Source organism: Lagenorhynchus albirostris, chromosome 2, assembly GCF_949774975.1.
Source record: "Lagenorhynchus albirostris chromosome 2, mLagAlb1.1, whole genome shotgun sequence".
In the NCBI taxonomy this organism is placed as follows: domain Eukaryota; kingdom Metazoa; phylum Chordata; class Mammalia; order Artiodactyla; family Delphinidae; genus Lagenorhynchus; species Lagenorhynchus albirostris.
Genome location: NC_083096.1, coordinates 75,781,373 through 75,853,461, shown reverse-complemented (window position 1 = coordinate 75,853,461; position 72,089 = coordinate 75,781,373). Strand labels below are relative to the sequence as shown.

At 38.8% G+C, this 72,089-nt stretch overlaps 1 protein-coding gene across 1 annotated transcript; it reads right to left on the bottom strand.

Moving 5' to 3' along the window:
* Positions 1-25,116: 25,116 nt before the first annotated feature.
* Positions 25,117-70,861, bottom strand: LOC132515953 (small proline-rich protein 2E-like). The gene is given in 5 exon segments (XM_060142344.1): positions 25,117-25,489; positions 25,492-25,668; positions 28,945-29,100; positions 36,731-36,894; positions 70,811-70,861. Coding segments are annotated over 2 exon segments (240 nt in total). The 5' UTR covers positions 25,648-25,668; positions 28,945-29,100; positions 36,731-36,894; positions 70,811-70,861; the 3' UTR covers positions 25,117-25,405.
* Positions 70,862-72,089: the final 1,228 nt, after the last annotated feature.

The window sequence follows — 72,089 nt, the reverse complement described above, 5'->3', positions numbered from 1 at the left end:
GTGGAAAACATATCACATACATTTTCTTATTAAATAGCCAAGGTGAATCTTTCAATAATACTTTTCATGGAATTATTAGTCCAATTTTGAAGTCGAAGAAACTGAACATCAGAAGGGTTAAGAAACATGCCCAAGTTTACAAAGCAAGTATATAGTAGCAGATGGATATGAAGCAATGCAGAATTCTTTAGTATATGCCACACATCTGTCCCAATTCAAAGATCCTTGCTGTATTATTTGTGAATCAAGTAATCAAACAGTGGGGGTAGAGAGAGAAGGAGAAGGAAGTGGAGAAGGATGAGGAAATAAAGGAAAAGATAAAGGGAAAAAAGAGGGACACAGGAATTCAGAACTACCAAGGCTAAAAAAGGTAGGTTAAAATGAAGAAGGTATATTTGGATTTCATCATGGAACATGTGCTTTACTTAGGAAGCTGAAGGGAAGTCTAAGAGCTCAGGTAATGGAATTGCTGCCCAGGTCACAGACACAAAGAAACACCATAGGCCAGCCAACACTCTAGGGGCAAGATGCACCTGACCTTACTGCCCTTTCTTCAGAGACTCTGAGAAGCTCTAATCACCAAGGTGGTACTTGTCAGCTGTTCCCTCCCTACCAAGTAACAGTATAATGACTGCAAAATGAAAGACTTCTCTCTCTAATAACATTCTAAGCAGACAAAGGCCATGAATTAGTGAAGATGTCATTGTGAAAGGGTTCAAAGAGAGGTGATGAGTCCTGGGACAGAATCATTTTTCATGACATTTCATGATCCTGAAGGCTTTTGAGGTTGCTACTTGCTTGAGGGTGTTCATTTCTGCTTGCAGGGCTGGAATGACTGCACAGGTGGGCATTTCTTCTGGCACAGCTGTGGTGGGCACTGAGAAGGTAGACATGGCTCCAGACACTTAGGAGGTGAGTGTGGCTCAAGAGACAGGTGGACACACAGGAGGTGGTAGGCAGGACTGTTTGCGCTTCTCCTGTCACTGATAGGACATCATTCCTGTGTCTTGGGGAATCAGAAAGAACCATACCTTCATCTCTCCTATCTCCAATAATCTACTTCGATCTTTTAATACCCCACTCTTGTATTTATGTTTATGTTTTCTTTCCTCCCTGTTTATAAATTCTGATCAACAAAATGGAAGATTCTGGCAAGACCCTTCTTTTTCTTTTGCCTGTGTATCAAGAAATTTCCATGATCTGAATAAATAAGAACAACATTATAAGGAATGCAGTAAAAATTTCTCAATTTCTGTCCAAACCTACGGAAAACATCTATCATAATTATGTCTCATGATATCAGTGGTGAAGGTTTCATTAGGTTGATATAGGCACAGAAAGAAATACTCTTCAGGATCAATTGTCAACAGTAAGATTCCACCTGAAAGGGGCTCCTCTTCTAAGATATATGCTATTAAAACCACAGCAAGAGATATATTTTTTTAAGAGTTGTTGGACAAGGGGGAATTTCGTGTTTCTCACTGTCCTTTAATTTTAAGTTACAATTCTATTTTCTCATTCAGACTTCAAAACAATTCATCAAAATCAAGTCAAAATAATCCAACAGGGACTTTCCTAGAGTTAACCACTGCACTTTCCAGTGGTTAAGACTCCAAGCTTCCACTGCAGGGGGCCTGGGTTCGATCCTTGGTTGGGGACTAAGATCCCACACACCATGCAGTGTGGCCGATGATAATAATAATGATAATCAAACAAAATTCTCCAGTCCTCATATTCTATTCAATCATACTTGCTACAACCCAATTAAATTCCGACACCTCTGAGACACATACCCTCTAGAAGGCATAAAGAAATCAACTCACCGGGGGCTTCCGGGAAGATGGAAGATACATATTTTTCTCAAGTGCTCATGGAACATTCTCCAGGCTAGATCATATCTTGGGTCACAAATGAAGCCTTGGTAAATTTAAGAAAATTGAAATGGTATCAAGTATGTTTTCCGACCACAACGCTATGAGACTAGATATCAATTACAGGAAAGGATCTGTAAAAAATACAAACACATGGAAGCTAAATAATACACTACTTAATAATGAAGTGATCACTGAAGAAATCAAAGAGAAAATCAAAAAATACCTAGAAACAAATGACAATGGAGACACGATGACCCAAAATCTATGGAATGCAGCAAAAGCAGTTCTAAGAGGGAAGATAATAGCAATACAATCCTACCTTAAGAAACAGCAAACATCTCGAATAAACAACCTAACCTTGCACCTAAAGCAATTAGAAAAGAAGTACAAAAAAAAACCAAATTTAGCAGAAGGAAAGAAATCATAAAAATCAGATCAGAAATAAATGAAGAAGAAATGAAGGAAACGATAACAAAGATCAATAAAACTAAAAGCTTGTTGTTTGAGAAGATAAACAAAATTGATAAACCATTAGCCAGACTCATCAATAAAAAGAGGGAGAAGACTCAAATCAATAGAATTAGAAATGAAAAAGGAGAAGTAAAAACTGACACTGCAGAAATATAAAAGATAATGAGAGATTACTACAAGCAACTCTATGCCAATAAATAGGACAACCTGGAAGAAATGGACAAATTCTTAGAAATTCACAACCTGTCAAGACTGAATCAGGAAGAAATAGAAAGTATGAACAGACCAATCACAAGCACTGAAATTGAAACTGTGATTAAAAATCTTCCAACAAACAAAAGCCCAGGACCAGATGGCTTCACAGGCGAATTCTATCAAACATTTAGAGAAGAGCTATCACCTATCCTTCTCAAACTCTTCCAAAATATAGCAGAGGGAGGAACACTCCCAAACTCATTCTACGAGGCTACCATCACCCTGATATCAAAACCAGACAAGGATGTCACAAAGAAAGAAAACTACAGGCCAATATCACTGATGAACATAGATGCAAAAATCCTCAACAAAATACTAGCAAACAGAATCCAAAAGCACATTAAATGGATCATACACCATGATCAAGTGGGTTTCATTCCAGGAATGCAAGGATTCTTCAATATATGTAAATCAACGTAATACACCATATTAACAAATAGAAGGAGAAAAACCATATGATCATCTCAATAAATGCAGAGAGAGCTTTCGACAAAATTCAACATCCATTTATAATAAAAACCCGGCAGAAAGTATGCATAGAGGGAACTTTCCTCAACATAATAAAGGCCATATATGACAAACCCACAGTCAACATCATCCTCAATGGTGAAAAACTGAAAGAATTTCCAGTAAGATCAGGAACAAGACAAGGTTGCCCACTCTCACCACTATTATTCAATATAGTTTTGGACGTTTTAGCCACAGCAATCAGAGAAGAAAAGGAAATGAAAGAAATCCAAATCGGAAAACAAGAAATAAAGCTGTCACTGTTTGCAGATGACATGATACTATATATAGAGAATCCTAAAGATGCTACCAGAAAACTACTAGAGCTAATCATTGAATTTGGTAAAGTAGCAGGATACCAAATTAATGCACATAAATCTCTGGCATTCCTATACACTAATGATGAAAAATCTGAAAGAGAAATTAAGAAAACACTCCCATTTATCACTGCAACAAAAAGAATAAAATATCTAGGAATAAACCTACCTAAGGAGACAAAAAACCTGTAGGCAAAAAATTATAAGACACTGATGAAAGAAATTTAAAATGATACAAATAGATGGAAAGATGTACCATGTTCTTTGATTGGAAGAATGAACATTGTGAAAATGACTTTACTACCCAAAGCAATCTACAGATTCAATGCAATCCCTATCAAACTACCACTGGCATTTTTCTCAGCATTAGAAGAAAAATTTCACAATTTGTATGGAAACACAAAAGACCCCGAATAGCCAAAGCAATATTGAGAACGAAAAACGGAGCTGGAGGAATCAGGCTCCCTGACTTCAGACTATACTCCAAAGCTACAGTAATTAAGACATTATGGTACTGGCACAAAAATCAGAAATATAGATCAATGGAACAGGATAGAAAGCCCATGCACATATGGTCACCTTATCTTTTATAAAGGAGGCAAGAATGTACAGTGGAGAAAGGACAGCCTCTTCAATAAGTGATGGTAGGAAAATTGGACAGGTACAAGTAAAAGTATGAGATTAGATCACTCCCTAACACCATACAGAAAAGTAAACTCAAAATGGATTAAAGACCTAAATGTAAGGCCAGAAACTGTCAAACTCTTAGAGGAAACCATAGGCAGAACACTCTATGACATAAATCGCAGCAAGATCCTTTTTGACTCACCTCCTAGAGAAATTGAAATAAAAACAAAAATAAACAAATGGGCCTAATGAAACTTTAAAGCTTTTGCACAGCAAAGGAAACCATAAACAAGACCAAAAGACAACCCTCAGAATATGAGAAAATATTTGCAAATGAAGCAACTGACAAAGGATTAATCTCCAAAATTTATAAGCAGGTCATGCAGCTCAATAACAAAAAAACGAAAAACCCTATCCAAAAATGGGCAGAAGACATAAATAGACATTTCTCCAAAGAAGATATACAGACTGCCAACAAACACGTGAATGAGTGTTCAACATCATTAATCATTAGAGAAATGCAAATCAAAACTACAATGAGATATCATCTCACACCAGTCAGAATGGCCATCATCAAAAAATCTAGTAACAATAAATGCTGGAGAGGGTGTGGAGAAAAGGGAACCCTCTTGCACTGTTGGTGGGAATGTAAATTGATACAGCCACTGTGGAGAACATTATTGATGTTCCTTAAAAAACTACAAATAGAACTACCATATGACCCAGCAATCTCACTACTGGGAATATACCCTGAGAAAACCATAATTCAAAAAGAGTCATGTACCAAAATGTTCATTGCAGCTCTATTTACAATTCCTCGGAGATGGAAACAACCTAAATGCCCATCATCGGATGAATGGATAAAGAAGATGTGGCACATATATACAATGGAATATTACTCAGCCATAAAAAGAAACGAAATTGAGCTATTTGTAATGAGGTGGATAGACCTAGAGTCTGTCATACAGAGTGAAGTAAGTCAGAAAGAGAGAGACAAATACCGTATGCTAACACATATATATGGAATTTAAGAAAAAAATGTCATGAAAAACCTAGGGGTAAAGCAGGAATAAAGACGCAGACCTCTTAGAGAACGGACTTGAGGTTATGGGGAAGGGGAAAGGTGAGCTGTGACAGGGCGAGAGAGAGTCATGGGCATATACACACTAACAAACGCAGTAAGGTAGATAGCTAGTGGGAAGCAGCTGCATGGCACAGGGATATTGGCTCGGTGCTTTGTGACAGCCTGGAGGGGTGGGATGGGGAGGGTGGGAGGGAGGTAGACGCAACAGGGAAGACATATGGGAACATATGTTTATGTATGACTGATTCACTTTGTTATAAAGCAGAAACTAACACACCATTGTAAAGCAATTATACCCCAATAAAGATGTAAAAAAAAAAAAAAGAAAAAAAAAAAAGAAGATGTGGCACATATATACAATGGAATATTACTCAGCCATAAAAAGAAATGAAATTGAGCTATTTGTAATGAGGTGGATAGACCTAGAGTCTGTCATACAGAGTGAAGTAAGTCAGAAAGAGAAAGACAAATACCGTATGCTAACACATAGAATTTAACACATTGAAATTTAAGAAAAAAAAATATCATGAAGAGTCTAGGTGTAAGACAGTAATAAAGACAGACCTACTAGAGAATGGACTTGTGGATATGTGGAGCTGGAAGGGTAAGCTGTGACAAAGCATGAGAGAGGCATGTACATATATACACTACTAAGCGTAAGGTAGATAGCTAGTGGGAATCCGCCTCATAGCACAGGGAGATTAGCTCAGTGCTTTGTGACCGCCTGGAGGGGGGGTGTAAGGAGGGTAGGAGGGAGGAAGACACAAGAGGGAAGAGATATGGGAACATATGTGTATGTATAACTGATTCACTTTGTTATAAAGCAGAAACTAACACACCATTGTAAAGCAATTATACTCCAATAAAGATGTAAAAAAAAATTAAAAATAAATAAAAAGCATCTAAATAAAAAAATAAATGAAATAAAATTAAATGTTCAAAAAAAAGAAAAAGAAAGAAATCACACTCACCAAGTCTCCAAAGTACGTCTGCAGTCAAGGCCCGGTCGATGGCAGCCACACAGCAGAGAGCCCCATTACAGAGCCAGCTGCCCCACCAGGGAGAATCATAAGAGCCCAAGATGGGGCTGGTCCAACTGTTTCACAACCAAAATGCAATCCATCTGAAATTCCAAACTGACTTGACATATTCCCTGAATTCTAAGAGTGTTCAACCTTAGTACCCTTATCATTAGGACAAGTATTCAGTGACTCACCTGAGAGCCTCTGTATCTGGAAGGAACAACCACTTGTAGCAGCTGAAAAATTTGGTGTGTACTCTAATTTGCCACCAACTGGCCACTTGAGAGATTTTGGATCCATCCCAGTTCATCTTTTGATGCCTTCCATTCAGCTCTGCATCTGGAAAGAGAGATGCTAAAGCTCATGAAGCCTGTCTACCTGGCTGCCCCCTCAACACTGCTCCCCCTTGTAACCCACTTAGCTTTGGTTTAAAGTCTGCTGGTTTCAAGATTTCTTTAATGATCACAAATGGATTTAGATGAGGTTGAATTTCTTCTGCTTAGCCTGCTGCACAATAATGGGCATAAGGACACCCTGGCAACATTGACCACCAGGACCCTTGTCTCTCTCATAAAAACTGTACCATCTGTACCCCACCCAGGATCTGCTGAAAACTCAAGACATTCTTCCATGAATTAGGTCTGTGAGAGGCTTAGTCTTTGGCTGGCATCATGTAGCAGATTTTTAGCCTATTTCACCCCAAACATGGTACAGTACTAACTCTTCATAGGACTTCTACAAGCTGACTTATTTCCATTTCTCCAAACTTTGAAGGGCAAACAGAGGTCACTTATTACTTCTCACCTCCTCTCATGGTATCTTCAAAAATTTCAGTCTGTTAATCTCATCATTTAGTTATTTCAAAGAACAATTAAATTCATGTATTTTTATTAACTAACCAATGGATTATTTTTAAATGCATTTTGGTTAACACAGAAACCTTTGATAATTGCTGTATATTATTCATTAGGTTATGAAAAATTTTGCATTATTATTAACTACCATTCACTTAAGAACTTCTTAACTATGACTTATTATTTTTTCATAATTATTATTAATGATCACAATTGTCAACATTGTTTCTAGTGATCACATAATTTGAGGGGACTAAATGTCATCTGTGGCAATGTCCATTTCCTCCATAAAATATCGTAGTGGATAAAACAGAAAATACCAGGCAGATCCTCCAGAGCTCTTAGTTCTGGTCCTAGTCCTATTGCCAAGAATTGAGTATCCTTGGCCATCCATGCCCAGGGTCATCCTCTGAGCAACGGAGATGAAGTTCAGGGGAGACTGCACAGCAGTTTTTATTGACCCTGCTCAAGTCTCCAGGCCCCCTACACATTTTCTTCTTCCCACAGACCCTTCTATTTAGTTTATGTTTCCTTCCCCTTAAATTCCCATTTCTACCTAAACCTTAGGGGTTTCTCTTTTCAAGACTTATTGCAGAGTGAGATTCTGTCCCTTCAGCATTCTTACACTTTGCTGCCAGAGCAAAGGCTAAAGCCCTTTCTTTTTAAAAGGTTTAGCTGTTTCTCATCTCTGTATGGATAAAGAAAGTATGAGCCAAAGTCACAAACATTCATTTACTGACTAGTTGACAAGCTTAAATCCCTGCTTTTTCACTCACCTATAGGCTAGTGAGAGAAACAGACCACAGCACTGGTTACTAGAGTGACTGTCTTTCCCGGGGTGACCACTAGCAGACCTCTGCCCTCTGCTTTCATTCTGGAGGGTGTGATTTTCCTGTTTTCATCTCACAACTCCTGCCGACCCCTCCAGCTAAGTGTGCGGTTGCAACTATTGCACAATAATAGGTTCCAACTAATTTCTCCCCAGGCACCAACTTGGAATTTGCACTTATCAGCCTTTTTATTTTCTTACAGCTTGTATCCCACACTTAAAGAGGCATTTTATGAGGTCAAATTAGTCTGCAATAAGTCTTTGGAATGGACAGAGTCCCGACCAGCCAGTGCAGGCTGATCTAATTGTGGATCTGTGTGCACTAGAAATAGAACACAGAGTAAGAATATATGGAATTTAATAAAGCTTTTGACTGAAAGTGGACATGTTCCCATTTCTGTACATTTAACAATCAATTTGTTTAGCTAGGTTTTTGAGTAGGGTCTGGTATGACTCCACAGATCAATTTGGGAGAAAACTGACACGTTTACAACAGTGAAAACTTTAATTCATTTACATGTTTGTCACTCTTTTTCTCACCATGGAAACCTTACATAAATTTTGTTATATTTTTTCAATGTCCTTCACATTGTTATATTATAATTGGAATTTTATTTTCTCTGTGTTTTTTCTAACATATAGGAAGATGATTTGTTTTGTTTCCTGATTTTGTATTTAGCACTTTTTTAATTGAAGTATAGTTGATATACAATATTGTTTGTTTCATTGTTAGTTTCAGGTGTACAGCAAAGTGATTCAGTTATACGTATATTTTTTCTGATTCTTCTCATTATAAGTTATTACAAGTTATTGAATATGGTTAGTTATCTATGCTTTAGAGTAAATCCTTGTTGTTTATCTGTTTTATATATAGTGGTGTGTATATGTTAAGCCCATACTCCTAATTTATCCCCCCCTCTCTTTTCCATTTGGTAACCATAAATTTGTTTGCAATGTCTGTGAGTCTGTTTCTGTTCTATAAATAAGTTCATTTATATTATCTTTTAGATTCTACACATAAGTGATATTACATGTGTTTGTCTTTCTCTGTCTGGCTTGCTTCACTCAGTATGATAATCTCTAGGTCCATCCAAGTTGCTGAAAATGGCATTCTTTCTTTCTTTCTATGGCTTTATATATATATATATATATATGTATATATATATATATATATATATATATATATATATATCTCACATCTTTATCCATTCATCTGTGGATGAACACTTAGGTTGCTTCCATGTTTTCGCTATTGTAAATAATGCTTCTGTAAACACTGGGATGCATGTATCTTTTTGAATTAGAGTTTTCACCAAATATATGCCCAGGAATGGGATTGCTGGATCAAGTGGTAGCTCTATTTTTAGTTTTCTAAGTGACCTCCATACTGTTCTCCTTAGTGGCTGCACCAATTTACATTCACACCAACAGTCTAGGATGGTTCCCTTTTTCCCCACATCCTCTCCAACATTTATTATTTGTAGACTTTTTGATGATGGCCATTCTGACCTGTGTGAAGTGATACCTCATTGTAGTTATGATTTGCATGTCTCTAATAATTAGCGACATTGAGCATCTTTTCATGTGCCTGTTGGTCATCTGTATATCTCTTTGGAGAAATGTCTACTTAGGTGTTCAGCCCATTTTTTGATTGGGTTTTTTGTTTTCTCAATATTGAGTTATATGTGCTGCTTGTATATTTTGTAAATTAACTCCATGTTGGTCTCATTATTTGCAAATATTTTCTCCCAGTCCAGAGGGTTTTTTTCATTTTGTGTATGGTTTCCTTTGCTGTGCAAAAGCTTTTAAGTTTAATTGTCTCATTTGTTTATTTTTGTTTTTATTTCTATTGCTTTGGGAGACTGACCTAAGAAAATATTGCTACAATTTATATCAGAGAATGTCTTTCCTATGTTCTCTTCTAGGAGTTTTATGGTGTCGTGTCTTATATTTAAGTTTTTAAGCCATTTTGAGTTTATTTTTGTGTGTGGTGTGAGGGTGTATTCTAACTTCATTGCTTTACATGAGGCTATCTAGCTTTCCTGACACCACTTGCTGAAGAGATTGCCTTTTCTTCATTGTATATTCTTGCCTCCCTTGTCAATGATTATTTGACCATAGGTGTGTGGGTTTACTTCTGGGCTCTTTATTCTGTTCCATTGATCTATATGTCTGTTTTTGTGCCAATACTGAGCTGTTTTGAATATTGTAACTTTGTAGTATTGTCTGAAGTCTGGGAAGGTTATGCCTACAGCTTTGTTCTTTTTCCTCATGACTGCTTTAGGAATTCTGGGTCTTTTGTGGTTCCACATAAATTTTAGGATTATTTGTTCTCATACTGTGAAAACTGCAATGTACAATTTGATAGGGGTATCATTAAATCTGTAGATTACTTTGGGTAGTATGGCCATTTGAACAATATTAATTCTTCCAATCCAAGAGCATGGGACATATTTCCAAACTACCTATTGGACATCTATTGAATTTCTTGATCCCACTTAAGATTTTCTGAGAGGTGGGAGAAGAATAAAAAGAAATAAGGTAGGTTTCAGTAGTGGGTTTCAGTTCATGTTGGGCTTTGTAGATCACTGTAGACTCTTGACTGTTACTCTGATTTATGTGAGGGGTTTGACCCAGAGAAATGACATAATCTTTGAGAAATTGACTTAGTGGTGAGCACTTGTTGTTGGAGCAAGAATGAAAGCAGGAAGATGATAAGGAGACAATTGAGATAATCAGATATTCAAGTACTTTCAAGCAGGGTCACAGCAACGGAAAAGGTAAAAGAGGTCACATATAGCAATGAACAATTAGACAATAAAATTTTTTTAACATCTTTATTGGAGTATAATTGCTTTACAATTGTATGTTAGTTTCAGCTTCACAACAAAATGAATCAGTTGTGTATATACATATATTCCCATATCTCTTCCCGCTTGCGTCTCCCTCCCTCCCACCCTCCCTATCCCACCCCTCCAGGCGGTCACAAAGCACCGAGCTGATCTCCCTGTGCTATGCGGCTGCTTCCCACTAGCTAACTACCTTACTTTTGGTAGTGTATATATGTCCATGCCTCTTTATCGCTTTGTCACTGTTTACCCTTCCCCCTCCCCATAGCCTCAAGTCCATTCTCTAGTAAGTCTGTCTTTATTCCTGTTTCACCCCTAGGTTTTTCATGACATTTTTTTTTAAATTCCATATATATGTGTTAGCATACGGTATAAAATTTTAAAATGCCGTTTATAATAGCTTCAAAAATAAATACTGGGGGAGACCTTCAAGATGGCGGAGGAGTTAGATGTGGAGATCACCTTCCTCCCAACAAATACATCAGACATACATCTATATGTGGAACAACTCCTACAAAACACCTACTGAATGCTGGCAGGGGACTTGCGACTTCCAAAAGGCAAGAAACTCCCCCACGAAACTGGGTAGGGCAAAAGAAAAAACAGAGACAAAAGTGTAGGAATGGGACCTGCACCTCGGGGAGGGAGCTGTGAAGGAGGAAGTTTCCACACACTAGGAAGCCCCTTTACTGATGGAGACGGGGTTGGCGGTGGGGAGGCTTCGGAGCCATGGAGGAGAGCACAGCAGCCGGGCTACAGAGAACAAGGCAGAGAGATTCTTGCATGGAGGATCACTACCAACCAGCACTCACCAACCTGAGAGGCTTGTCTGCTCACTGGCCAAGATGGGTGGGGGCTGGGAGCTGAGGCTCTGCCTTCGGAGGTCAGATCCCAGGGAGAGGACTGAGGTTCCCTGAATGAACACAGCCTGGAGTGGGCTAGAGCACCACAGTGGGCTGGGAGGGAGTCTGGGGGAAACTCTGGAACTGTCTGAGAGGCAAGAGACCATTGTTTCAGGGTGTGTGAGGAGAGGGGATTCAGAGCATCACCTGGGCAAGCTCCAGAGATGGGCACGAGCCAAGCCAAGGTTATTAGCATGGACGCCAGAGATGGGCATGAAATGCTAAGGCTGCTGCTGCCGCCACCAAGAAGCCTGTGTGCAAGCACAGGTAACCATCCACACCACCCCTCCAGGGAGCCTGTGCAGCCCGCCACTGCCAGGGTCCCATGATCCAGGGACAACTTCCCAGGGAGAACCCACAGTGCACCTCAATGCTGTTACAATGTTACACATGCCTCTGCCACCACCGGCTCCCCCTGAATCCCATACCCCTCATTCCCCATGGCCTGAGTGAGTCAGAGCCCTGTAATCAGCTGCTCCTTTAACCCCATCCTGTCAGGGCGGGAACAGACTTCCTCAGGTGATCTACAGACTGAGGTGGGGCTAATCCAAAACTGAACCCCAGGAACTGTGTGAACTGAGAAGAGAAAGGGAAATTTTTTCCAGCAACCTCAGGAGCAGCAGATTAAATCTCCACAATCAACTTCATGTACCCTGCATCTCTGGAATACTGGAACAGACAATGAATCATCCCAAAATTGAGGTGGTGGTCTTAGGGAGCAACTGTAGACTTCGGTTTGCTGTACACCACTGTCTAGCTTCTGACTTTAAGTTTCTCTTAGTTTAGTATTTAGAGTTTATTATCATTGGTAGATTTGTCTTTTGATTTGGTTGCTCTCTTAAAATTTTTATATATATACACATTTTATTTTCATTTTTCTCTTTTTGTGAGTGTATATGAGTATGCTTCTTTTGTGATTTTGTCTTTATAGCTTTGTTTTTAGTTTTTATCCTAGGGTTCTGTCTGAACTTTTTTTTTTTGTATATTTGTCTTAATTTTTAATATAGTTTTTAGTGCTTGTTATCACTGGTGGATTTGTATTTTGGTTTGGTTGCTCTCTTCTTTCTTTCTTTACCTTTTCTTTTTATCTTTATTTTTAATAATTTTTTTATTTTAAAAAATTTATTTCTTTTTATTTTATATTTTTCTTTCCTTCTTTCTTTCTTTTTTCATCCCTTTTCTCCTGAACTGTGTGGCTGAGAGGGTTTTGGCACTCTGGTGAGGTGTCAGGCCTGTGTCTCTGAGGTGGGAGAGCGGAGGTCAGGACATTGGTCCACAAGACACCTCTGGGATCCATGTACTATCAAACAAAAAAAGCTCTCCAAGAGATCTCCATCTCAAAGCTAAGACCCAGCTCCACTCAACAACCAGAAAGCTACAGTGCTGGACACCCTATGCCAAGCAAATAGCAGCACAGGAACACAACCCCACCCATAGCAGAGGGGCTGCCATAAATCATAATAAGGTCACAGACACCCCAAAACACACCACCAAATATGGTCCTGCCCACCAGAAAGACAAGATCCAGCCTCATCCACCAGAACACAGCACTAATCCCCTCCACAAGGAAGCCTACACAACACACTGAACAAACATTACCCACTGGGGGTAGACACCAAAAACAATGGGAACTATGAACCTGCTGCTTGTGAAAGCAAGATGCCAAACACAGTAAGTTAAGCAAAATGAGAAGACAGAGAAACACACAGGAGAAAAAGGAGTAAGGTAAAAAGCCACCAGACCAAACAAATGAAGAGGAAATAGGCAGTCTACCTGACAAAGAATTCAGAGTAATGATAGTAAAGATGATATAAAATCTTGGAAATAGAATGGAGAAAATATAAGAAACAGTTAACAAGGACCTAGAAGAACTAAACAGCAAACAAACAATGATGAACAACACAAAAAATGAAATTTTAAATTCTCTAGAATGAGTCAATAGCACAATAACTAAAGCAGAAGAATGGACAGGTGATCTGGAAGAAAAAATAGTGGAAATAGCTACTGCAGAGCAGAATAAAAAAGAAAGAATGAAAAGAATTGAGGACAGTCTCAGAGACTTATGGAACAACAGTAAATACAACAACATTCAAATTATAGGGGTCACAGAAGAAGAAGAGAAAAGGAAACAGACTGAGAAAATATTAGAAGAGATTACAGCTGAAAACTTCTCTAATATGGGAAAGGAAATAGTCAATCAAGTCCAGGAAGTGCTGAGAGTCCCATAAAGGAAAAATCCAAGGAGAAACACGCCAAGACACATATTAATCAAACTATCAAAAATTAAACATAAAGAAAAGATATTAAAAGCAGCAAGGGAAAAAACAACAAATAACATACAAGGGAATCCCCATAAGGTTAACAGCTGACCTTTCAGCAGAATTGCTACAAGCCAGACAGGAGTGGTAAGACATATTTAAAGTGATGAAAAAGAAAACCTACAACTAAGATTACTCTACCCAGCAAGGATCTCATTCAGATTTGTGGGAGAAATTAAAACCTTTACAGAAAAGCAAAAGCTAAGAGAATTCAGTGCCACCAAACCAGCTTTATAACAAATGCTATGGAACTTCTCTAGGCAGGAAACACAAGAGAAGGAAAAGACCTACAATAACAAACCCAAAATAATTAAGCAAATGGTAATAGAAACATACATATCGTTAATTACCATAAAGGAAAAATGGATTAAATGCTCCAACCAAAAGACACAGACTGGCTGAATGGATACAATATATATATATATATATATATATATATATATATATATATATATATATATATATATATGCTGTCCACAAGAGACCCACTTCAGACCTAAGGACACATACAGACTGAAAGTTAGGGGATGGAAAAGATATTCCATGCAAATGGAAATCAAAAGAAGGCTGGAGTAGCAATTCTCATATCAGACAAAATATACTTTAAAATAAAGACTATTACAAGAGACAAAGAAAGACACTACATAATGATCAAGGGATCAAACCAAGAAGATATAACAATTGTAAATAATTATGCACCCAACGAAGGAGCACCTCAATACATAAGGCAAATGCTAACAGCCATAAAAGGGGAAATCGACACAAGCACAATAAGAGTAGGGGACGTTAACACCCCACTTTCACCAAAGAACAGATCATCCAAAATGAAAAAAGTAAGGAAACTCAAGCTTTAAATGATACACTAAACAATATGGACTTAATTGATGTTTATAGGATATTCCATCCAAGAAAAAAGAATACACTTTCTTCTCTAGTGCTTATGGAACATTCTCCAGGATAGATCATATTGTGGGTAACAAAGCAAGTCTTGGTAAATTTAGGAAAATTTAAATCATAACAAGTATCTTTTCCGACCACAACGCAATGAGATTAGATATCAATTACAGGAAGAAATCTGTTAAAAAAAAATCCTAACATGTGATGGCTAAACAATACACTACTTAACCAAGAGATTGCTGAAGAAATCAAAGAGGAAACCAAAAAATACCTAGAAACAAATGACAATGAGAACACAACAACACAAAACCTATGGGATGCAGTAAAAGCAGTTCTAAGAGGGAAGTTTATAGCAATACAATCCTACCTCAATAAACAAGAAACATCTCAAATAAACAACTAACGTACACCTGAAGCAATTAGAGAAAGAAGAACAAAAGAAACCCCCAAACTGAGAAGAAGGAAAGAAATCATAAAGATCCAAGCAGAAAGAAATGAAAAATAAATGAAAAAAACGATAGCAAACATCAATAACACTAAAAGCTAGTTCCTTGAGAAGAAAAATACAATTGACAAACCATTAGGCAAACTCATAAAGAAAAAAAGGGAGAAGACTCAAATCGATAGAATTAGAAATAAAAAAGGAAAAGTAACACCTGCATTGCAGAAATACAAAGGATCATGAGAGATTACTGCAAGCAACTCTATGCCAATAAAAAGGAAAACCTGGAAGAAATGGATAAATTCTTAGAAAAGCACAATCTTCTGAGGCCGAACCAGGAAGAAATAGAAAATAAAAACAGACAAAATGCAAGAACTGAAATTGAGACTGTCATTAAAAATCTTCCAACAAACAAAAGCTCAGGACCAGATGGCTTCACAGGCAAATTCTATCAAACATTTAGAGAAGAGCTAACACCTATCCTTCTCTAACTCTTCCAAAATATAACAGAGGGAGGAATCCTCCCAAATCATTCTACGAGGCCAACATCACCCTGGTACCAAAACCAGACAAGGATGTCACAAAGAAAGAAAACTACAGCCCAATATTACTGATGAACATAGATGCAAAAATCCTCAACAAAATACTAGCAAACAGAATCCAACAGCACATTAAAAGGATCATACACCATGATCAAGTGGGGTTTATCTCAGGAATGCAAGGATTCTTCAATATATACAAATCCATCAATGTGATACCACATATTAACAAGTTGAAGGGGAAAAAACATATGATCATTTCAACAGATGCCAAAAAAGCTTTCAACAAAATTCAACAGCTATTTATGACAAAGTCCCCCCAGAAAATAGGTATATAGGGAACTTACCTCAAGATAATAAAGGCCACATATGACAAACTCACAGCTAACATCGTTCTCAATGGTGAAACTCTGAAAGCATTTCCACTTAGATCAGCAACAAGACAACGTTGTCCACTCTAACCACTATTATTCAACATAGTTTTGGAAATTTTAGCCACAGCAAACAGAGAAGAAGAAGAAATAAAAGGATTACAAATCAGAAAAGAACTAAAGCTGTCACTGATGCACATGACATGATACTATACATAGAGAATCCTAAAGAAGCTACCAGAAAACTATTAGAGCTTATCAATGAATTTGGTAAAGTAGCAGGATACAGAATTAATGCACAGTAATTTCTTGCATTCCTATATAGTAATGATGAATATTCTGAAAGAGAATTAAAGAAACACTCCAATTTACCATTGCAAAAAAAAGAGTAACATACCTAGGAATAAACCTACCTAAGGAGACAAAAACCTGTATGCCAAAATCTATAAGACACTGATGAAAGAAATTAAAGATGATACAAACAGATGGAGATATATATCATGTTCTTGGATTGGAAGATTAACATTATGAAAATGACTATACTACCCAAAGCAACCTACAGATTCAATGAAATCCCGATCAAACAACCAGTGGCATTTTCACAGAACTAGAACAAAAAATTTCACAATTTGTATGGAAACACAAAAGACCCAGAATACCCAAAACAATCTTGAGGAAGAAAAACAAAGCTGGAGGAATCAGACTCCCTGACTTCAGACTACACTACAAAACTACAGTAATCAAGACATTATGGTACATGCACAAAAACAGAAATATAGATCAATGGAACAGGATAGAAAGCCCAGAGATAAAACCATGCACAAATTATTTTTTAACATCTTTATTGGAGTATATTGCTTTACAATGGTTTGTTAGTTTCTGCTTTATAACAAAGTGAATCAGTTATACATATACATATGTTCCCATATCTCTTCCCTCTTGCATATCCCTCTCTCCCACCCTCCCTATCCCACCCCTCTAGATGGTCACAAAGCACTGAGCTGATCTCCCTGTGCTATGAGGCTGCTTCCCACTAGCTATCTATTTTACGTTTGGTAGTTTATATATGTCCATACCACTCTCTCACTTTGCTTACCCTTCCCCCTCCTCATACCCTCAAGTCCATTCTCTAGTAGGTCTGTGTCTTTATTCCTGTCTTACCCCTAGGTTCTTCATGACCTTTTTAAAAAAAAAAAACTCTTAGAGGAAAACATAGGCAGAACACTCTATGAAATAAATCACAGCAAGATCCTTTTAGACCCACCTCCTAGAGAAATGGAAATAAAAACAAAAATAAACAAATGGGACCTAATGAAACTTTAAAGCTTCTGCACAGCAAAGGAAACCATAAACAAGACCAAAAGACAACCCTCCGAATGGGAGAATATATTTGCTAATGAAGCAACTGACAAAACATTAATCTCCAAAATTTACAAGCAGCTCATGCAGCTCAATAACAAAAGAAACAAACAACCCAATCCAAAAATGGGCAGAAGACCTAAATAGACATTTCTCCAAAGAAGATATACGGATTGCTAACAAACACATGACAGAATGCACAGCATCATTAATCACTAGAGAAATGCAAATCAAAACTACAATGAGATATCATCTCACACCAGTTAGTATGGCCATCATCAAAAAATCTAGAAACAATAAAGGCTGGAGAAGATGTGGAGAAAAGTGAACCCTCCTGCACTGTTGGTGGGAATGTAAAGTGATACAGCCACTATGGAGAACAGTATGGAGGTTCCTTAAAAGACTACAAATAGAGCTACCATACGACCCAGCCATCCCACTACTGGGCATATACCCTGAGAAAACCATAATTCAAAGAGTCATGTACCAAAATGTTCATTGCAGCTCTATTTACAATAGGCAGGACATGGAAGCAACCTTAGTATCCATAACAGTTGAATGGATAAAGAAGATGTAGCACATATATACAATGGAATATTACTCAGCCATAAAAAATACCGATATTGAGTTATTTGTAGTAAGGTGGATGGACCTAGAGTCTGTCATACAGAATGAAGTAAGTCAGAAAGAGAAAAACAAATACCATATGCTAACACACATATATGGAATTATTTTTGATAAAGGAGGCAAGAATATATAATGGAGAAAAGACAGCTTCTTCAATAAGTGGTGCTGGGGAAACTGGACAGCTACATGTGAAAGAATGAAATTAGAAAACTCCCTAACTCCATACACAAAAATAAACTCAAAATGGATTAAACACCTAAGTGTAATGTCAGACACTATGAAATCCTTAAAACAAAACCTAGGCAGAACACTCTATGACATAAAGCACAGCACGAAACTTTTTGACTCACCTCCTAGAGAAATGGAAATAAAAACAAAAATAAATGGGACCCAATGAAATTTAAAATCTTTTTCACTGCAAAGCAAACCATAAACAAGACGAAAAGACAACCCTCAGAATGGGAGAAAATATTTGCCAATGAAGCACCTGACAAAGGATTAATCTCCAAATTTTATAAGCGGCTCATGCAGCTCAATATCAAGAAAATAAACAACCCAATCCAAAAATGGGCAGAGGACCTAAATAGACACTTCTCCAAAGAAGATATACAGATTGCCAACAAACACATGAAAGGATGCTCAGCATCGGTAATCATTAGATAAAAGCAAATCAAAACTACAATGAAGTATCACCTCACACCAGTCAGAATGGCCATCATCAAATAATCTACAAACAATAAATACAGAGAGGGTGTGGAGAAAATGAACACTCTTGCACTCTTGGTGGGAATGTAAATTGATACAGCCACTATGGAGAACAGTTTAGAAGTTCCTTTAAAAACTAAAAGTAGAACGTCCATACAACCCAGCAATCCCACTACTGGGCACATACACTGAGAAGAACATAATTCAAAAAGAGTCATGTACCACAATATCCAGTGCAGCACTATTTACAATAGCCAGGACATGGAAGCAACCTAAGTGTCCATCAACAGAAGAATGGATAAAGAAGATGTGGCACATGTATACAATGGAATTTTACTCGGACATAGTTAGGTGGATGGACCTAGGGAGTGTCATACACAGTGAAGTAAGTCAGAAAGAGAAAAATAAATACTGTATACTAACACATATATATATGGAATCTAAAAAAAATGGTTCTGAAGAACCTAGGGGCAGGACAGGAATAAAGACCCAGACGTAGGGAATGGACTGAGGACATGGGGAGGGGGAAGGGTAAGATGGGACGAAGTGAGAGAGTGGCATGGACTTATATATACTACCAAATGTAAAATAGATAGCTAGTGAGAAGCAGCCACATAGCACAGGGAAATCAGCTCAGTGCTTTGTCACTACCTAAAGGGGTGGGATATAGAGGGTGGGAGGGAAACACAAGATGGAGGAGATATGGGGATATATGTATATGTATAGCTGATTCACTTTGTTATAAAGAAGAAACTAACACACTATTGTAAAGCAATTATGCTCCAATAAAGTTGTTTAGGGAAAAAAAAGGAAAGACTAAAAAAAATAAAAGGGTGAAGAAATAATATTTCCCATTAGAGTGATATTTCCATAAGACTCATATGTTTTTTTAAATATTTTATTTAATCTTCATATTAGATTTTTGAGTTAGATATTTTTTTCACTTACTAACTGAGAAAATGAGTTTCGTGGATTTAAGTAATTTTCCAAAAGTTATGGCTATTAAATGATACTTAAGGTCCTAATAGAATTATCTTTCAAATCTAGTTATTTTATAGATAAATAGATAGGGAGAGAGAGAGGGGGAGAGAGAGAGAGAGATGTGTGTGTATTTTTTTAAAAGGACAGTGAGTTTAGTGTGGTACGCCGAAAGAAACATGAATGTGACATGAATATTGGTTGTGACAGAGGAAATGAAAGAATGAGATGACTCCAAGTGTTTTTTTGAAAGAAAACTCAGTCAGCAAGATCTATTCGCTTGTTAGCTATCAGGAGAAAAAGCTATGGACTAATCAATGCCAATAACACCTTTTTAGTCTGGGTGAATTAGGAAATGGTCAGTCAATTAACAGAACTTTAATAATCAAAGTTTAGGGTTAGTGAGAGGAGAAATACAAAATTACTTGTAGAATGCTGATTTTAAGGTCATTTCAGGACCTCTCAATGGAAATTCACAACAGGAGTTCTGGGGAGATGAGAAGAGAAATAACATTGATGTTATTGATATATTACTGTTAGAAGTTTAAAAATGTGTGTTTGGGAAGTTTTATTGACCATAAATTTATAAGGTGTTATATTGGCTTCAAATCAAAGACAGTTAATGCAGTGGGAAAAAAAGCAGGTTGGAGCCAGGGTTGTGACTACATGTTCTTTTACTTCAAATAATAATAGAAAATACACATGCAGTCCATCTATACTAACTTCAAACACTTGTAATGTATGAATGAATTTGTGTGTAAATATTTTATAATCTAACAAAAGAATAAAATACATTGTTTTTGTGAAAAAATGAATAAATAAATAAATACTGAAAGCTTCAACAAAAGATGTGCAAGACCTTTACACTGATCACTATAAACTTGCTGCTGAGAGAAAATAAATAATTGGCGAAATATCCCTTGTTCATGGATCAAAAGACTCAGTATTGCTGAGTTATCATTTCTTCCCAAATTGATCTATAGATTTAATGTAACTCCAATCAAACTGCCAGTGGGATTTTTAAAGAAATTGACAAGCTAATATAAAATGTACATAACAATGAATACTACTTGGAACAGCCAAGATGATTTTAATAAGGAACATCAAAGTTGGAGAATTAATTTTAGGATTGCATTATAGAGCTACACTAATTAAGACAGTATGCTCTCAGCATAAGAATAGACAAGAGATCAATAGACAATAATAGAAAATCCAGAAATAGACCCACAACATATATGGTCAATTGATTTTCAACAAAAATCCTAAGATAATTCAACGGACAAAAAAAATAATCTTGTCAACAAATGGTACCCTTACAGTTGGATACTGATACAGAAATTAATGAAGCTTTGACCTTTGCTTCACACCATACAAAAATCAATTGAAATGTATCACAGACTAAAATGTAAGATCTAAGACTCTACAATTCCTGGAGGAAAATAGGCGAAAATCTTAGTTACAGTGGGGTAGGCAAATTGTTTTTAAAAATCAGTATCCAGGGGCTTCCCTGGTGGCGCAGTGGTTGAGAGTCCGCCTGCCGATGCAGGGGACATGGGTTTGTGCGCCGGTCCGGGAAGATCCCACATGCCGTGGAGTGGCTGGACCCGTGAGCCACGGCCGCTGAGCCTGCACGTCCAGAGCCTGTGCTCCGCAACGGGAGAGGCCACAACAGTGAGAGGCCCGTGTACAGCAAAAAAAAAAAAAAAAAATCAGTATCCAGGAGTAGTATTGTTGGGTCACATGGTAGTTCTATTTTTAGTTGTTTTTTTTTTAAGGAATCTCCATACTGTTCTCCATAATGGCCGTATCAATTTACATTCCCACCAACAGTGTAGAAGTGTTCCCTTTTCTCCACACCTTCTCCAGCATTTATTGTTTGTAGATTTTTGATGATGACCATACTCTCCTATGTGAAGTGATAGCTCATTTTAGTTTTGATTTGCACTTCTCTAGTAATTAGTGATGTGGAGCATCTTTTCATGTGCCAGCAATCCCACTTCTGGGCATATGCCCAGAGAAAACCATAATACCAAAAGGTAAATTCACTCCAATATTCATTGCAGTAGTATTTACAATAGCCAGGACATGGAAACCACCTAAATGTCCATCAACAGGGGAATGGATAAAGAAAAGGTGGTACATATATACAATGGAATATTACTCAGCCATAAAAAGGAACAAAATAATGACATTTGCAGCGACATGGATGGGCCTAGGGATTGTCATACAGAGTGAGGTAAGTCAGAAAGAGAAAGACAAATATTGTATAATATTGCTTATATGTGGAATCTAGAAAAATGATCCAGATGAACCCATTTGCAAAGCAGAAAGAGTGACACAGACATAGAGAACAAATGCATGGATAACAAAGGAGTAAAGGGGGGGTGGGATGAATTGGGGGATTGGGATTGACATATTTACACTACTATGTATAAAATAGATAACTAATGAGAACCTACTGTATATCACAGGGAACCCTACCCAATGCTCTGTTGTAACTTAAATGAGAAGGAAATCCAAAAAGGAGGATATATATGTATATGTATAGCCAATTTGCTTTACTGTAAAGCAGAAACTAACACAACATTGTAAAGCAACTATACTCCAATAAAAATTATTTTTAGAAAAACAAAAGTACAAAGAAATATATAGATTTGAGTTGAGAAAATACAGTATCATGTTACATTGCAAATGAACAAATTGATAAGTAAAGATATAAAAGGTTTTGTTCAGTGTTAGGGCAAGAAAATGCTGAAATCAAACTTTGAGCATGGGTCTATCTCCTAATTCATTTCTTTTTATCTTATCATATTGCCAGATATTTACTTAATAAAATGAAATATATGTTTGAAAAAATCAGTATCCAAAATTTATAAAGTCAGTCATAAAAAGACAGACAGCCCAATAGAAACATGGGCAACAGACACTGCACACAGAAAAAAAATGATGCATCCAAATGGCCAATAAAAGTACTTTCAAAGCTTCTAAAAGTCATTAATACTTAATAAACAGTTTATTCAAAACACAAGGATAGATCACTACTCACAATGTACACCAGATGTGTAAAAGGTTCAACAGTGTGGAAATGATCAACTAATTTAAAGAGATAACATAAACAGCAAATACAGTACACCACTGCTAGGGGGTTTAAATTGGTCCAAGTATTTTGGAAAACAGTTTGGCATTATCTATCAAAGTACAAGATGCATATACTTCTGGGAATATACCCTAGAGAAATGTGTGAACAGGTGCACTAGCAGGTATGAAGAAAATGTCACAGTATCCCTAATAGCTCCAAATAGGAAACGACTTAAAGGTCAACCAAGAGTAGAGCAAAGAGAGAAAAGAAGTGTTGTATAGCCATACAATGATATTCTAAAATACACCAGTGAATAAACTAAAACTATATAGTGTTAATTGAAAGAGACAAAAAGATGGCATGCAGTATAATTCCTTTTTTATAAAGTTCAGAAACTGAAAAACTTAACTATAGCTTTTAGAGATGCCTCTATACTGGTGGTTAAAAAACATAAAGAAAAACAGGAAAGTGATTATTAGGAGTCAGGATTGTGGTTACTTCTAGTGGAGAAGGTATAGGATGTAATTTAACAAGGAAACTTGTGTCTTTTGAAGGATTGGTAATGTTATTTTTCTTGACTTTGTATTTCTTGACTAACAATAAAAGCGTGATCAGTTTATAATTATCCACTCTCAGTTATACAGCTAAAGTTTATGAACTTTCTAAATGTGTTCATCATGTGCCCCCAAAAAACGAAGGGCTTTTATTTTTTGTTTTTCTTAAAGACAAAAGAGAGGGGGAAATCTATCCACTATAATATTAGGTCAGAGCCCTTTTCAAGAGTGTAAAGTCAACCCTCCTAAAAAGAAAATCAATTCTTTTAGCATTGGCTGCACAAGAGTAGACTTTCCTATACATTTTGGTACCTATAAGGTGATGGAAATTAATGGGGTCAACTTCCCTATAAGATGGGAAACTGGACTTCCCTGGTGGCGCAGTGGTTGAGAGTCCGCCTGCCGATGCAGGGGACGCGGGTTCGTGCCCCGGTCCGGGAAGATCCCACATGCCGCGGAGCGGCTGGGCTCGTGAGCTATGGCCACTGAGCCTGCGCGTCCGGAGCCTGTGCTCCGCAACGGGAGAGGCCACAACAGTGAGAGGCCCGCGTACCACAAAAAAAAAAAAGATGGGAAACTAATAGACTGACATGTCACCTAGTGACCCTCTCAAAATAAATTTTCATCTTGCAAAAGAGTTTTAATTTATTCCTCAGTTCTTTTAACCTTTTTTGAAAATGTCTTTGAAAGGCCATATGTACTTTTAATTAAAAGAAATAATATATGATAATTGAAAATTACAGTTATAAGATTTTAGACCTTTGACCCTCTGCATAATATGGCTGTCAAACTGTGAATAAATTATCAAAATCTTTATTACGTCTTCAAGATCCAACCTCTCGGACCTCAGTTGGGAATAGTGTCTCCTTGATCACTGTTCTCTCTGCTGTTACTTTGCTCTGCCTTAGCACTTGCCATCCCCTTTCACTGGTACAGTACACCCCAGATATGCTTACCTACCCACAGTTTACTCTTCTGTTCATTCAGGTCTTTGCCCAAAGAGCCACTTTGGAAGAGCTTTTCTAAACAATTTTCTCTAACCCATGTCTAACTATTATTTGTCGTGTGTGTTTGTGTGTGTGTGTAAAATTCCCTCAAGAATTTAGGCGGACAAGGACTTTGGTCACCATCATAATATCCCTAGCACACAAGAGACTAGCTGGCACTTGTTATATAATTAGGAAAAATTTGTGAATAAATTAATTAATTTCTATTAGTCCACTGAGTGGAATACATTCTTTCCTACTTTTTACAGATAAGAAAACTGAGGCTGAGAGAGTTCAATTTTTTTCATGGTCACACAAGGTATGAGGAGGTAGAAATGAGTTTGAAACCAATAAAAGAATTATTTGATGTGTCCAATCCTAAAGGCATATTTCAGGCAAAACTGAACTCACTGATGGAATAAGTCTAACTCTAATAATTCAATAGGAATGAAAAAGAATGCTCAGAAGAGTAGTTGTAGTTGACAGAAGAGATTAAAAACACTAAATGCAAAAATTAAAAAAGAAGAAGAGAAGAAGAAGAACAACAACAAGAAAAAGAACAAGAAGAACAAGAAGGACAAGAACAAGAAGAAGAACAAGAAGAAGAAGAAGAAGAAGGAGAAGGAGAAGAAGGAGAAGAAATGTGGGCTCAACCATGAAATGTGCTTTATTGGAGAAGTAAAAGAATATACACACTAAGTGCTCACAGGGTAGAGATCACAGCCTGATTACAGACAAGCAGATGGCAAAGCAAGATCAGGTGATGATCCTGCTGCTCTTCTTCCAACAACATGGTGTCTTCTTCAGGAACCAGGCCTTTTCTCTGTCAGCTGTCAATCCAGGAGGGAGGTTAAGGAAGAAGCAGTCCATCACCATGGCTGAAGGGAGGATGATGGAGTCCTAGGACTAAGAAAAGCTTAGATCTTGTTGTTTCATGGTCCTGATGAAATCTGGTGCTGTTACTTGTACTTGGGTGGACACTTCTGCTGGCAGGGTGTGCATGGATGCACAGGAGGACATTTCTGCTGGCACAGTGGATGTGGCACTGCACAGGTGGGCATGGAGGACAGGGACATGGCTCCAGACAGTTTAGAGGTGGGCAAGGTTCAGGGCACTTATGTGGGCAAGGCTCAGGGCACTTAGGTATGAAAACAGGAGTTGACTGGCAGGGCTGCTTGCACTGATGCTGCTTGTAAGTCATCTTTCCTGGGTCTCAAGGAATCTGAAATACAAACAGACAACACTGTTCATAACAGAGACAGTCCTACTGGTAGAACAATTAGCTGGGCACACAACCCTTCCGTCTCCAAGGACTTTCTTTGATCCCTTATAGAGTCTTTATAGTTTTGTGTAACTTCTTCACCATTCTTTTTTAGCACCTCTTGCCCTCAGATCTTCAGTTTTTTCTGGTTAATCTCTCATTCTACCACTTTCTAAAGACAAAATTTCCTATGCAGGTGTTGTGTGAATACAAACACTATCTGGAGAAGAACCCGGAAATAAATTGTAGCCAATCCCAAAACAAATCTCTACTTATATCTCCCATGAGGCCCTGGTTGCTGGTCTAACTGACGTGACTGTGGGCTTTTAAGGAGAAATGCAGAGGTCCAAACCCAGCACTCAATGGGATTGAACTCTGAGAGGGATGCATTTGGAACTAATGTAGGGTGGGCTACAGCACAGCATTTCATCTCTCTTACTCTCCTTCAGTTTAAGATCATACCTCTGACTACATTTCTCTCATCACATTCAGGATCACCTACCAAATACCAGTTAAAATTTACCCCTAAAACCTCATTATCTTCTTTTCCGCATATGGAGCACTAATTGGTTAAAATAAAGTCACCTACACCTCCAGGTTCAATCTTACCACTCAAGTGCCAAAAAGACCTCTAAGATTTGTACTCACCGCAGGCTCCAAAGAAAACCTATCACTGAGTGTCACGAAGATAGCACCACTGAGATGGAGACTCCTTTTATAAGGGCCAGGCAGCCCCACACAAGGAGAACAGCCCAGGACTGACATGATGCACTTATTTCCCAACCCAAATACCATCTGCTGGCAATCTCAAAAATGACTTACCACACTCATGCTGATATCACAAAACTTCTTTGTCCACGATCTTCCTCACCCTTCACTGAGGAAGTGCACAGTGATTCACTCGAGACCTTGTCTCATATTTCCTATGCCAGTGTTATGTGCCAATTAGGAAATAGGAGAAAATCTTTGACAGCATGTTGCTCTTCCATAGTCAGAGATGGTGCTTCCCCCACTCCCCAGCTCCCAAGCATCTGGTATGTAAAACTCACTACCTCATTCAATTTCGCCTGCCCAGCACCCAGCTTTGTTTCCCCTGGTGGTAGAGACCAGGGTTTGCTAAACCCACATATTTTAACCCCTACCCGCAGTTTTTCTAAACTCCCCTTTTACCATGTTCTACTGGTCTCTTGGCTTTTCTTGACAATTAAATGACTTAAACAGAGCCACAAAATCTTATCTTGATTTCCTAGTGCTGACAGTCCCATGTTGGGTGTGTTTTCAGATAGCTCCCTAAATGAGCTTGAACAGGACTGCATGATCCCTCAGTTTCCTAGGCCATAAGATTACAGGCTGGGGCCACTTCCTAAAGCTCTACATTTGCATATTTACACACTGATCTGGTCTCTGGGGCCCCCACGACCATGAGTGACTTGTGGTCTACTAGAAACCCAAATTCCTCTCTTCTCATTACCTTCAAAATTGATTCAATGTCTGGGATGTACCCATTTAGAAGTTTTCCACTCATACTCCCAAAATATCTTGTGCTACTTTCCCCTACAAAAGTTAATTCAATGGACTCTATCAGGCCCTCTCTTTTGAAATGACATTTAGTGCATTTTCAGATATTCTTAGTACACTCAGGGAATGAAACTCCAGGAGTCATTGATCCCACCATTCAATTCATGGGTATTTTTCCCTAAATATATAAAATATGGCTGACAGAGAACCCTGTGATAATTTATTAGTATAATTTGCTGAACCACAGTAACACTTCAGCTAATATTATGCACTACGCCCTCCAGGGGAAAACTTGAGTGCCTTGGCTATGTAGAAATCTATTGGCAACAGTACTGTGTGACATCAAATATTTCCCACCCTCCTTGAAGATCAGTTTACCTACACAGCTGTAAATTAGAGATAAAAAAATACCCGCCTCAAATTTTTGCTACAAAAACTCAACAAAATGCCTAATATAATTTCTTTTGCTTTAAGCTGATGAGTTTATAGTAACTTGTTACAGCAGCAGTAGGAAATGAATACAAAACTGTAACATTCCTTTTCTGTTTAAGTCTTTATCATTTCAGAGTATTTAAATAATGTGCAAATTAAGAAATGGGATTATTGAGTCAAAAACAAAACTATCAATATATTTAAAATGTATGGCATTAATTTCCAAAATGTTTTGATCAAATGACACTCCCACCAATAGTATGTGATAGTGCCTAATTCACTTTCTTTTTAATAAATTTTCAGTGTGGGTCTATCGATCTCATATTTCACTTATAGTTAGCAAGCAAGTTTCAGTCTGACTGTCCTTGATAACTGTTTCACTTCCTATCACATTATGGAAAAATCTGTTACAAGCACTTTAAGACTGCCAGCAGCTCCTATATAGCCTTTAAGTCTCTGTTAGGAACCAGGTATGACAAGAGTATTGGCTGCATACAAAGATTTCTGGTTATTTTGACTAAGAAAATCTGCACTTTGACACTTCTTCAAGAATCAGGATGTACAGAGTAATATTCATGGGTGGTGAGTATAATATTGTGTTTATGAAAAACCCTCCCAACCCTTTCTTAGTTGTATCTAAAACATTTGAACTTCCTCTAAAATGAACTGGATGTATGTCTCTGTATATAGATATTCACCCACACAGTAATGGCATATTTCTGTAAAGAGACACAAAGAGATGCCCCTGTAGATGGTATCTGGCTCATTACTAACCCTACAAATTTTTTTTAATCTTTGACATGCATTCTCTCAAATTCACTTGGCTTAAATTAGATTGTTCCATATATGAAGATGCTTATCAGTAATCTGGAGTCTATTTTGTTGGCTAAAGTAGTCTACATTTTAAAAACCTCAAGATAATATCTTGCTGCCAATTTTTCTAAGAAAGGATATTGCAAGGAGTACCTGCTTACAATCAGATAAGCCAAGGAAGCATTGCTCTGCTATTATCATGGCTAGACAGTTGAAAGAATAGTGTCTGCCTTGAAAACTTCCCAGTATAAAATGATGTCTGCTGTGCTTTGCAGAGTGAGTTACTCTGGGTTCAGTTAAGCACTTGATAATACATAGTTCAGGAGCGTGAAGGAAACCCAGGCTTTGCCTACAGGTACCCTAGACACACCTCCAAGCAGGGAGTGGCAACCCTTCTTCTAATTGTAAAGAGAAACCCAATTTCAGAGGGGGATTGACATATATACACTAATATGTATAAAACAGATAACTGACCTTCAAGAAGGCAGAGGAGTAAGACGTGGAGATCACCTTCCTCCCCACAGATACATCAGAAATACATGTACATGTGGAACAACACCTACAGAACACCTACTGAATGCTGACAGAAGACCTCAGACTTCCGAAAAGGTAAGAAACTCCCCCACATACCTGGGTAAGGCAAAAGGAAAGAGAAAAAAAAGGAGACAAAAGACTAGAGACAGGACCTGCACTTTGGGGAGGGAGCTGTAAAGGAGGAAAATTTTCCACATGCTAGGAAGCCCCTTCACTGGTGGAGACGGGGATTTGCACGGCAGGGTGGGAAGCTTCAGAGCCATGGAGGAGAGCACAGCGACAGAGGGCAAAGCGGAGAGATTCCCGCACAGATGATCAGTGCTGACCAGCACTCACCAGCCTGAGAGGCTTCTCTGCTCACTCTCCTGGGCGGGTGGGGGGTTGGAGCTGAGGCTCTGGCTTCAGAGGTCAGATCCCAGGGAGAGGACTGGGGTTGGCTGCGTGAACACAGCCTGAAGAAGGCTACTGCACCACAGCTAGCCAGGAGGGAGTCTGGTAAAATGTCTGGCTCAGCCTAAGAGGCAAGACACCATTGTTTCATGGTTCACGAGGAGGAGCGATTTAGAGCACCGCCTAAATGAGCTCCAGAGACAAGCGTGAGCTGTGGCTATCAGGGCAGAAACCAGAGATGGGCATGAAATGCTAAGGCTGTTGCTGCAACCACCAAGAAGCCTGTGTGCAAGTAAAGGTCACTATCCACACCTCTCGTCCCAAGAGCCTGTGCAGCCTGCCTCTGCCTGGGTCCCGTGATCCAGGGACAACTTCCCCGGGAGAAAACATGGTGCACCTCAGGCTGTGGCAATGTTACGTTGGTCTCTGCAGCCATAGGCTCACCCTGCCTTCTGTACCCTTCCCCAACCCCGGCCTGAGTGAGCCAGAGCTCCCTAATCAGCTGCTACTTTAACACTGTCCTCTCTGAGTGAAGAAAAGACGCCCTCAGGAGACCTACAGGCAGAGGTGTGGCCAAATCCAAAGCTGAAGCCCAGGAGCTGTGCGAACAAAAAACAGAAAGTGAAATTTCTCCCAGCAGCCTCAGGAAAAGAGGTTTAAATCTCCACAATCAACTTGAGGTACCCTGCATCTCTGGAGTACCTGAATGAACAATGAATCATCCCAAAATTGAGGTGGTGGACGTTGGGAGCAACTGTAAACTTGGAGTTTGCGTTCTGCATCTAATCTGTTTCTGGTTTTATGTTTATCATACTTTAGTATTTAGAGTTTATTATCATTAGTAGATTTTTTATGGATTTCATTGCTCTCTTCCTTTTTTTCTTTTTCTATATAGATTTTTTTCCCTTTTTCTCTTATTGTGAGTGTGTAGGCGCATGCTTCTTAGTGAGATTTTGTCTGTGTAGCTTTGCTTTTACCATTTGTCCTAAAGTTCTGTCGGTCCGTTTTTCTTCTTTTGTTTTGTTTTAGTTTTCCTAGTATAGTTTTTAGCACTTATTATCATTGGTGGATTTGTGTTCTGTTTTTGTTGCTCTCTTCTTCCTTTCTATCTTTTTCTCTTTTTTATTTTTACTTTACAATTTTTTTATTTTAATAACTTTATTTTATTTTATTTTTTCACCCTTTTCTTCTGATCCATGCAGCTGACAAGGTCTTGGTGCTCCAACCAGGTGTCAGGCCTGTGCCTCAGAAGTGAGAGAGACAGCTCAGGACATTTATCCAAGAGACACCTCCAAGCTCCACATAATATCAAATGGCAAAAGCTCTCTCAGAGAACTCCATCTCAACGCTAAAACCCAGCTCCACTCAACGACCAGCAAGCTCCAGTGCTGGACACCCTTTGCCAAACAACTAGCAAGACAGGAACACAAAACCACCCATTATCATACAGGCTGCCTAAAATCATAATAAGGTCAGAGATACACCAAAACACACCACTGGATGCAGTCCTGCTGACAAGAAAGACAAGATCCAGCATCATCCACCAGAACACAGGCACCAGTCTCCTCCACCAGGAAGCCTACACAGCCAACTGAACAAACCTTACCCACTGGAGGCAGACACCAAAAACAATGGAACTATTACCCTGCAGCCTGTGAAAAAGAGACCCCAAATACAATAAGTTAAGCAAAATGAGAAGACAGAGAAATACACATTAGATGAAGGAGTAAGGTAAAAACCCACCAGACCAAACAAATGAGAAGGAAATAGGCAGTCTATGTGAAAAAGAATTCAGAACAATGAGAGTAAAAATGTTCCAAAATCGTGGAAATATAATGGAGAATATACAAGAAAAGTTTAAGAAGGAGCTAGAAGAACTAAAGAGCAAATAAACAATGATAAACAACACAATAAATGAAATTTAAAATTCTTTAGAAGGAATCAATAGCAGAATAACTGAAGCACAAGAATGGATAAGTGACCTGGAAGATAAAATAGGGGAAATAACTACCACAGACTAGAATAAGGAAAAAAGGAATGAAAAGAATTGAGGACAGTCTTAAACCTCTGGGACAACATTAAATGCACCAACTTTAGAATTATAGGGGTCCCAGAAGAAGAAGAGAAAAAGAAAGGGACTGAGAAAATATTTGAGAGATTATACTTGAAAACTTCCCTAATATGGGAAAGGAAATAGTCAATCAAGTCCAGGAAGCACAGAGAGTCCCATACAGGATAAATCCAAGGAGAAACACACCAAGACACATATTAATCAAATTCTCAAAAATTAAATACAATAAAATATTAAAAGTATCAAGGGAAAAACAACAAATAATATAAAAGGGAATCCCCATAAGGCTAACAGCTGATCTTTCAGCAGAAACTCTGAAGGCCAGAAGGGAGTGGCAGGACATATACAAAGTGATGAAAGGGAAAAACATACAACCAAGATTACTCTACTCAGCAAGCATCTCATTCAGATTTGATGGAGAAATTAAAATCCTTACAGACAAGCAAAAGCTAAGAGAATTCTGCACCACCATACCAGCTTTACAACAAATGCTAATGGAACTTCTCTAGTTAGGAAACACAAGAGAAGGAAAAGACCTACAATAACAAACCCAAAACAACGAAGAAAATGGTAATAGGAACATACATGTCAATAATTACCTTAAATGTAAATGGAATAAATGATCTCACCAAAAGATATAGACTGGCAGAATAGATACGAACACAAGACCCATATATATGCAGTCTACAAGAGACCCACTTCAGACCTAGGGACACATACAGACTGAAAGAAAGGGGATGGAAAAAGATATTCCATGCAAATGGAAATCAAAAAGCTGGAGTAGCAATTCTCATGTCACACAAAATAAACTGTAAAATAAAAACTATTACAAGACACACAGAAGGACACTTCATAATAATCAAGGGATTGATCCAGGAAGAAGATATAACAATTGTAAATATTTATGCACCCAACAAAGGAGCACCTCAATACATAAGGCAAATGCTAACAGCCATAAACGGGGAAATCGACAGTAACAAAATAATATTAGGCCCCTTTAACACCCCACTTTCACCAATTGACAGATGAACCAAAATGAAAATAAAGAAACACAAGCTTTAAATGATACATTAAACAAGATACACTTAATTGATATTTATAGGACATTCCATCCAAAAACAACAGAATACACATTTTTCTCAAGTGCTCATGGAATGTTCTCCAGGATAGATCATATCTTGGGTCACAAATCAAGTATTGATAAGTTTAAGAAAATTGAAGTCGTATCAGGAATATTTTTCTGACCACAATGCTATGAGACTAAATATCAGTTACAGGAAAAAATCTGTAAAAATACAGACAAGTGGAGGCTAAACAATACGCTGCTAAATATCCAAAATCTGTAAAAATACAGACAAGTGGAGGCTAAACAATACGCTGCTAAATATCCAAAAGATCACTGAAGAAATCAAAGAGGAAATCAAAAAATACATAGAAACAAATGGCAATGAAAACACAATGACCCAAAATCTATGGGATGCAGCATACCAGTTCTAAGAGGGAAGTATATAGCAAGATAATCCTACCTCAAGTAACAAGAAACATCTCAAATAAACAACCTAACATTAACCTAAAGGAATTGGAGAAATAAGAATTAAGAAAACTCCAAAGTTAGCAGAAGGAAAGAAATCATAAAGATCACAACAGAAATAAATGAAAAAGAAATGAAGGAAACAATAGCAAAGGTCAATAAAACTAAAAGCTGGTTCTTTGAGAAAATAAAGAAAATTGATAAACCATTAGCCAGACTCATCACGAGAAAAAGGGAGAAGACTCAAATCAGTAGAATTAGAAATGAAAAAGGAGAAGTAACACCTACACGGCAGAAATACAAAGGATCATGAGAGATTACTACAAGGAACTATGGGCCAATAAAATGGAAAGCCTGGAAAAAATGGACAAATTCTTAGAAAAGCACAAACTTCCATGACTTATCAAGGAAGAAATAGAAAACATAAACAGATCAATCACCAGCATTGAAATTGAAACTGTGATTAAAAATCTTCCAACAAACAAAAGCTCAGGACCACATGGATTCACAGGTGAATTCTATCAAACATTTAGAGGAGAGGTAACACCTATCCTTCTCAAACTCTGCCAAAATATAGCAGAGGGAGAAACACTCCCAAACTCAGTCTACGAGGCCAGTATCACCCTGACACCAAAACCAGACAAAGATGTCACAAATAAAGAAAACTACAGCCCAATATCACTGATGAACATCGATGGAAAAAACCTCAATGAACTACTAGCAAACAGAATCCAACAGCACATTAAAAGGGTCATACACCATGATCAAGTGGGTTTTATCTCAAGAATGTATGGATTCTTCAATATACTCAAATCAATCAATGTGATACAACATATTATCAAATTGAAGGAGAAAAACCACATGATCATCTCAATAGATGCAGAAAAAGCTTTTGATAAAATTCAACACCCATTATGATAAAAATCCTTTAGAAATTAGGCAGAGAGGGAACTTTCCTCAACATAATAAAGGGCACATATAACAATCCCACAGCCAACATCGTCCTCAATGGTGAAAAAATAAAACTATTTCCACTAAGATCAGGAACGAGACAAGGTTGCCCACTCTCACCACAATTATTCAACATAGACTTGGAAGTTTTAGCCACAGCAATCAGAGAAGAAAAAGAAATAAAGGATTTCAAACCAGAAAAGAAGAAGTAAAGCTGTTACCATTTGCAGATGACAGGACACTATATGTAGAGAATCCTAAATATGCTATCAGAAAACTACTGAGGCTAATCAATGAATTTGGTAAAGTAGCAAGATACAAAATTAATGCACAGAAATCTCTTGCATTCCTATACACTGATGATGAAATATCTGAAAGAGAAATTTAGGAAACATTCCCATTTACCACTGCAACAAAATGAATAAAATACCTAGGAATAAACCTACCTAAGGAGCCAAAAGACCTGCATGCAGGAAACTATAAGACAGTGATGAAAGAAATTAAAGATGATACAAACAGATGGAGAGATATACCATGTTCTTGGATTGGAAAAATCAACTTGTGAAAATTACTATACTACCCAAAGCAGTCAACAGATTCAATGCAATCTCTATCAAATTACCAATGGTATTTTTCACAGAACTAGAACAAAATATTTGACAATATTTTTGGAAACATAAAAGACCCCGTATAGCCAAAGCAATACTGAGAAAGAAAAACGGAGCTGGAGGAATCAGCCCCCCTGATTTCAGACTATACTACAAAGCTGCAGTAATCAGCATAGTATGGACTGGCACAAAACAGAAATAAATATCAATGGAACATGATAGAAAGCCCACAGATAAACCCCCACACATACAGTCACCTTATCTTTGATAAAGGAGGCAAGAATATACAATGGAGAAAAGACAGCTTCTTCAATAAGTGGTGCTGGGAAACCTGGACAGCTACATGTAAAAGAATTAAATTAGAAAACTCCCTAACACCACACACAAAAATAAATTCAAAATGGATTAAAGACCTAAATGTAAGCCTGACACTAAAAAACTCTTTGAGGAAACCATAGGCAGAACACTCTATGATAAAAATCACTGCAAAATTTTTTTTGACCCACCTTCTAGAGAAATGGAAATAAAAACATATAAACAAATGGGACCTTATGAAATAGAAAAGCTTTTGCACAGCAAAGGAAACCATTAAAGAAATGAAAAGACCACCCTCAGAATGAGAGGAAATATTTGCCAATAAAGCAACTGACAAAGGATTAATCTCCAAAATTTACAAGCAGCTCAGTATCAAAAAAACAAACAACCCACTCCAAAAATGGGCAAAAGACCTAAATAGACATTTCTCCAAAGGAGATATACAGATTGCCAACAAACACATCAAAGGATGCTCAACATCACTAATCATTACAGAAATGCATTACAGAAACTACAATAAGGTATCACCTCACACCAGTCAGAATGGCCATAATCAAAAAATCTACAAATAGTAAATCCTGGAGAGGGTGTGGAGAAAAGGGAACCCTCATGCACTCTTGGTGGGAATGTGAATTGATATAACCACTATGGAGAACAGTATGGAGGTTCCTTAAAAAACTAAAAATAGAACTACCATACGACCCAGCAATCCCACTACTGGGCATATACCCTGAGAAAACCATAATTCAAAAAGAGTCATGTACCAAAATGTTCATTGCAGCTCTATTTACAATAGCCAGTACATGGAAGCAAGCTAAGTGTCCATCAACAGGTGAATGGATAAAGAAGATGTGGTACATATATACAATGGAATATTACTCAGCCATAAAAGGAAACGAAATTGAGTTATTTGTAGTGTGATGGATGGACTTAGAGTCTGTCATACAGAGTGAAGTAAGTCAGAAAGTGAAAAACACATACCGTATGCTAACACATATAAATGGAATCTAAGAAGAAATAAAAAAGGTAATGAAGTACCTAGGAGTAAGACGGGAATAAAGGCACACACAGACCTACTAGTGCATGGACTTGAGGATATGGGGAGGGGGAAGGGTAAGCTGTGACAAAGTGAGAGAGTGGCAGGGACATATATGCACTACCAAACGTAAACTAAATAGCTAGTGGGAAGCAGCCACATAGCACAGGGAGATCAGCTAGGTGGTTTGTGACCGCCTGGAGGGTTGGGATAGGGAGGGTGGGAGGGAGGGAGATGCAAGAGGGAAGAGATATGGGAACACATGTATATGTATAACTGATTCACTTTGTTATAAGGCAGAACCTACACACCATTGTAAAGCAATTATACTCCAATAAAGATGTTAAAAAGAAAAAAGAGTCATGTACCACAATGTTCATTGCAGCTCTATTTACAATAGCCAAGACATGGAAACATCCTAAGTGTCCATCGACAGATGAGTGGATAAAGAAGATGTGGCACATATATACAATGGAATATTACTCAGTCAAAAAAAGAAATTGCTCTATCTACCCCCTGAGAAATCATTGAATGTGGCCCACCCTACACTGGTGTGCTCTTGAAAGACGCAGCTCTCTGAAGCTGAAGCCAACCTTGAAGATGATGATGGCTCCCAAGAGCTGGAACAGAAAATCATTTTTTTAATGGAAATCTGGGCAGCATGTCTTTTTTTCACCCCTCTCATCTCCTAGTAGATAAAGATGTTTGTGATTAAATTATGATAAAGATTTCACAGTTTTATGAACCAGATAATCAGATAATGCTTGATTGAGTAATCCTTTTGCTCCATCTGGCATTAACTGGGACTACTTGGTGGTATTCACCTGGTAGCTGATCTGCTCTGGAAGGTTCAAGATAGATTCATCCACATTCACCCTGCCTGATGCCTTGACAGGGACGATGTAAGGCTAGACTCAGTTCCGCTCCTCTCCTTCCCCAGGTAATTTCAAGGTCTCTTCAGGAGAGTGGCCAGATTCTTGCACTATGTCTCAAGACATCAAAAGAAAGAAGAGGGAAATTGACCTAGTGTCACTTCTGCAATAAAAAAGCAGTCATACGACTGCCCATTTTCAAGAACCCATATTCCCCTCACCACACACACATAACTCTCAATAGAGAAATATTAAATAAACTATGCCCATCTTTAATATCACAGCTTTTCACCCTACAACCCCAAACCCTACTGTCTCCACATTTCTGAACCCTGTCTCCAATAATCAGATTTTTGGCTTCCACACACCTTTCAACCCAGTCCCTTACAAACCCTTGATCTATGCAAAACACACATTCCTGATCCTTGTCTTCACCAAACCTCATAACTCTGCCCTCTACATAACCCTCTCGCCATTGCTTTCCCAACAATTCCAGACTCTACACTTCCTGAAACCCAAATTTTGCCATCCATATATTCCTGAGCCCTACCCTCCCAAAGACCTGTACCAGTTATCAATTCACTGTCTCTCTTCTCCAAAGCCAGCCTTCTTTGCCTGTACTGTGATAAGGGATCTGGGCTTTATAAATATTCCTCTTTTTCCAGTTGTTAGGTGTTAAGCTTTGTCAGTAGAAGGCACTGGAGGGACATTAGAAGAGGGTTTTTCTCTTTCTGGTTCTGGTGTATCTCACTTGCAAAGTGGAAAAAGAGGAATAATAATTTGATACTACAATCTATCCATCTCTTAAGGCCAAAAACAGTATGTGTCATGGATTTCAGACTTTTTTTACTCCCTACCATATAATCAACAACAAGTCCATAGGTTCTACCTCCATTACTGGGGTTTTCCTTTTTTTTTTTCTTTTCTTTTTTTTTTTTACAGAATATTGTCTTAACTAAAATCTTACATAGAACTGCAACATACAAAAGAGTAAACTTGGGCTACTCTGTTTGAAATTCATAGAAGGGAGATGTAGACCTATTCTATTAGCCTGTGAATATCTCTGAACAATCTTACGTTCTTTAGAACATGGATTGGAAGCAAATACTCTGAAATATGACTCTATTTTGTCTACTTTCCTCCATTTTCACTGTCAAAACCCTAAGGCAAGCCACCATCATCTCTAACTTGAACTAATGAAATAGCCTCCAGAGTAGTTCTGCAGCTTCCATGTCTGCCTCCAAATAATTTAATCTTTATTCAGAATCCATGATAATCTCTTTAAATGTAATTTAGAGGATACCATTTCAATGATTTAAAAGGCTCTACATAATCTGTCCCTACCTCTTCTTCCATCTCTTGTCTTCCCCCAACCCATACATACCACTCATTATATTCCACCACACTGCCTCATTTCCACTTCTCCAATAGAACAAGCTCTTTCTCTTTGCATTGCCTTCTGCCTGGAACATTCTTCCCTGAATGATGCTTCTCATCACTCAGGTCTTGGCTCACATGTATCATTAAGGAGATTATTAAGCACAAGTAACAGAAACACATTTCACATTGACTTAATTAATTAAAATTTAATTTCATAGTATTCTTAGTAGAATGGAGTGGCTTACGGCAAACAACACTCTCACCAGGAACAAATAGAAAAATTTGTTATAATTTTAAAGCCAGTTGTTTAAAGAATTCAGAGAGTTCCTAGAGAAATGAAGACTAGAGAGACTAATATCATAAAGAGGAGAAAATCTTAGAAAGAAGAGCTGACTTTTGCAGCTGCTGCTTTTTCTCTGGGAGCATTTACAAGTTCTGACAAAAAACAAGAGACTGATATTCTGAGCTTTCCCAGACATTCAGCTTTTGAGAGACAGAGAAGCTTTTGATCATCTCACTGGGATAGTGTGACACATGACTGATTGTTCAGAAAATATTTGGCAAAATCTAAAGCTGCATGAGGTGAGGTGATAAAAAGTTAAGTATTCAAGGGAATGTTAAGAGTAATAATATGAAATTTTGCATTATACTCTAATAAGCTAAATATTCATTATCTACAGTAACACTAAAAGAATATAAAACTAAGAAATTAATCAAAGGAAAATAAAATATAAAGAAATATTAATTCAAAAAAGGGCAAGAGAAAATGAACATAAAACATGTAGTAAGATGGTAGATATTAGTAATTAATTAAATGTTATTAGGCTAAATACACCAATATTACACCAAGATTGTCACACTGGATTTCTTTAAACTATATGTTGTTATAAGAGACACACCAAATTAAAAGGAGCAGAAAAGTTGAATGTAAAAGTACGGAAAAGATAGAGTTTGTAAGAAATAGCCATAAGAAACCTGGTGTAGCTATACTAATACCAAACAGAGTAAAATTTAAGTAAAATTTAAGTCAAGAAGCCTTTCTAAAGATAAAAAATGGCATTTCGTAAGAATGAAATGATCAATGCAACAAGAAGGTTTAGTAATTCTAAATCTGGATGTATCTCAAAACATGGTTTCAAAATGCATAAAGAAAATATTGACAGAACAAAAATAGAGGCAAATCAAAATCACATTCCAGTTCCAAAAGTTAATACAACAAGCAGACAAAAAAATCAATAAGGAAAGAGAATTTCTCCCTATTGCAATTAACAAACTTGACCTTACTGTAATATATAGAATATCATACCAAATAAAATATACCTATGGAATATTTACCAAAACAGATCACATGCTTGTCATAATATGTCTCAACAAATTTTAAAGGATTAAAATTATACAGAATGTATGCTTCAATTACATTGGAATAAAGCTGTAAATTTATAACAGATGGGTAATTAGAAAATCACAAACTAATTAGAAATTAAATAATATAATTCAAAATAACCCATGGGTCATATCAAATTCCTATGAGAATTATAAAATATTTTAAGTGAATTATAATCAAAATGTGACATATCAACACTCATTTGATGCAGTGCTATTGAGAGAGAAATTTAGAGTCCCAAGTACATATAATAGGAAAGAAAAAAACTGAAAATCAATTATTTAAACTTCCATCTCAAGAAACTAGAAATAGAACAAATTTAACTTAAAGAAAGTAGAAGAAAATAATAAAGAATAGAAATAAGCAAAATATAAAACAAACAGAAAAATGAACAAAGCCAAAAGATGGTTTTAAAATGTATTAGTAACAATAATTTCCTAGACAACTGGCCAAGAAATAAAAGGAGAAAAATAAATAACCAATATTAGGAATGGAAAAAGTGGTATCACTACAGATCCTAGAGGCATTCAAAAAATAATAATAGAACATTATGAATAACTTTAAGCAAATAAATTTTAAAATTGAATTAGACAAACCATAAAAATACAACTTACAAGAACTAATACAAAAATAAATTTAAAAGCTGAATAGTTCCATAAAGTAGATGAATCAGCTATTAAAAACTTTTCCACAAAGAATACTGACCCAGTAGTCTTCACTGTGAATTCTTCCAAAATTTTTCATTTAAAAGTTGTATTATAAAAAAAAGTATCATAATTTAGAAAAGTATATGAATACATATAGGAGAAAAGTATATGCATCCTTTTTTTAAAATAAAAAAGTGAGCACCCATATATCCACCACACAGGTTGAGAACTAGAATTTGACTAGTATCTTAGAGTTCCAAATTTTTAAGGAAGTAATGAGACCAATTCTATGCAAATTCTTCCAGAGAATGAAAAACAGTGGGACAGTTTTCAATTCAGGAGGCAAGTAATCATAATTGTTTTAAATACATAACTGTCTTGATTAATATTAAAAGTTTTTGATAAAATTCAGCTTTTATTTCTGATAAATATGCTTCACAAATTAGGAATAAAAGGTTCTTCCCTAATCTAACGGAGTGTCTGCAAAAATATCTACAGGAAACATCATACTTAATAGTGAAATATTGAAAGTTCCCCTCTGAGATCAGGAATGAGATCAAGGAGCCCATTATTATCATTTTTACTCAGCCTTCCTGGAGTTCTTGACAATGCAACAAGGTGAAAAAAAGAAAGGAGGCATAAATATTTGAAATTGCATATCAGAAAAACTAGATTTGTGGGGGGGGAGTTGTTTTGTTCGATTTACTGTGACTGTTGCTTGCTTATACATAGGATGAAGGAAAAAATATGTTTAAGGAAATCTTTTCAGAGAAGAACAGGAAATGTTGAAAATTCTGTCAATTAACTATTTGTATATTTGTATAAAACTATATGTTTTGAAATTTCCTATATTATTTCATTATTTACAAACTTGTACTGACTACCAACCATTTGCCTGATCTTGGGGTTGGTGCTGAAAATAAAGGAACAGTGTCTGTCCCTGGGGATTTCAGTGTCTAATATTAGGAAGAAAACAATACGGCAAAGTAGACTATAGCAAAGGAAGAGTAACTCATTAAATACCCTTTTTCCTTCAACTATCCCTTTTATGAAATCTTTTTCAAAATATTCACCGTTCTGATGAAAGGTGATGTGTAGGGAAAAAAATAATTTGGCAACCCCTCTCACTTGCCTGTGGTTTGCTTTTGGAGGAGTTCCTTCACGGCTCTGAAGCTAGGTTTTCTAACACAAACAAAAAGAATGCAAAATAAACAAGAGATAGTTGAGTTGAAAGAGAACAAAGTTAACACACATGAAATGTCAGCATTTCTGGGGCCATTGTGGAGCCTTCTCTTGCTCATTGGTCTAGTGTGGGCCACTGATTGCAGTCTCAAGACACCAGACATCCTATTACTTGGCAAGCAGGTTTTAACTTTGCAGTAGGGATTGCATCAGCACTCCTGGCTAGAGGACTTCAAGGCTGAAAAGATCAGGGATTCTCATCTATAGTAAAAGGAACTTTACTTCAAAATTGGGAAGATGTCTGAACATTTTTGTCTCCTGTATCTTATAGGTTTACTTAGATCCAAGAAAGACATCCTTTCAGCAGCAGTAACAAAGTAAGGTCCCCAGATACATGAGCCTTGTCCACACCCAAGGACCCTGAATTCTGCACCCACCTCACAGCCAGCTGAAGCATGCCCCACATCAGGAGGAATGCCCACCTTAGCAGAAGTGACATCCTCAGTAATAATTGCAAAGCAAACCAAAGTGCAGTTGATCATTTTTCTTGGGAGCATCTCCCATAAGTAACAGAATTAACATACTTTCAAGATCTTTCCTGAAAGAGCGCTGCCTTTATCTTATCTGCAATGGTCAAGACAGTGTCAGTTCTTCCAGCTTCTGGATAGGAAAGATCTTCAGGACATAGGTTTAATTCCCTTCTCTAGATCTCTTCCCATTTGAACAAAATTGTCCTGAAGTGTGGACAACTCAATAAAAGGTTATGCATATTAAGTCCCTTCCCCCACCTTCATAGAGGGCTAAATCCATCCTTTGCATACTCTCCACTTCCTCGACCAGCTGGTCCAGAGACAACCCAGCTGGCTCCTTCTCTGCTTTCTCCAATAAAACTTTGTTCCCTAAGAGGGCCATCCTCCTGTTCACTTGGCATCCATCCCCAGCATGGTTTCTTGTGGGAGAGTGGAATTTGAGACTAGGAAGGGTAGAAACTAATGCAAAGAGGAGTGAGTGCCCAGCCAGGGAAGAGAGATGAAGAAGTGACAAAGGAGGGACCATAGGAGACTCTGGAGATCCAGACAGTTAAAAAGAAGGAGGGGCTTCCCTGGCGGTCCAGTGAGCAAGATTCTGCGCTTCCAATGCAGGGGGCACGGTTTCAATCCCTGGTCAGGGAACTAAGATCCCACATGCCTGTGCAGCACAGCCATAAATAAATAATTAATTAAATATACAAACAAGCAAATAAACAAATAATTTTTTTAAAAAAAAAGAAGACAGAGAAGGAGGAAGTGGAGGAGGAAGAGGACTTGTGGAGATAGAAATGAAACTTTGATGGAAGCACTTCTTCTGACTGCAAGGTAGGGCAGGGCTCAAGTCTTGAGTGGACAGATTCGAGGATGTGGAGAGAAGTATGGCAAGTCACTTTGTATTGCTGCTGCTACTACTGATAAAGCATCTTCCCCCAGGATTAAGAAACCTGCAAGAAATTATGAATACCTTTTCTATTTCAATTAATGCTTTCTCATTTAAACTGTATTACTATAAAGTTTAAGCTTGAATGTAAAGGGCACTCTGTCCTCTCACCTCCTTTTTCAGTCTCAGGGACTAAAACCTCTCTGTCATGACCATTAGCCTCCTAGGAACTACCACATTCTGGGAATAACAACGATATGATTTTTGGAGCACTTTCTCTGAGCCAAGCCTTTACTTGTGTTAAATAATTTAATCTTCACAGTCACTAACAACTGGTCCTTTAAATGATTTATGGCTAGGTATTAAATAATTTAAGATCAATTACACAAGTAGAAAATGTAGACTCAAGATGTGAATCAAGTCATGTGGACTGGGAGTGCATTGCCTTTATAATAAATGCAATTATCTCAGAGATTAAGTAACTTGCCCCTGGTTATGCATCTAGTAAATAATATAGAGTCTGTCTGACTCCAACTCTGTCAACACTGTCTCCATGGGAGGAGAGAAAGGACATCAGACTGGGTCATATGTGGAAATGCAGAGGCAACAGAATTGCTTAACCTGAATAAGAGAAGGTTTTGATGGGAAAGACAAGAGAGATTGATGCCTAAAGGCACTGTAGGAGGATGCACAAGTTGTTAATGTGGTTCAAGTGGTAGACATAGGGAGAGTGAGTAGAAGTTATATGAGGCAGGTTTCAGTTTGGTACAAGACAGACATTTCTCAAAGCAGATCTTCTCCCAGGAGAGTGGCTTCCTTAAAAAGCAGTTACAGCTTGTCACTAGAGGTGTTTTAGCAGAGGTTAGAAGTCCTGAGTCTGAGATGTTCCAGAGGGCTTCTTTCCTGGACCTGGGAGTTCCTGGACTTCTCTCCTTAGCTTCTAGAAGTGTTTATGCCTTGGATCTTTCCCACTGGGGCCACTCTCTCACCTGCTCATGGCTTCCTCAGGAAATTTCACAGCACCTTCCTCACCATACACATACACACATACACACACACACACACACACACACACACACACACACAGGAAAGATTCAATCAGTAATTCAGAGATGTGTACATTTTTTATTTTGCTATATTTTGATTTTTAGCAGGTAGGTTCAGAAATTCATCTATATGATGACCCTGTGAAATACTTTCTTTGGACTATTATAGAAGTATGCATTACTCTTATTTGTTGATAAATGTTTGTCATAACCCTGATGTAAGCCAAATATGAACAGAAGCTTTGATCAGGCCTGTTTTTCTTGTTCAATCATACTTCTGAGAACTTCAATTTCATGATGTCATTTCAGGGAACAATTTCATACTGTGTAATTAATAACGTCTAGTTTTATATCATCTCAGCCAGTTCACTCTGGCTGACTAAGCTTATTAAAGAGTTTATTAAAAGGCTATTAAAAGGCTATTGGGTGGAACTGCTGGGAGAGCTAAAGAACCAGGTTTGAAGCTAAGTATCGAGGAACTATGCCCAAAACCACACCACAGAACTGGCCTGGTGAGGAAGCTGCTGCCACCACCGCCTCCACTCCACCAATGCAACATTTGTGCCAGGAGCACACCCTTGCATCCTCAGCCAACAGCAAAAGAGAGCCACCACCCTTGCCAGCAAAATGTATTCTACAAGGAGACCCTCTTCCCACTGCTTCTTTCTGGAGCAATTCTTATTGGTAGAGCCCAAGCTGTAAAAGACACTGTGAGACTGATTTTCTGGGTTCTACTTTGGGAAGAAAGGATGCATAAGTCTATAAAATAGCCCATACATAGTAAGGTGTTCAAAGGGTATTGGAAAATGAGGAGGGAAATTACATATATTTGCCACAAGCTCAAATTAATACTGAATTTATATCCAGGCCAGTTGAGATGAAAACTGGCAACATTAGTCACATATTTGAAATATCTGTCAGGGGGTTCAGTTTTGCTAGCTGTAAATGACCTGGATGCTCATTTAAAATCAAAAATGGAACACTATACATCTCAGGGAGGCTGCACCCAAGTAGGGCAGACTTAACTGTATTTATCAGTTGTGTTATAATTTTGACTACATAGGCGTTATCACAGGTACCAGACTCAAGGAATTATTAGAATAATTGGAGCTAATATTGTGAGCTTAACAGTTCCACCTGATAGTGCCTCTATTTCTTCCATTTATCTTTCTCCATCCCACTCATGCTACCTTCATCCAAGTACCATCAGTTCTCACCTGGCCTAATTGTAAGAGCCTCTCAACTGGTCTTCTTCAACCCCTGATGCCCTATAAGCCATTCACCACACTGCAGCCAAACTACAAGTGAGACTATGTTATTTGCTTAATACCCATCAGTGGCTTCCTGTTACACTTAAAAACATAACTGACCTCCTTAACATTGGGCCATAAGGCTATGATGGTTTGGCTATCCCCACATATCTAATCCCATGAAGCATGGGTCACAACGTGCTCCCCTGGCTTGGCTTATGAGCTCTAGTCACACTGGCCTTTCTGCTCCTCATATGTTCCACGTTCCTTCCCTCCCACCCAAAACACATGCCAGTCTCTCAGCCAGGAGCTATCTTTCCCTAGTTGATTTTCATGTACTGTAGAGTGTTCAGGCTAACTCTGATTGATTATTCTACACAAGGTTAGTTCCTCCTGTTTTATCCTCTTATGACCCTGAACTGCTCTTTCATGACATATATAGAATTATTAAAGAATTATTCATGTAACCATTTGTTTAATGTCCACTGACCTTGATGGATTTAAGTTTCATGTATTACTCACTGCTATATGCCCAACACCAAACAGTTTCCAGGACAAATGAGGTCCTCAATAAAAGTTCACGGAATGACTTCTCCTCTTCCCTTCCCTCTGGAAACTAAGATTTGGCCAAGCATGAGATGAGAGCTGATAATGTCTCAGAAAGAATAGGGCACTGTCAAGCAGGTTATTGGGTTCCAGTATTCACTGTGTGACCCTAGACACATTATTTTATATTTCTAGACCTCAGTTCAGCAGTGGGAACACAGAAAACAAACTTTAAATTCTTACTTGAACTTCCTCTATGCTCTATTAGTTTATTGCCCACACATACATTTATCCATCTATCAATGTGTGCTTATCAGTCTTAATTATCCACCAGCCCCATACTTGACCAGACAGAATCACTCCATCCATTGTTCTGTCCAAGCTGTTCTTGTCCTCAGAAGATCCCAGTGCCATGAAGAGGACTGACTTGGGACCTCTCAGCCTACATGTAGCTGGGGTCTGGAGCAAATATCAAGTCTTTTCCCAGCAGTTCTAATTCATGTCAGTTCCTGAAAACTAACTCCTGACTTTCAAAGAAAATTCCACAGTTTGGCAGCTGTATGGATACTAACATTTTCCTTTCACCTGGAAGAGCAACCATGAAGAAGAAATAACATATCCTTGTCTGTATGAGTATAATAAAGACTACTTTTATCAGAACATCTGGAGCTTTCCAAGAAAGCACTTGTCGATGGCCAAGAAAGCTGATTCAGATTTTATACAACAAGGTTTTGTAGCCACTGCAAGTAAAAGTGAAAGAGTAAAGCAGGGGTGAAGTGAGAGTAGCATCGACATATATACACTACCAACTGTAAAATAGATAGCTAGTGGGAAGCAGCAGCATAGCATAGGGAGATCAGCTCAGTGCTTTGCGACAACCTAGAGGGGTGGGATAAGGAGGGTGGGAGGGAGGTTCAAGAGGAGGGGGTATGGGGATATATGTATACATATGGCTGATTCACTTTGTTGTACAACAGAAACTAACACAGCATTGTGAAGCAATTATACTCCAATAAAAATGTATAAAAAGAAACATGTAAATCAGAAAAAAAATAATACGTCTTTTTATTATGCCTAATGTGGATAATATAACTCAAGTATGTAGACTTCTAGGAGAATAATTTTAGAACTTAGGTGATGAGTTAAGTGGATAAATACCATGATCCTATCATAACAGTTCCTGTAATATCTGAGCACAAGGAGGATATAGAGTATTTCCAATACCCCTTTCTACTTAATTCCCTCCCAAAGGCATCCACAGTTCAGGTTCCTATCACCGAGGGTGAGTTTTGCTTATTCCAAAACATCATACATACGGAATCATACAGAACTCACTCTGCTGTATTTGACTTTTTTTGCCGAACATAATGTTTTGATATCCATCATGCTGTTGCTTTTATCAATAGTTTTTAAAGGTTTTTTTTTATTGCTAGGGTATTCCGCTGTGTGAATTAGCTACAATTTATTCATCCATTTATATGCTGATAAACATTTGGATTGTTTCAATTTGGAGCTACTCAAAAAAGTTACTATGAATATTTATGTACAAGTCTTTTATGGATATATGTTTTTATTTCTCTTAAATAAATATTTAGAAATGAAGCTTCTTGGTCATAACAGAGATGTATGTTTAACATTATAAGAAACTGTCAGATTGTTTTCTAAACTGGTTGTGCCATTTCACACTCTCACCAGCATTGCATGAGAGTTCCAAGTGTTCCACATCCTTGCCACACTTGTTTAAGTCACTTACTTTAATCTTAGCCATTTTCATGATCTGAAATGGTATCTCATGGGGTTTTTAACTTCACTTCCCTGATTAGTAATGTTGTTAAGCATTTTTTCACATGTTTTTTGGTCATTTACACATTTTACTTGACCATAAATGTTGGGTCTATTTCTGGATTCTTTTTTTCTTTTTTTTTTTTTTTTTTTGCGGTACGTGGGCCTCTCACTGTTGTGCTCTCTCCCGTTGCGGAGCACAGGCTCCGGACGCGCAGGCTCAGCGGCCATGGCTCACGGGCCCAGCCGCTCCACGGCATCTTCCCAGACAGGGGCACGAACCCATGTCCCCTGCAGCGGCATGCGGACTCTCAACCACTGCGCCACTGGGGAAGCCCTATTTCTGGATTCTTTATACTGTTCCATTGATCTGTATGTCTATCATATACCAAAGCCACACATTCTTGATGGATGAATATCTTAGACTTCAAGTCTAAGTCTTGAAATCAGATAGTGTGGGACCCACAATTTTGTTCTTTTCCCAGATTATTTGGATTAGTCTAGATTCTTTCCATTTCCATATAAATTTGGCCTGTTAATTTCTCCCCAAAAAAGCCAGCCAGGATTTTTATTGGGATTACAAGGAATCAATAGATTAATTTAAGAGGACTGATATATTTTAAGTAGTGTGATATCCAATGTATGAATTCTGTATATCAGTTCATTTATTTATATCTTCTTGAATTTTTCTCTGGATTGTTTTATAAAAGTTTTCAGTATAGAAGTCTTGCACATTTTTGTTAAATATAGTTCTAATACTTTATGATTTCTATGCTGTTGTTAATTTATTTTTTATTTTATTTATAATTGTTTGGTGATGGTATACAGAAATATAATTGATTTTTATATATTGGCCTTATATTCTGTGGCATTGCTAAAGTCACTTAATTCCAATATATATTTGTGTAACTTCCTTAGAAATCAGTTATCTGTTAATAAAGACATGTCATCTGTTAATAAAGACATATCATCAGTCATCTGTTAATAAAGATATATTTGCTTCATTTTTTCCAATTCATGCTTTTATTTTTTTAATTTTTCTTACCCTATTGCACTAGCTAGAACCTCCAGTAAATGTGGAATAGAAGTAATGAGTTGAGATATACTTGCCTTGCTCCTGATATTAGGGGGAAAATATTTCACAATTAGCACAATGTTAGCTGTAGGTTTTTCATAGGTGAACTTCATCAAACAGAGATAATTCCATTCAATTACTATTCTGCAGAAACTTTTATCATGAATATGTGTTGAATTCTGTCAAATGCTTTCTCTACATCTTTTGAAATAATAGTGTGATTCTTCTCCTCTATTCAGTTAATTTTGGTGAATTGCATTGACTTATTTTTAGAATAATTAAATAAATATTGCATTCTTGTGATAAATCCGCTTAATATATTGCAGGACTTAATTTACTAATATTTTGTTAAAGATTTTTGCTTCTGTGTTCATGATGGATACTGGTCCGTAATTTTACTTTTTGGAATGTTCTTGTCAAATTTCGTTATCAGAGCTATATTATCCCTGACTAGACTTGGCGAGTATTCATTCCCTCTTCCTCTGTTTTCTGAAAGAGATTATGTATGATTAATATTTTTTCTCCCTTAAGTGTTTTTGATACAGTTCACTAGTTAACCAATTTGACCACAGAATTTTCTAAATGTGGAGGCTTTAAATTATGAGTTAAATGTCTCTAATAATTATAGGGGCTGTATTACTCAAGGTTCAACCGGAGAAACAGAACCAGTAGAAGATATACATTAAGAGATATATTGCAAGGACTTGTCAGCTGAGCAAGTCAAAAATCCATAGGGCGGGGCTTCCCTGGTGGCGCAGTGGTTGAGAGTCCGCCTGCCGCTGCAGGGGACATGGGTTCGTGCCCCGGTCCGGGAGGATCCCACGTGCCGCGGAGCGGCTGGGCCCGTGAGCCATGGCCGCTGAGCCTGCGCGTCCGGAGCCTGTGCTCCGCAATGGGAGAAGCCACAGCAGTGAGAGGCCCGCGTACCGCAAAAAAAAAAAAAAAAAAAAAAAATCCATAGGGCGGACTGCCAGGAATGGCAGGCTGAAACTATCTGTCATGGGCTGAAGTTACTGTAGATGCATAGGATTGCTTCAGGCATGCTTCAGTTCTACTCTTAAGGCCTTTCAACTATTGAATCAGACCAACCCAGATTATCTAGTATATTCTCCCTTACTCATAGTCATTTGATTATGAACATTAATCACATCTACCTTTATGCAACACCTAGGACAGTGTTAGAATAACTAGGGATTGTAGCCTAGCCAAGCTGACACATCAGAAGATAATTACAGAGCTATCTAAATTTTCTTTACATGTTAGTTCTTGTTACTTGATTTTCAATGAGTTTGTACTTTTCATATAAGTTGTAGAACTTATTGTTATGAAGTTGTTTAAAACATCTGCTCATTATCTTTTTTATGTAACATTGTCACATCTATCATTTATGGAATATTTTCTATCCACTCAATATATACAACAATGTCACCATGTATGAAAAGATGCTCAAGCCACAAACTAAATAATAATTTTTAAATAATAATAAATTTTAAACCCTAGGATTCATCTCTGATTTCTCATGTCCTCCCCTCACACATATAATTTCTCCCCAAAATTCTGTACTAATAATAGAATCACTTCTCTTCTCATTATCTCCAGTGTTCTTATCCTGGTTGGAGTCAGTATTATCCTTCCTCTGAACCACTGCAAAAGTCACCTATCTTGTCTCTTTCTTCCAAATTTGCGCCACAATCCCTTATCAGAAAAACTGCAGAAATCATATCAAGACATTAATATTATTCACTGTCTTTACTGAAATTATCAAATATCTTCCCATGTCGAATAAAATCCAAAGTGCTTACTGTCCTAAAAACATTCTAAGTTCCTACAACAAATGCTAAAGGAAATTCTCTAGGCAAGATACACAACAGAAGGAAAACACCTACAATAACAAACCTGAAAAAATTAAGAAAATGGGAATAGGAACATACATGTCAATAATTACCTTAAATGTAAATGGATTAAATGATCCCACCAAAAGACACAGACTGGCTGAATGGATACAAAAACAAGACCCATATATATGCTGTCTACAAGAGACACACTTCACACCTAGGGACACATACAGACTGAAAGTGAGGAGATGGAAAAAGGTATTCCATGCAAACGGAAATGAAAAGAAAGCTGGGGTAGCATTTCTCATATCAGACAAAATTGACTTTAAAATAAAGACTATTACAAGAGACAAAGAAGGACACTACATAATAATCAAGGGATCGACCCAAGAAGAAGATATAACAATTGTAAATAGTTATGCACCCAACATAGGCGCACCTTAATACATAAGGCAAATACTAACAGCCATAAAAGGCAAAATCGACAGTAACATAATCATAGTAGGGAACTTTAACATCCCACTTTCACCAATGGACAGATCATCAAAAATGAGAATAAATAAGGAAACACAAGCTTTAAATGATACATTAAACAAGATGGACTTAATTGATATTTATAGGTCATTCCATCCAAAAACAACAAAATACACATTTTTCTCAAGTGCTCATGGAACATTCTCCAGGATACATCATATCTTGGGTCACAAATCAAGGCTTGGTAAATTTAAGAAAATTGAAATCGTATCAAGTACCTTTTCTGACCACAACGCTATGAGACTAGATATCAATTACAGGAAAAGATATGTAAAAAATATAAACACATGGAGGCTAAACAATACACTATTTAATAACAAACAGATCACTGAAGAAATCAAAGAGGAAATCAAAAAATAACTAAAAACAAATGACAATGACAACACGATGACCCAAAACCTATGGGATGCAGAAAAAGCAGTTCTAAAAGGGAAGTTTATAGCAATAAAACCCTACCTGAAGAAACAGGAAACATCTCAAGTAAACAATGTAACATTGCACCTAAAGCAATTAGAGAAAGAAGAACACAAAAACCCCAAAGTTAGCAGAAAGAAAGAAATCATAAAGATCAGATCAGAAATAAATGAAAAAGAAATGAAGGAAACAATAGCAAAGATCAATAAAACTAAAAGCTGGTTCTTTGAGAAAATAAAGAAAATTGATAACCCATTAGCCACACTCATCAAGAAGAAAAGGGAGAAGACTCAAATCTATAGAATTAGAAATGAAAAAGGAGAAGTAACAACTGACACTGCAGAAATACAAAGGATCATGAGAGATTACTACAAGTACTTCTAAGCCAATAAAATGGACAATCTGGAAGAAATGGACACATTCTTAGAAATGCACAATGTCCGAGACTAAACCAGGAAGAAATAGAAAATATGAACAGACCAATCACAAGCACTGAAATTAAAACTGTGATTAAAAGTCTTCCAACAAACAAAAGCCGAGGACCAGATGGCTTCACAGGCGAATTCTATCAAACATTGAGAGAAGAGCTAACACCTATCCCTCTCAAACTCTTCCAAAATATAGCAGAGGGAGGAACACTCCCAAATCATTCTACAAGGCCAACATCACCCTGATATCAAAACCAGACAAGGATATCACAAAGAAAGAAAACTACAGGCCAATATCACTGATGAACATAGATGCAAAAATCCTCAACAAAATACTAGCAAACAGAATCCAACAGCACATTAAAAGGATCATACACCATGATCAAGTGGGGTTTATTCAAGGAATGCAAGGACTCTTCAATATACACAAATCAAACAGCGTGATACACCCTCTTAACAAATTGAAGGAGAAAAAACATATGATCGTCTCAATAGATGCAGAGAAAGCTTTCGATAAAATTCAACACCCATTTATGATAAAAACCCGACAGAAAGTAGGCATACAGGGAACTTTCCTCAACATAATAAAGGACATATATGACAAATCCACAGTCAACATGATCCTCAAAGGTGAAAAAATGAAACCATTTCCACTAAGATCAGGAAGAAGACATGGTTGCCCATTCTCACCACTCTTATTCTACATAGCTTTGGAAGTTTTAGCCACAGCAATCAGAGAAGAAAAGGAAATAAAAGGAATCCAAATCGGAAAGGAAGAAGTAAAGCTGTCACTCTTTGCAGGTGACATGATACTAAACATAGAGAATCCTAAAGATGCTACCAGAAAACTACTAGAGCTAATCAATGAATTTGGTAAAGTAATAGGATACAAAATCAATGCACAGAATTCTCTGGCATACCTATACACTAATGATGAAAAATCTGAAAGTGAAATTAAGAAAACACTCCCACTTACCATTGCAACAAATAGAATAAAATATCTAAAATAAACCTGCCTAAGTAAACAAAAGACCTGTATGCAGAAAATTATAAGACACAGATGAAAGAAATTAAAAATGATACAAATAGATGGAGAGATATACCATGTTCTTGGATTGGAAGAATCAACACTGTGAAAATGACTCTATCACCCAAAGCAATCTACAGATTCAATGCAATCCCTATCACACTACCACTGGCATTTTTCACAGAACTAGAACAAAATATTTCACAATTTGTATGGAAACACAAAAGACCCCGAATAGACAAAGCAACCTTGAGAACGAAAAACGGAGCTGGAGCAATCAGGCTCCCTGACTTCAGACTATACTACAAAGCTGGAATAATCAAGACAGTATGGTACTGGCACAAAAACAGAAATATAGATCAATGGAACAGGATAGAAAGCCCAGAGATAAACCCACGCACATATGGTCACCTTATCTTTGATAAAGGAGGCAAGAATATAGAGTGGAGAAAAGACAGCCTCTTCAATAAGTCGTGCTGGGAAAACTGGACAAGTACATGTAAAAGTATGAAATTAGAACAGTCCCTAACACCATACACAGAAATAAACTCAAAATGGATTAAAGACCTAAATGTAAGGCCAGTCACTATAAAACTCTTCGAGGAAATCATAGGCAGAATACTTTATGACATAAATCACAGTGAGATCCTTTTAACCCACCTCCTAGAGAAATGGAAATATAAACATAAATAAACAAATGGCACACCATGAAACTGTAAAGCTTTTGCACAAAAAAGACAACCATAAACAAGACCAAAAGACAACCCTCAGAATGGGAGAAAGTATTTGCAAATGAAGCAACTGACAAAGGATTAATCTCCAAAATTTACAAGCAGCTCATGCAGCTCAATAACAAAAAAACGAACAATCCAATCCAAAAATGGGCAGAAGACCTAAATAGACATTTCTCCAAAGAAGATATACAGATTCCCAACAAACACATGAAAGAATGCTCAACATCATTAATCATTAGAGAAATGCAAATCAAAACTACAATGAGATAATCATCTCACACCAGTCAGAATGGCCTTCATCAAAAAATCTAGAAATAGTAAATGTTGGAGAGGGTGTGGAGAAAAGGGAACACTCTTGCACTGTTGGTGGGAATGTAAATTGATACAGCCACTATGGAGAACAGCATGGAGCTTCCTTCAAAAACTAAAAATAGCACTACCATATGACCCAGCAATCCCACTACTGGGCATATACCCTGAGAAAACCATAATTCAAAAAGAGTCATGTACCAAAATGTTCATTGCAGCTCTATTTACAATAGCCAGGACATGGAAGCAAGCTAAGTGTCCATCAACAGGTGAATGGATAAAGAAGATGTGGTACATATGTACAATGGAATATTACTCAGCCATAAAAAGAAACGATATTGAGTTATTTGTAGTGAGGTGGATGGACCTAGAGTCTGTCATACAGAGTGAAGTAAGTCAGAAAGCAAAAAACAGGGCTTCCCTGGTGGCACAGTGGTTGAGAATCTGCCTGCTAATGCAGGGGACAGGGATTCAAACAATGCTCTGGGAAGATCCCACATGCTGCGGAGCAACTAGCCCCGTGAGCCACAACTACTGAGCCTGCACGTCTGAAGCCTTTGCTCCACAACAAGAGAGGCTGCGATAGTGAGAGGCCCTTGCACAGCGATGAAGAGCGGCACCCACTTGCCACAACTAGAGAAAGCCCTCGCACAGAAATGAAGACCCAACACAGCCAAAAGTAGATGTATAAATAAATAAATAAATAAGCGTAAAACAAAGACCGTATGCTAACACATATATGCAGAACCAAAAAAAGAAAAATGTCATGAAGAACCTAGGGGTAAGATGGGAAGAAAGACACAGACCTAGTAGAGAATGGACTTTAGGATATGGGGAGGGGGAAGGGTAAGCTGTGACAAAGTGAGAGAGTGGTATGGACATATATACATTACCAAATATAAAATAGATAGCAAGTGGGAAGCAGCCGCATAGCACAGGGAGATCAGCTCGGTGGTTTGTGACCACCTAGAGGGGTGGGATAGGGAGGGTGGGAGGGAGGGAGATGCAAGAGCTTAGAGGTATGGGAACATATGTATATGTATAACTGATTCACTTTGTTGTGGAGCAGAAACTGACACACCGTTGTAGGGCAATTATACTCCAATAAAGATCTAAAAACAAAACAAAAAGGACAATAAACTTTCACTAGCTGAAACCATATAACCAATCTACAGATGAAGAAATAGCATGTTGCCAACATTCCAGTGACCCATCGTTTTGTGTCTCCTCCCAGACACTACCCACCCCTAAATAGCACCACTATCCTGACATCTAACACCACAGGTCAGATTTTCTTATTTTGAAATTCATAAAAAGGAAATCATACAGGAGAAATTCTTTATTGCCTGGATTTTTCCTTCAAAATTGTGCTTATAAGATTCATTCATTTCCTAGTGTGTAATTGTGGATCGTAGTTGTAGTTCATTCTCATTTTATAGTCTTTCTTTCTCGGAATATACCACTATTTATGTATCCACTTTACTGTTGGCAGGCATTTTAGCAGTTTTCAATTTAAAAAATTTTTAATGGTGCTACTGTGAACATTTGCATTCATATATTTTTGTTACTATATGTATATACCTCTGTTGGGTACATACCTAGGAGTATAATGACTGGATCAGAGGATAGAAAGTTCTGTTCTAGTGGATGCTGCTAATTTTTACAAATTTTTAATACAATTTTTATTACCATCAGAAGTATATAAAAGTTTTAACTGTTCCACACACTAAGCAATCTTGGTGTTGTCTTTTTCACATTAGCCATTTCAGTGGTGATGTGGAGATAATACATTATGGTTTCAATTTTCATTTCTCTTGTGACTGTTGAGATTGAGCACTTTATTACATGGTTATTGGAAATTTAGAAATACCCTTCCGTAAACTACCTGTTAAATTTGTTTGGACATTTTTCTATTTTTGTTTCTTGTTTCCTTGTTGATCTGTAGGAGTGTGTGTGTGAGTGTGTGTGTTCTGGACACAAGTCCTTTGTGAGATATATGTATTGCAAATAGCTTCTCCATCTCTGTGGCTTGCACTTTTATAATCATAGTGGTGTCTTTTAACAACCAGAAGTTCTTAATTTTAATGAAATCTAATTGATCATTTACCCCTTATAATTATGTTTTTTAGTCACTGTTTGAGGAGTTCTTGCTATTGTCAGGATCATGAAGATATTCGCTCCCTTTTTTTAAGTTCTTTCATTTTACCATTAAAAAGTAGATCTATAATCCACCCAGAACTAATTTTTTTTTAAATATAAGGTAGGGGTCTGGGACTTCCCTGGTGGCGCAGTGGTTAAGAATACGTCTGCCAGTGCAGGGGACATGGGTTCGATCCCTGGTCAGGGAAGATCCCACATGCCGTGGAGTAACTAAGCCCTCGAGCCACAACTACTGAGCCCATGCACCACAACTACTGAAGCCCGCACGCCTAGACCCCATGCTCCACAACAAGAGAAGCCATTGCAATGAGAAGCCTGCCCATCACAACAAAGAGTAGCCCCCTCTCGCCGCAACTAGAGAAAGCCTGCGTGCAGCAATGAAGACCAAACACAGCCAAAAATAAATAAAGTATAAATTTTTAAAAAAGATATAAGGTAGAGGTCAAGATATATTCACCCAAACTCCACTGCAGGAGCAAGTACATTTGAAGAAAATGCATTTATTCCTATATCCCTCTGCCTCACCACAAACTAAATCCTTCCAGAGGTAATAGAAATGTTTTCGGTTTTTTGTTTTCTTTTGTTTTGGTTTTTTTTTTTTTGCGGTATGCGGGCCTTTCACTGTTGTGGCCTCTCCCTTTGTGGAGCACAGGCTCCGGACGCGCAGGCTCCGCGGCCATGGCTCACCGGCCCAGCCGCGCCGCGGCATGAGGGATCTTCCCGGACGGGGGCACGAACCCGTGTCCCCTGCATCGGCAGGCAGACTCTCAACCACTGTGCCACCAGGGAAGCCTAATAGAAATGTTTTTATTCACCCCAAAGCTACCAAACTAGAGTTTTGATTGCAAAGAGGGTATATGGCGAGTGTTTTCAAGAACTGAGTGAGACATCGTGACATCAGGAAAAGGTGGGAAAAACCCTCTGGTTTCTTCCTGCTAGGCTGAGCCCAGGGTAAAAGGACCCCGCTCCAAGCTTCTTCAAGCCACTTGAGTCCCAGAGGCTGAGAACAGCCCAGAGAGGCAGGTGAGAGAAAGGAAGCCCCCAAGGAGGCCATCGATAAGTCCTCGTAGGAGAGAATAAGAAGGCTGAGTAGAGTTATGGTTGAGGTGGAATACAGAAAAAGAAAGACAGATGATCAGAAACAGCAATTGGAACAGATAAATAAAACAGACCAGAAACACCAGGTGCGAGAGACCTCAAGCAGGGAGAAGTGAGACGGAGTGCGATGCAGAAAGTCGGGGACTGAATCAGGTGTCAGTAAACTACAGCCCACCTGTTTTTGTAAACAACATTTTGTTGGAACACACTCATGCCCATCTGTTTACATATTGCCTATGCCTGCTTTTAGTTTTAATATTTTTTATCAAAGTATAGGTGATTTACAATGCTGTGTTAATTTCTGCTGTACAGCAAAGTGATTCAGTTATACATATGTATACATTCTTTTTCTTATATTCTTTTCCATTATGGTTTCTCATAGTATATTGAATACATTTTTCTGCATTATACAGTTGGACCTTGTTGTTTATCCATTCTACATGTAATAGCTTACATCTGCTAACCCCAACCTCTCACTCCACCCCTTCCCCAACCCCCTCCCCCTTGGCAACCACCAGTCTATTCTCTATGTCCCTGATTCTGTTTCTGTTATATAGATAGGTTCACTTGTGTCATGACTGGCCACGTCTCTGTTCTCTTGCTGGAGCTGACAGAAAGACAGAGAGGGACAATGCAGGGCCTGAGGAAAGAAGCAGAGACTGAGTGGGAGTCGTTGGGACGTCTAGAGAGTCGCTGAGCGGCAGACCTGTGGGGTCACTGAACCAGAGACAACACAATAACTCAGGTAAGGAAACACGAAGGAAGTTCTCCTTGGGGTTTAGCCTCAGCTTGCTGGTGTGGTTATTTTTTCTATCGTTTAACTACCTTGCTAAATCGACCTCTGTACTTTCACTCAATAAACATTGATTAGAGCCAATAAAGTGTCTGGAACTGATAAAACTTGGAGAAAAAGAGGAGACTGAGGTTTTCTGAAGAAGCCTTCTCAGTGGTCTGCTAGGTGGGCACAGATGCGTGCCACGTGGAGCATTAGCTTGCATCTGACAAGGCCGTACTTCAGAGCAGGGGGCACACTGGGGTGATGTATGGAACACACAGAAGGTGAACAGCAAAGTACAGTGGAGGATGACTCCTTGATTTCTTACCTGGACTCCATCCCTGGGTTCCTACGTGACACAGGCAAGAGCTTCCTTAGGAGCAAATCATATTCAGTGATTATGGAACTTGGAGTCTAATCATAGTCCATGAATATCCCAAATTTCATTTTCAGACCAACAACACAGTAGAGTCTCTCTTACTGCCATGAAGGTAAAATCAGGTCATAGCCCACTGAAAAATATACCTGAAGGGTAAGAAATTTTAAAAACCAAGAGTAGGAGTAGAAGAGAGAGGTTGTGGGACTTCCCCAATCTCTACCCATTTCCCTTTCTCCTAGTGGACTGTAGGTTCCAGTGTTGTAGGTTCCATTCACTCTCCTAACTGGTTGATTTCAGATTCTGAAATAGGCCAAAGGCAAATTCTGGTTCTTCTTCTAAACATTATTATTAATCTCTTCTCCTGAGCCTAAATTTTTCTCAGGCTACCTCTGCTTTGTAGGTACACTGTGTTTTCTCCACAATTTCAAAAGATTGGAGTCTTTTTTTTTAAATCTTCATTTGAGTATAATTGCTTTACAATGGTGTGTTAGTTTCTGCTTTATAACAAAGTGAATCAGTTAAACATATACATATGTTCCCATATCTCTATGCTCTTGCATCTCCCTCCCTCCCACCCTCCCTATCCCACCCCTCTAGGTGGTCACAAACCACCGAGCTGATCTCCCTGTGCTATGCGGCTGCTTCCCACTTGCTATCTATTTTACGTTTGGTAGTGTATATGTGTCCATGCCACTCTCTCACTTTGTCACAGCTTATCCTTCCCCCTCCCCATATCCTCAAGTCCATTCTCTAATAGGTCTGTGTCTTTCTTCCCATCTTACCCCTAGGTTCTTCATGATGTTTTTTGTTTGTTTGCTTTTCTCTTAGATTCCATATATATGTGTTAGCATACGGTATTTGTCTTTCTCTTTCTGACTTACTTCACTCTGTATGACAGACTCTAGGTCCATCCACCTCATTACAAATATCTCAATTTCATTTCCTTTTATGGCTGAGTAATATTCCATTGTATATATGTGCCACATCTTCTTTATCCATTCATCTGTTGATGGACACTTAGGTTGCTTCCATGTCCTGGCTATTGTAAATAGAGCTGCAATGAACATTCTGCTACATGACTCTTTTTGAATTATCATTTTGTCGGGGTATGTGCCCAGTAGTGCGATTGCTGGGTGGTATGACAGTTCTATTTTAAGTTTTTAAAGGAACCTCCATACTGTTCTCCATATTGGCTGTATCAATTTACATTCCCACCAACAGTGCAAGAGTGTTCCCTTTTCTCCACACCCTCTCCAGCACTTATTGTTTGTAGATTTTTTGATGATGGCCATTCTGACAGGTGTGAGATGATATCTCATTGTAGTTATGATATGCATTTCTCTAATGATTAATGATGTTGAGCATCCTTTCACGTGTTTGTTGGCAATCTGTATATCTTCTTTGGAGAAATGTTTATTTAGGTCTTCTGCCCATTTTTGGATTGGGTTGTTTGTTTTTTTGATATTGAGCTGCATGAGCTGATTGTATATTTTGGAGATTAATCCTTTGTCAGTTGCTTCATTTGCAAATATTTTCTCCCATTCTGAGGGTGCTCTTTTGGTCTTGTTTATGGTTTCCTTTGCGTGCAAAAGCATTTAAGTTTGATTAGGTCCCATTTCTTTATTTTTGTTTTTATTTCCATTTCTCTAGGAGGTGGGTCAAAAAGGATCTTGCTGTGATTTATGTCATAGTGTGTTCTGCCTATGTTTTCCTCTAAGAGTTTGGTAGTGTCTGGCATTACATTTAGGTCTGTAATCCACTTTGAGGGGTTTTTTTGTGTATAGTGTTAGGGACTGCTCTAATTTCATACTTTTATATGTACCTGTCCAGTTTTCCCAGCACCATTTATTGAAGAGGCTGTCTTTTCTCCACTGTATATTCTTGCCTCCTTTATCAAAGATAAGGTGTCCATATGTGCACGGATTTATCATGTGCATGGATTTATCTCTGAGTTTCCTATCCTGTTCCATTGATCTATATTTCTGTTTTTGTGCCAGTTCCATAATTCCTTGATTACTGTAGCTTTGTAGTATAGTCTGAAGACAGGGAGCCTGATTCCTCCAGCTCCATTTTTTGTTCTTAAGATTGCTTTGGCTACTGGGGGTATTTTGTGTTTCCATACAAATTGAGAAATTTTTTCTTCTACTTCTGTGAAAATGCCAGTGACAGTTTGACAGGGATTGCTTTGAATCTGTAAATTGCTTTGGGTAGTAGAGTCATAATCACAATGTTGATTCTTCCAATCCAAGAACACAGTAAATCTCTCAATGTGTTTGTATCATCTTTAATTTCTTTCATCACTGTCTTATAAGTTTCTACATACAGGTCTTTGTTTCCTTAGGTAAGTTTATCCTAGATATTTTATTCTTTTCATTGCAATGGTAAATGCGGGTGTTTTCTTAATTTCACTTTCAGATTTTTCATCATTAGTGTATAAAAATACCACATTTCTGTGCATTAATTTTGTATCCTGCTACTTTACCAAATTCATTGATTAGCTCTAGAAGTTTTCTGGTAGCATCTTTAGGATTCTCTAAGTATAATTTCATGTCATCTGCAAACAGTGACAGCTTTACTTCTTCTTTTCTGATTTGGATTCCTTTTATTTCTTTTTCTTCATGATTGCTGTGGCTAAAACTTCCAAAACTATGTAGAATAAGAGTGGTAAGAGTGGGCAACCTTGTCTTGTTCCTGATCTTAGTGGAAATGATTTCAGTTTTTCACCATTGAGGACGATGTTGGCTGTGGGTTTGTCATATATGGCCTTTATTATGTTGAGGAAAGTTCCCTCTATGCCTACTTTCTGCAGGGTTTTTATCATAAATCGGTGTTGAATTTTGTCAAAAGCTTTCTCTGCATCTATTGAGATGATCATATGGTTTTACTCCTTCAATCTGTTAATATGGTGTATCACCTCGATTGATTTGCATATATGAAGAGTCCTTGCATTCCTGGAATAAACCCCACTTGATCATGGTGTATGATCCTTTTAATGTGCTGTTGGATTCTGTTTGCTAGTATTTTGTTGAGGATTTTTGCATCTATGTTCATCAGTAATATTGGCCTGTAGTTTTCTTTCTTTGTGACATCCTTGTCTGGTTTTGGTACCAGGGTGATGTTGGCCTCGTAGAATGATTTGGGAGGGTTCCTCCCTCTGCTATATTTTGAAAGAGTTAGAGAAGGATAGGTGTTAGCTCTTCTAAATGTTTGATAGAATTCGCCTGTGAAGCCATCTGGCCGTGGGTTTTTGTTTGTTGGGAGATTTTTAATCACAGTTTCAATTTCAGAGCTTGTGATTGGTCTGCTCATATTTTCTATTTCTACCTGGTTCAGTCTCTCAATGTTGTGCATTTCTAAGAATGTGTCCATTACTTCCAGGTTATCCATTTTATTGGCATAGAGTGGCTTGTAGTAATCTCTCATGATCCTTTGTATTTCTGCAGTGTCAGTTTTTACTTCTCCTTTTTCATTTCTAATTCTATTGATTTGAGTCTGCTCCCTTTCTTTCTTGATGAGTCTAGCTAATGTTTCATCAATTTTGTTTATCTTCTCAAAGAACCAGCTTTTAGTTTTATTGACCTTTGCTATTGTTTCCTTCAGTTCTTTTTCACTTACTTCTGATCTGAACTTTATGATTTCTTTCCTTCTGCTAATTGCTTTAGGGGTAAGGTTAGGTTGTTTATTTGAGATGTTTCTTGTTTCTTAACGTAGGATTTTATTGGTATAAACTTCCCCTGTAAAACTGCTTTTGCTACATCCCATAGGTTATCAGTCATCGTGTATTCATTCTTATTTGTTTCTAGGTATTTTTTTATTTCCTCTTTGATTTCTTCAGTGACCTCTTGATTATTAAGTAGTGCATTGTTTAGCCTCCATGTGCGTGTATTTTTTACATAATTTTTCCTGTAATTGATACCTAGTCTCATACCGTTGTGGTCGGAAAAGGTACTTGATACAATTTCAGTTTTCTTAAATTTACCAAGGCTTGATTTGTGACCCAAGATATGATGTATCCTGGAGAATGTTCCATGACACTTGAGGAAAATGTGTATTCTGTAGTTTTGGGATGATTTGTCCTATAAATATCAATTAAGTCCATCTTGTTTAATGTATCATTTAAAGCTTGTGTTTTCTTATTTATTTTCATTTTGGATGATCTGTCCATTGGTGAAAGTCAGTGTTAACATCCCCTATGATTGTGTTACCGTCGATCTCCCATTTTATGGCTGTTAGTATTTGCCTTATGCATTGTGGTGCTCCTATGTTGGGTGCATAAATATTTACAATTGTTATATCTTCTTCTAGCATTGATCCGTTGATCATTATGTAGTTTCCTTCTTTGTCTCTTGTAATAGTCTTTATTTTAATGTCAATTTTTTCTGATATGAGAATTGCTACCCCAGCTTTCTTTTGATTTTCATTTGCATGGAATATCTTTTTCCAACCCTTCACTTTCAGTCTGTATGTGTCCCTAGGTCTGAAGTGGGTCTCTTGTAGAGAGCATAAACACCGGTTTTGTTTTTGTATCCATTCAGCCAGTCTTTTGGTTGGAGCATTTAATCCATTTACATTTAAGGTAATTATTGATATGTATATTCCTATTCCCATTTTCTAAATTGTTTTAGGATTGTTATTGTAGGTCTTTCCTTCTGTTGTGTATCTTGCCTAGAGAACTTCCTTTAGCATTTGTTGTAAAGCTGGTTTCATGGTGCTGAATTCTCTTAGCTTTGGCTTGTCTGTAAAGGTTTTAATTTCTCCATCAAATCTGAATGAGATCCTTGCTGGGTAGAGTAATCTTGGTTGTAGGTTCTTCTCCTTCATCACTTTAAATATCTCCTGCCCCTCCCTTCTGGCTTGCAGAGTTTCTGCTGAAAAAGCAGCTGTTAACCTTATGGGGATTCTCTTGTTTGTTATTTGTTGTTTTTCCCTTACTGCTTTTAATATGTTTTCTTTGTATTTAATTTTTGATAGTTTGATTAATATGTGTCTTGGCGTGTTTCTCCTTGGATTTATCCTCTATGGGACTCTCTGTGCTTCCTGGACTTGAATAACTATTTCCTTTCCCATATTAGGGAAGTTCTCAACTATAATCTCTTCAAATATTTTCTCAGTCCCTTTCTTTTTCTCTTCTTCTTCTTGGACCCCTATAATTCGAATGTTGGTGCGTTTAGTGTTGTCCCAGAAGTCTCTGAGACTGTCCTCAATTCTTTTCATTCTTTTTTCCTTATTCTGCTCTTCAGTAGTTATTTCCACTATTTTATCTTCCAGGTCACTTATCCGTTCTTTTGCCTCAGTTATTTAACTATTGATCCCTTCTAGAGAATTTTAAATTTCATGTATTTTGTTGTTCATCATTGTTTGTTTGCTCTTTAGTTCTTCTAGGTCCTTGTTAAAAGTTTCTTGTATTTTCTCCCTTCTATTTCCAAGACTTTGGATCACCTTTACTATCATTATTCTGAATTCTTTTTCAGGTAGACTGCCTATTTCCTCTTCATTTATTAGTTCTGGTGGGTTTTTACCTGGATTCTTCATCTGCTGTGTTTTTTTCTGTCTTCTCATTTTGCTTAACTTACTGTGTTTGGGGTCTCCTTTTTGCAGGCTGCAGGTTCGTAGTTACCGTTGTTTTTGGTGTCTGTCCCCCATGGCTAAAGTTTGTTCAGTGGGTTGCATAGGCTTGCTGTTGGAGGGGACTAGTGCCTGTGTTCTGGTGGTTGATGCTGGATCTTGTCTTTCTTGTGGGCAGGTCCACGTCTGGTGGTGTGTTTTGGGGTGTCTGCGGCCTTATTATGATTTTAGGCAGCCTCTCTGGTAATGGATGTGGCTGTGTTCCTGTCTTGCTAGTTGTTTGGCATAGGGTGTCCAGCACTGTAGCTTGCTGGTCGTTGAATGGAGTCTTGGCATTGAGATGGAGATCTCTGGCAGATTTTCACCATTTGATATTACATGGAGCTTTGAGGTCTCTTGTGGACCAGTATCCTGAAGTTGGCTCTCCCACCTCAGAGGCACAGCCCTGATGCCTGGTTGCAGCAACAAGAGCCTTTCATCCACATGGGTCAAATTAAAAGGGAGAAAATTAGAAAGAAAGAAGATAAAAGAAAATAAAATAAAAAGTTATTAAAATTAAAAATAATTATTAAGTAAAAAAATTTCTTAAGTGAAAAAGAAAAAAACAGACGTACAGATCCCTAGGACAAATGGTAAAAGTAAAGCTATACAGACAAAATTACACACAGAAGCATACACATACACACTCACAAAAATAGAAAAAGGGGGCAAAAATTATACCTTTGCTTCCAAAGTCCACCTCCTCAATTTGGGATGGTACGTTGTCTATTCACGTATTCCACAGATGCAGGGTACATCAAGTTGATTGTGGAGATTTAATCCGCTTCTCCTGAGGCCGCTGGGAGAAATTTCCCTTTCTCTTCTTTGTTCATACGGCTCTGGGGGTTCAGCTTTGGATTTGGACCCGCCTCTGCATGTAGGTCGCCTGAGGTCGTCTGTTCTTTGCTCAGACAGGACGGGGTTAAAGGAGCAGCTGATTCGGGGGCTCTGGCTCACTCAGGCTGGGAGGAGGGAGGGGTACGGATGCGGGGCAAGCCTGCGGCGGCAAAGGTCAGCATGACGTTGCAGCAGCCTGAGGCACGCCGTGCGTTCTCCCGGGGAAGTTGTCTCTGGATCCCGGGACCCTGGCAGTGGCGGGCTGCACAGGCTCCGAGGAGGGGAGGTGGGGATAGTGACCTGTGTTTGCACACAGGCTTCTTGGTGGCTGCAGCAGCAGCCTTAGTGTCCCATGCCCATCTGTGGGGTCAGCGCTGATAGCCACGGCTCACGCCTGTCTCTGGAGATCCTTTAAGTGGCACTCTTAATCCCCTCTCCTCGCGCACCAGGAAACAAAGAGGCAGGAAAAAGTCTCTTGCCTCTTCGGCAGCTCCAGACTTTTTACCGGACTTCCTCCCGGCTAGCTGTGGTGCACTAACCCCTTCAGGCTGTGTTCCCACAGCCAACACCAGTCCTCTCCCTGTGCTCCAACCAAACCCCAAGCCTCAGCTCCCCACCCCGCCCGCCCCGGCGGGCGAGGAGACAAGCCTCTCAGGCTGGTGAGTGCCTGTCGGCACCATTCTTCTGTGCGGGAATCTCTCCGCTTTGCCCTCCGCACCCCTGTTGCTGCGCTCTCCTCCGTGTCTCTGAAGCTTCCCCTTCTGCCGCCCACAGTCTCCGCCCGCGAAGGGGCTTCCTAGTGTGTGGAAACCTTTCCTCCTTCACAGCTCCCTCCCAGAGGTGCAGGTCCCATCCCTATCCTTTTGTCTCTGTTTTTTCTTTTTTGTTTTGCTGTACCCAGGTTCTTGGGGAGTTTCTTGCCTATTGGGAGGTCTGAGGTCTTCTGCCAGCATTCAATAGGTGTTCTATAGGAGCTGTTCCACATGTGGATGTATTTCTGATGTATTTGTGGAGAGGAAGGTGATATCCGCGTCTTACTCTTCTGCCATCTTGAAGCTCCTCCAGTATTTGTTTTACTGTTTCTGACTTACTGCACTCTGTATGACAGACTCTAGGTCCATCCACCTCACTACAAATAACTCAATTTCGTTTCTTTTTATGGCTGAGTAATATTCCATTGTATATATGTGCCACATCTTCTTTATCCATTCATCTGTTGATGGACACTTAGGTTCGAGTCTTTTTTAAAATATTAGCAGGCAGGGACTTCCCTTGTGGCTCAGCAGTTAAGAATCTGCCTGCCAATACGGATGACGTGGGTTAGATCCCTGGTCTAGGAAGATCCCACATGCCACAGAGCAACAAAGCCTGTGCGCCACAACTACTGAAGTCCATGCACCTAGAGCCCATGCTCCACAATAAGAGAAGCCACACAGTGAGAAGCCCATGCACCACAAGGAAGAGTAGCCCTCACTCGTCGCAACTAAAGAAAGCCTGTGTGCAACAACAGAGACCTAATGGAGAAATAAATAAATAAATAAAATTTATTAAAAATAATATTAGCAGGCAGAATATCTTAAATAAATTTTAGCTAAAACTATTGGCCTGTAAGTAAAGACCTCCATTCATTCACTTCCTTGCCCAAACCATGGAGGTGTTTCACCAACTGGGAACTAGTAATATCAAAAGATCAGAGACTCCTGGGCTATGCCTAGGTAAGGAGCACAAGGTGAGTGCCTTTTTTTGAAGAAGACTAGGATGAGATTTACGTTTCTTTATGTTGAGTTATTGGGCATAAGAAACCTTCTCCTGGCCCCCTGTCCAGTCTCAGAATCCTTCATGGTGAAGTGAAAAAAAGGATGCATTGTCCATCCATGAAGATAGTTGGAGAATGGAAGACTGACTAAACTTCTATGAGAGGATCAACACATAAGACAGTTTGAGAAAGAGACAGAATCCCCTCTCAATCATCCCTGGAGGATTTCTGTGACCCACCCACCCCTACCCAGTTGGGCTTCCTATGCATGTTAATCATTAGCCTTTGAGTAAAACATGATCCTCCATCACGTGAGTGGACCTCACCCTATCAGCTGAAAGCCTGAATAGAAAAAAAAAAAAGACTGACCTCTCCCAAGAGAATTCTATGACAAGGCTGCCTGTGTGCTCAAACTGCAAATCTTCCTGGGTCTCCAGGCTGCCTGCCTGTTCTGCAGATTTTGGATGTGCCGGCCTCCATGATCACATGAGCCAATTTCTTAAAAATATATATATTTGCATCCTGTCTGTTCTATTTCTCTGGACATTCCTACCTAATACATTTGTTCAAAATACAAGGTGGAGAGGCAGATGTTTGTCAAGGGGTTTAAAGGGAACCTTGGTCATGGCACAAAAGTAGAGAGTTGAAGAAACTGAATGATGTGGCCCAACCTCCCAGACCCCGCCCCCATTATGGCCCTTCACCTTCAGTTTTCACAGTCAGTTGACTGCTCTGTTGAAGCATGAGGAGAAGATGGTGAACTGACAAGCACATGAAACATCTGTCTCATACTGAGCTCTCTTTCCTGCAGAGAAGGAAATGCCATTACATACCGGGTAGTGACAAAGTAGGATTTTCTGTACAAAGAAGGAGTTTGGCAAGTGCTTCAGGAACTGGGGAACTACACCTGGAGCCAGGAAGGCAGGAGGGTATTCCAGGTATTGTACCAGCTTAGGCTTAATCCACAATAAAAGGGGTGGGGCTGGAGTCTCCTCAGGTGGATTTATCCTCACAGGTCAGGTTCACTTGGATTTGCAGGTGAGTGAATGGCTCTGCTGGATGTGAAGAACATTACATGCTGGCCCAGGCTCCCTCTGGGGTTGCAGACAGGGGATGACCAAGAGTGACGCCCTCAGGGCAGAGAGAGGGGTTTATCACGGAAAGAAACTCCTACAGTCCTTACTTAGTAGCTGCTGCAAGTGCAGGGTCCTGTGATGTGGCGGATGTGTCAGAACATCTGATGGGAAGGTTGCCTCTGAGGGTGGATGGTAGAGCTGTGGTGATTTCATTGAGAAAGTGCCAGTAAAAACAAAACTACCTCCTCCTTCTTACAGATTCTTTTCAAATAAGAATGATGTCTTAGCAGCAGTGGCAACAATGCAAAGTCCCCTGCCAGCCCCCTCCCCAGGTTCCTGAGCCCTGCCTTCCCAAGATGTCCCCTCCACCTCCCAGCCAGCAGAAGTGTCCCCCTGTGAAGTGCACTTCCTGCCAGTAGGAATACCTGCCAAAGCAGAAGTGACACCTCTGAAGCCACCCTCCACCACCTGATCATGAAGACACTGCATCCCTTGCCCAGTGCCATCCCCTCACCTCCAGCAACATCAGGGAACACAAACAGCTGAGAAGATGCTGCCTCTCTTCAGACTCAAGGAGAAAGATATCATCATAGTGTATTGGGTTTTCCTCTCCAAATTCACTCCTCCCAGCTCTTCTCCCAGGAGACTGCATGGTGTAGACAGAAGTTCCATGTTCTCAAACTTTTCCCCACCCTCATCCAACAGATGTGCTGCCCTGTGCAGCATTCCCCATGCCAGCAGGAATACACACCAAAGCCACCCTCCCCAAACGGATCATGAAGTAGCTGGATTATCTTCCCTATCACCATGGATTCTATTTTTATCCAAAAACATGAACTACATTCAGCCCCAAAAGAGTCTACTTCCCCCAAACTCAAGGTGGATCATGAAACTCCACAGTTAACCCAAACAGACAGCCAAGGGTGGTCGGATGTGACATATTCTCCGGGAGCTCCTTGGAACCTGCACAGGCATGTGGTTCTCTAGTACTATAACCTTAGCTGGCAAAACAAGGCCATTCTCCCACCACTATGCCCTCTACCCTCAATGCTCTTGGTCTATCCCTGATAACTTTCACCTCTGAAGGCCAAAGAAGAGTCCCACATTAACTTTTCTTCTGATTTCAGAAAGAAAAACAGGATTCTCCTAAATGATCTTAAAGTCATATGAGAATCCACTCTCCTCTCCATGCCACAAAGAAGTAGTTGAAGCCAACTGCCTTCCCCACTGTGCCCTCCCCCATCTCTTATTGCTAGTTAGACCCTTCCCAGGACTGACACTGGCTCCGCAGCCCCCATTCCTACTGACTCATGACCAGTCTTTCTGTCTAATCCATTAAAAATATTGTCACTGAAGAAGTCAGAAAGCCAAAAACAGTACCACATGATATCACTTCTATGTGGAATCTAAAATATGACACAAATGAACCTATCTATGAAACAGAAACAGAAAATCAGGGACGTAGAATAGACTGGTAGTTGCCAAGGGGAAGTGGGGTAGGAGAGGGTAGGGTTGAGAGTTTGGGATCAACAGATACAAACTGTTGTATATAGAATGGTGTATATAGAATGGATAAACAACGAGGTCCTACTGTATAGCACAGGGAACTATATTCAATATCCTGTGATAAACCATAATGGAAAAGAACATGAAAAAGAATGTATATATATGTATAACTGAGTCACTTTCCTGTACAGCAGTAATTAACACAATATTGTAATTCAACTGTACTTCAATTTAAAAAATAAATTTAAAAAAAAAACAAATTTTTTTTTACATATTGTCACTGAAGCATCTTGATTTTTGCTCAGTTAATGCCCAGACCACCATGGGTGTAGACAAGTAAGTCTGGGGGTCCAGATTCTTCATTGAAGCCTCCAGAAGGAACACAGCCCTGCCAACACCTTGATTTTAGACTTCTGACCTCTAAAACTCTAAGAGAATAAAATCTTGTTGTTTCAAACCAAGTTTGTGGTAATCTGTTATACCAAATAGGAAACCAAAAAGACCTCATTCCCTCTGCTTAAAATTCCCAAAGAAGACATGAGGTGAGAGGACTAGGCAGGAGGAGGGGCATAAAGGGCACTTAGTCCATCAACCCTGGAGCCCCTGGACTGGGCCCAGTAGCATGCTGGAAATGATACCCAGGAAAGCTGATTGTTCAATATTCAGAAACTTAGCAAGCCAGTTGTTAAAACATTGGTAGCTTGAAATTGTTCATAGTGGGAGGATTTTGAAAAACAGCAAATGTTACATACAAATCAGGGCTTTCCCACCCCTCCCTTCAGCAGGTTTACCAGACACCATTGGTTAGACCCAGCCTGGGAGACCGACAAATTCAGCAGTTCTTTGACATGAACGGTCTATGGAGAGGGCCAGGTGTCAGGGAAATGTCAGTGCCCTCTATGGACTGAGAACTTCAGTCTTACAACTGGAAGGAACTAAATCATGCCAATGACAGGGTGAGCTTGGAAGAGGACCCCAAGCTCCAGAAAGGCACACAGGAGCCAACACATTGGTTAGAGCCTTGTGAGACCCTGAGCAGAGGGCCCAGCTAAGCCATGCCCAGACCCTGAACTCATGGAAACAATGAGATAATAAACACCTATTGTTTAAGCTGCTAAATTGTGTGACTTGTTATGCAGCAACACAAAACTAATACAGATTCCATAAACAGTTCCTTACCCTCCCAAATATTCTCTTCTTCAGGTTAGCCATCCCTAGTAACCCTGTTTTTTAAGCATTTTTTGCATGGCCCAATTTCCTGGTTCTGCCCCATCTTCATCTCTTTCATTTTGAGTCCAGAATGACAATATTCCTCTTCCTGTAAGGAGTCCACAAAAAAAAAGTGGACCTGACAGGACAAACACAATGATAAGCACCTCCAAGGATGAACACAGGATCCACACTCTGAATTGGATTTTTGGTAGTTGTGACTATGGTGGTTCCTGTGTTTGTGGCCAAATCCAATGGAAAGATGGTAATCACAGAGGGTAAAGAAACATGTGAGCAGACAAGATGCCACCCTCTTCCTCTCTGGATCCTTGGGCTTAGTCTCCTTTGTGGATATTGTTTAAACGGTGAGTTCCTAGCCTACAAATGAAGGACTCCTCTTTCTTGCAGGGTTGCCTTAGAACTGAAAGAGAGGTCTTATCACTGTAGCAACAAAGGAAAGCCCTCCACCCACCCCTTTCCCAGGTCCCTGAGCCCAGCCCACCCTCCCCAGCCAGCATGGATGCCCCAAGTGCAGTGCCCACAGAGCCAGCAGGAATGCCCACTGAGGAAGATACGGTAGCATCTGAAGACAACACCCTCCAAATCCAGACTAGGCTCACCTCCTGCATCTCTTTCCCCAACTCCATACCAGAAGCACCCCCTGACCCCACAAAATTCCAACACTCATGAGCTCCAAACCTGCACAGTCCACTGGCTTTCAACTGGTGGTTGAGTGACTCTTCCCAGATCCTTCCTAGGAAACAACAGGGATTAAACAAAAGTACTCTCGGCATCATCCCAGGAGCCAGATGTGCACTTCCTTCCTCTCCTCCTGTCCTCTGACCAGGAAGGACTGGCTCTCCCCACTGCTGTCCCAACCCGTGCTGCCTCCTGGTGGTAGAAGAAGATCATTAAGAAAATGAGTTCTATGTTTCCTCCATTTTATTAAAAAATATGAAGAACTTGTAAAGCAAATCTGGTTCAGGAATTGACAAGAACTGTCTTAAATCATCTGAAAATCCCCCCAGATTTTCCTGACTTTGCAGTCCCACATTTAGTGAAGGAAACTCATCCTCAGTCTTTTATTCCATGCCCAGAGATTGAACCTGCAGGGGGCACTCACAGCACACAGAGGAGTTTTCTCTTCATCTCGCCATTAAAACATCTGTCCTAGTGAGACCCAAGTTATCCCCACTTGCAGGGAGCTGGGAAGGCGATAGAGCCACGGGAGCACACAGGAAACAGAAGCTGGTTGGAGGGCCTTAGGAAGAGCCCTGAGGAGAATTCAGGTCACAGTGGAGGGAGCTGGAGGTTTCCCTCAAGAGAATTACTCCCACCTACCCACTATTTCACAGCCCACAGGCCTTCCAATTCTACCCAATCCCGTGTCCTCCCATTACTCCTGAAGAAGGTCTCACCAGGCAGGGGATTTTTGTGTGTATTGGGGGGTTGGGGGGAGGTTCAGGGCAAGGGAGACACCAGCTGCAGGGAAGAGATGATTGAGACTTAAGGCTGGAGCCTGATATGTGAGCATCTCTGCGTGGACCCCTCAACAAGATGGGGGTTTGTCCTGGAGCAATCTGGATGGTCTGGGATATCCAGCGCATAAGGCCCTATGGTGCCTACCTCCTGGGGTCTCTGGGACTGATACAGCTATATTGATCTTGGAAGCCGACATTTAGAGACAGATCTCCTCATTACAATCTCCACCCACATGAAGCTGGATCTTCCTCCTCTGACAGAGAGTTCACTTCAGTCTTAACTCCCCTGCTAGATTTTGTATTGTATGTCCTTTCATTTATTCTCCAAACATTCATTGAGTGTCTATTATATACCAGCCCTGAGCCAGCAGTAAAATAAAAAGAATAACAAGACAGCCCTTCCATGAAGCAGGGCATTCTGTGAGTCAGGAGACAGAAATATACATA